Here is a 72,089-nt window from a genome sequence, read left to right as displayed (position 1 = left end):
CCAAGGAATATCTTGAAGGAGGAAATCTAAGCACATCTTATTAAATACCAAAGTTCATATACAACTTCAGGGTTTATTGAGTGGGAATATTTACAAAATCTCTACCTGGTTTACCAACATAGCACATAGTTTCCATTCCACGGGTGTAGGCTTCTTGGGGCCAGCACCATGCTTTTTGTCCACAATAGGAATACAGTTCTTAATCATGCATGCAGTAGATGCAACTAATGACTAGCAAGGTAGACTTCTTACAAAGGTAACAATCAATTTATCTTAGTCAATAAAGAATCCTCATCCCAATAAATTGCTATCCATAATCAATATATATATTGAGTCATATCCCTAGAGTTTTTTCTGTATTTTTTATTATTTTTCTTTATTCTCTGTTAAAACTGTAATTGAATATAAAACTGTATTAGGTTTCTTAAACTTTCTACCCATTACTCTAGTACAGGCCATCCAAACTTGCAATGTATAGTCAACTTATTAAGAGAAAATGGAAATATCCTATGCCCAGTGAACTAAAATCTCAAGAGTATTTCCCATTTAAATTGGTCACTGAAACTGACACCTTTAATATTAGAATCTATTCTTTTTAACTCAACTCAAACACGTTTCACTAAAAAGTAGAGTTTGATGAGATTGCACTGAAGTTCTTAATTCTGGTATGACCATTAAAATCGTAGACACATTTGAATCAATTCTTTATTTCTCTCTACTTCGATAGTAAAAAAAATGAATTGATTGTGGTATTACACTATTAATCCACACCAGTGAGTAGAGCCAGTTTTATGTTTACTGTAAAAATTCACATGCTAGAATTTTGGGTTATGTATTAAAGGAATTAAATTACACCCATTCTTTGTGCTTTCCACTGTTTTGTCTTTCAGTGTAGTTTTGCTGTTTACCAACATAGTTTCTGCTCTGTCAAGATCTTTTTGTATACTTGGGAAGCGGAAGTCTTCCCTATGAGTGGGGACTTGGAGCATTGGTGCTAACTTGAGATCATCCTGCATTCATTTCTTTGTATCCTCCACAAATCATGTTCTGCTTTGTATCATGTGGCATAACCCACTACACTCACCATTGAGAATGGGGAACATTGCCACACCATGTTGATACATCATCACAGTGATGAACAGTGCATAAATGTATTTGTATGTATGTATGTATATATATATATATATATAACTTGTGTGTATAATTTTAAATATATATATTTAAAATAATTTAAATTAAATTATAATTCAGAGGATCCTTATGAAATGTCCAAAGTATGTCAGTCAGGAAAATTGGATCTTTTTTTTTTCTTCATTCTTTTCTATTATAGCAGTTCATAAGTTTTCAACACAATTTTATTTTTACTTCAAGATAATATGAGAGTGCTTTACATTACTTCATATGTTGTTATATTCGATTAGATGTTATATCCTATTAAATATTTATAATCTATTGACTGGGATATCAGATTTAGCAATAAAAATATAGGACATCCAATTAAATTTGAATTTCAGATAATCATGGAAAAACTTATTTGGGATATATTTTCCTAGAAAATTACTCATTCGTTACCTGAAATTTGAATTTAATTTCCTGTCCTGTATTTATCTTACAATCTTATTTGTTGATTTGTTAAAATTTTCTAGTAAAAATAATTCTAAAACTAAGAAAAAGACCACAATAGGAACCCATTCTGACATGATGAATTACCACATAATTAGTCAGATATAATTAAGGCTAGAGAAAATCTGTCCAAGTAGAATATGTACAGAGTAAAACACAATTTGAGATGACTTAATCCCTATCCTGTTGTCATAAAAGTGTTCATTGATTATCTATGATTTTAGGAACTAACTACACTGATTACAAACATAACCAGTGCAGCAGAAGTTACTTGAAGTTGGGTGGGAAGCTCTGATACTCAAGAGAGAAATGCAGCAAGGAAGTGATGCAATTACTTAGGTGCAAAGAAAAGAGGGCAAGAACAGAAACATAAAAATCCCTGCATGTAAGGGATGGCAGAAGACTCACTCTAGAAAGAGGCTGAGAGAGGACATCAAAGGGACGAAGAGAGGAGGAAGTATTCTCCACTGAACACTCCCCACAGAAATTAACCACAGTCTCCCTTGAGAAGATGGTACTTCTGTGACAAGGGAGGGAAGGGAACATTCAAGATAAGCCTGATATAATTGGTGGTACCAGAAATAAGTACTGAAAAGATGATGTAGAAATGTCACAAAGATCCAGGAGCCAACATGAAGGGACTCCCATAGGCCTGAACAATAGTAATATACTAGAAATCATTAAACAAAATTTGATTCCATGAGTCCCTACAGAAAATAATGAAAGATAGATGATAGACAGATAGATAGATAAAGATGAGAGGGAAATTTTTCCCTTACAGTGACATGATGGCTAATAAATATAGAAAGAATGATGGAATCACCATTGCGTCATCATAATTGTAAAAATTGATTCAAAGAAGAATCAGGGGTGAAGGTAGAGGTTAAATGAGGTTCAGACTATTTACATAATATTAAGTATCTTTCCACAAATTACTATTATAGTTCATCTTCAAATTATCCACAAATTCCACATTTGTGAATTCAGCTGCTCCTTAAAATTTACTGGTAACCCCAAGTTCAATACTCATGGCATTTTCTGTCATTATTCATGGATATACAAGAAGGGTGAAAAAAAAATGGAGCTGTTCAATGTGTACATGCTCAGCTGAGGTTGAACAAGGAAACATTCTGCCTTCTTATTTCAGCTGTCATTCTGTAAACCAGAGTGTTTTTCAAGGTGTATTGTCAGGTTTTTGCATTTTTGTGCTTTTTATTGGCTACTCTATCATCTATTGAGAAGAAAGAGAACACAAAAGGAGCAAAATATTACAAATAGATGAATCTGGGCAAAGAGAATTATTTGTACAATTCTTGCAACTTTTTTTAGTTCAGAATGATTTCAAGATACACAGTTTTTAAAAGGAGGATAAGGAAGCTCAGGAGGGTGTGCTGCCGAGGAATCCAGAGAAAAGGAAGTTGTCCGCAGTGTCAAATGCTACAGAAGTGAGTGAGGTTGGGGAGTTAGATTAGATTTAGCAGCAGGGAGTTGCTAGTGAAGCCAATTTCCCGGGTTTTGTCAAGACAGAAGCCTGCTTGTCATGGGTGCAAATGAAATGGGGTGTGGGAATATGGACACCAAATTCTAGAAGTTTAGCTGTGAAAGGAAATATAGTAAAAGGTGGAATGAGTGAAGGGATTGTGCCTTTTTTGCTTTGATTTAAATTGGAGACATGAACATTTTTAAATGGGGATGGGGACCCCTGTTTCGCTAGTGAGAGGGAGGGGGAAGAGTCAAAGACAAGTGGAAAGGAGGTAATGATCGGGAAGGGAGGGCGCGAATGAAAAGGAGGAGCAAGGATGAAGAACAGAGAGGATAGGAGGCAATGTTGAATTCAACTTAATTAACTGGAAAATAGATCTTTTTAATAATTCTAACGGTATTATGATATCTTTTAGGTTTCCTTAAGAAAAGTCAGTTTATGAAATCCCTAAGATTATAACAAGGGAGGTAACATATTCATATAGAGAACATGTTTTAAAGTTATAGTATGTTTTCAAATCTGGAAAAATCAATAATTTATCTTTAGTATTGTGATATCTCAAAAAAACACAAGGATATGAATTGCAATAGTACGTCCTAGCATCTCTTCTTTTTTCCCTCTAAAATATCTTCCTTGTGGGCATATCCATTCTCCGGAAATTGGCTTTCAGGCCTACGTGTCTAACTGCCTTCAGAAGTGTGACATTTGGATGTTTCACCTTCAACTCTATAATCTTCTTCCCCAAATCTGCTTCTTTGCACTTAAAAAAAAAAAATTAGTATCTAATTGAGGTGAAAAATAGCGCAGCTCATTTTAAAATATTTTGATAGACACAGTTTATTTTTAATGAATGAGTAATTGCCTAATGCATTCTTCCAGGGTGCCCCGGGCAGAAATCATGCATTCCAAAGAGAAGAAGAGTATCACATATAATTTATGTTTTGGTTATAGGTCCTAATCGAGGAGGTAATGATTTAGCATCTGTGCAGTAGTCTAAGAAACAAACAACACTGATGGTGAGGTCTACTTTAAAGTCTCATTAAATGCTAAGGGAACTGTTCAAATTTCAACCTCATAACTAAAATATTCAATTTAGGTGCTTGTGTTTGAACCTGGGCTGACATTCCACAAGTAGACTACCAAGGCTGCTTGAGACACGAGATTTGCTAGCACTAGCTCCGTAAGAAGCCCAATTAACTTTTTAAAAAGTTTAGCTGGGAAGTAAATACTCACCAGTGAAACAACTCTAACTAAAAATGGTAAACTTGAGTTCAATAGCTTTGTTTGTGTGGGAGCCAGAGGAAGTGATAGAGGAAAACAAAAAAGAGAAAGGGAAGGCAGGGATAAGTTTGTCTCGAGATAAAAATAGAAAAGCAAGATCTTTTTTTTTTCTGGTACTATGTACCAGAATGTTAGTTGACTATTAACTCTCTGCTTATTCTTCTTTGAACTGTTGGAACCAAAGCCATGTGACATTTATGCCGCAGCTTCTTTGTATGTTACATTTTTTATTTTCTTTGGACAAAAGACCATGGCAACTTACTTGATTGGGGCCACAAATACACAAGCTTTTTGAATCTCAGAATCTATCAAATATAAAGGGACCAGATTATTTTAGCATTAAATTAGATTAAGGTGTGTTTTTAGGAAAAGCTGTGTTTATAATTTTTGCTATAGGGTCATAGTTTTTGCTGTGACTTGTACAAGATTGTAAGAACATATATAGCTAACATTAATCTTGTTCCTCGAGAGTTGTAGTACTTTTTCTTAACATCCTTCTGTGATCTGGGACTACTAACATTTGTGAAACCTCCCCGAGAAGACATTAACTCTAAAAGACAAAACAGCTACGGTTTAAATATGCAAGCAGATCCATCCAAAAAATCTCATTCATAAAATAACAGTGCTTTGCAACAAGTTCATTTGACTGTGGAAATTTGAAAAATGTGTTATTGCTTGGCTCATTTTAAAAACCATGATTTGAAAAAATATGGTGCGAGTTGTAATTCTTTCTAATTAAAAACCAGGCAAGCCCTTAGGTGGGAGTCACAGTGAACTGCCCTGAGTTTTTCCCAAGCCTAACAAAAGAAAGAAGGACTGGCCACTGCTTGTGCCTGCCAACTGTGCATTGTTCAAGGAATCAAAATAAAGAGGCAAAGGGGTCAAGGGTTAGGAGCTCATATTTCCACTCTACATGACCCCGTCTCGGGGCTGGGGTGCTCTTGTCATCTGTTTCTGAAGGTCTCTCAACACAAGAGTCTCCTCCACCCCTTTTGGGAAACTCCTCTGTAGACTATGCTGGTGATTAATGAAAAGGCCTCACAGGAGACCTTCTTAAAATGCTTTGGACAAAAGGGTCCTCAGTACGAAGGCTTCAGAAGAATACCTGCAGACATTACTGTCTTGAGAATACAGTGGAAATATCAGTGTTTTCCCCCAATTCCACCTTTTTTACAACATATCAAGTAACTTGATTAATGGTGTGCCACTTTCTATTCTTCTTAAAGGCTGTCACCAGAATACTTAAACTTTCACACTTCGTGTATTGCAGAAGAGTTGGTTGATTTTATGTTATGTTCATTATTTTAAGGTCCTATTAGGTGACGACTGGGTTGAATTCTGAAATTCCACTTAGTCCACAAATAGTGGAAAATGACAATCATGTTCTAGCAAATAACATTTAGATGTATAAGACAATTTGTATCAAAATCTGAAAAAGTAAAACATAAATTATTAATGTTATCCTTGTGACCTAACAGGCATCTGAATAAAAAGCACACAAAAATATACTTCATTAAAATCCAAACCTTGTAATTATCACATTTTCACTGGCTGCTTTGCTAGAAATTTCTCAAGAGATTATGAAACATATTAATGAAAATCCAAAAGTGATTTTAAAAGATCCCACCCCTCCAATACTTACAAGACAGTGAAATTAAACATGCTGTGGCTATTATTTTTTTCCAGTGGTTTAGGACAGTGAAATAAGACATAGGCTCTCGTTCTAAGAGCTATCAGGGGTCCAATTTCTGGAAACCCTAACGTCTAATGCCTAACCTACAACTGTACTGATTAGGACAGTGTTTCACCAATTCCGCACTGTTCGCGCTAATGAGCCTGCAGAAAACTAGGAATTATCAGTTAAAGCTGCTGTTAAGCTGCTCCCCTCACAGTATATCAGCTCCACGACTTTCTTACTATCCTACAATTCACTACAGCATCCCTCGAAACAGTCGGCTTCTAGTTAACATAGAAATTTGTTGTGAAAGAAGGAAGGCAAGGAAGAGAGGCCATATTTGTCTGGGACCATGAGTGTAAAATGCCTTCAACAGGAAGTTGTTACTTCAGATAGTGAATTCTATCAAAGAGCATCCCCGTACTCCGTCTGCATGGAATTTGATAGAAATCTACTTTGGAGCAAATGCATCGTTTCCTTCCATTTTCAGTGCTTACTTGCTTTTCAGAGCAAAAGGTGTTCAGATTTCCTAACCGCTGAGGTGTAACTCACAACTATGGGACTACTGAGGCGAGTTTGACCAAACTGCAGAGAAGAAAAAAAAAAAAGAGTAGAAAAAACTCTTTTTATTAAATTTCATTGCATTTAAATCTAAATAACTAGGGGCAACACAGATTCTTCCTGTTTTATCGAAGTGTTTAAGCTTCAAAATAGCCTGGCTATGGAGAAGTAATGTCTGACTTTTGACAGTATAGTCACACTTTCCAGATAAACTAAATTATGATTACAGGATAGCTTTGAGGCTGAGAGCCTACAATGCAAATTTTCAGGTTGCTGAAAAACTGATGCAAGGGGAAGGGTTGGCATAGTACATTTGTACAAGGGGAGGGAAAGAAATAAAAAACTAATTTTTTTTTTTTTCCAAAACTGATACGAGGCCTCTTTATTTCCAGGAACAGTCAGGCAAATTTAAAGTTTGAGCTCATGTCCTTGTTTTTCTCTGTAAGGATTCTTCGATCACATCCAGTCAAATGCTCTTCATGCCTTCTCTACCAGCACTCCCTCCCCCACCCCCACCTGAATGTCTCACTCTCTTGTCTTTCCACCATAGATTAAGTAAGTGGCAGGATGGTAGAAGTGGGGAGAACCTTGACCATGGTTGTGCCTTCTGGTCTGAAATCTGGCTCTCTCATTTACCAGCTTTGTGAGCCCAAATTCCTCAATCTCTCTGTGCTCCGTTTCTTCACATGTAAAATGGAGATCTGAATAGTACCTACATGATAAGCTTGAAAAACGGGTTAAATTTTTAATTTATATCAAATATGGAACCTGGTAAGCATTGAATTGTTACTAGAGCCCTTCACATGCAGGTATCTCCCACATACGCTCCTTGAAGGCAGGGGCCAAGTTTTTCTTTTTAGAGAATCCCTGAGTTGCCCCGTTTTTAATGTGCAGTAGTCATAGCTCTCAAATGAACACCGAATGAAGGAAAGAATAAAGGGGAATAGATTGGAAAGGTTAAAGTCTTGTCACCTGATGACATTGGATGCTGCCTCGATTGGACAGAATTACTGCTCTGCTCTCCCACCTCTGCTTCCGTTTCTGCGCGGCTTCCACCTGAAATTCACTCAACGACCTGTCTGCAGCCTGAACCGGAAGGGGAAGCACAACTTTCAAAGTCGGTGGGTTCTTCCGGAAAGTGGAGCAGGGTGATAGGTGGGAATTCACATCAGGAATGTATGTCCCAGTATGTTTCTATATGAATTGCAATCTGAAAACCTACAACGTTTTCAAGATCTCAGAATTAACACTCTGTGACATTTATGTCAGGAGAAAGAATTTTACTTCCAATATCAACTTTAAAATTGGAAACTACATCACTTTGTTTCTTAGGAACAAGGAAATAAAACTGCAGGGCTGAGGGGTGGGGGGATGCTTTTCACCTCCACAGATTATCTCTAATTCTGCCAGAGAAGTGAGTATATGGTTAAGATTAACTTTGAAAGTAGACAGACGACCAGGCCCAGATCTTCATGCGAGGGCTTCTGTTGACAGTCACTCACCTCATCTTTACCAGTGAACCCTATCATATTTGTGTGTTCTAATCACTGCCTTGACAGATAAGCACCTGTAGAGATTTTTAAAAGACATTTGCTCCCTTTATCTGCAAACTGTCAGCACTTTTGCTTCTGAGCACCCTGCCTCGCACAATATAGGTTATTAGTTGGAAGATTTGAATTAGCAGGATGTTACAAATGCCAGTAACTAAAGTGAAGCAATGCACCATTTTCCCTGCACAAGCTGGGGGTGACTGCCACTGGCCACAGGAGTTAATAAACGAATGTGTTCCTAGAGATGGCCTTCAATTTTAAAATGCTGGCACCAGCAAAATGACCAGCCTCATATATTCATGGCAATTGATGCCAACAATTAAGAAAGACCATGATAATTATTCGACCAGCGACTGGGCTTATTTGAGGTGTAAACAAAATACCTTTCATGAACTCCAGATTCACTTCCCACTTTGCAAACATTAGCCCCTGTTTACTTGCTAGCCTTTATAACATAAACACTGCTGTATCATACTATTAAAAGGAGCTCTCTGCTCAGGAAACTCAAGGTAATATCATCTAGCATTTTGGCATTCTTCCGAAGAATTAGTGCCTAGGGGAGGCAAAAGAGAACATTAGTGAGGATTAATAGAATTTTTGAGTGAGCCTTCTTTTTCCCTCCTCTCTCTGTCCCAGCTTTTATGTGTTAACCTTCAAATTATTTGCGCATGTTTCTTTGTGTGTTGAATTATTAAAAGTGGTGTATTTTTCAGTATCTAGCCAGTGGATTGTTTATGATGGCTTCACATTTTTTTTCCAACAGCCACACTATATTTAAATTTCTAGACTTTAATATGGCTTTGCTGTAAACTTGGTTTAAATTTCAAGCAGTTATAAGATGATATGTCTTCTCAAAAAAGTGTATTCTCTCCAGGTATATTGATTTAGTAGCTGACTCTCTCAGAGGGCACTTAAACTATCCTCGAACATCTCTGGGATTTGATAAGAGATAGATTAAAAAACTCTGATAAACACTTTTTCCTTCACCTCACAAGTGGTATGATGCTTTGCAAGTAACTTGTCCTTGTCTGCATCTAAAAAATTGTGGACTTGAGCCAGGTGATTCTGTGGGCTGCGAATCCTATTGGACACTAGTGGATGGGAAGTCTGAGGCCCTACCTCTTGCGGTTTGGCGGGAGCTCCATAATTGAAATTGGATGGAAGGATGGGCTTGAGGGCGAAGCATTTTACGTGGCATAAAGCTCTCAGCATAAAAACCATCAAATATAAAATAAAGCCTATAAACCACGCTGTTCCGATGAGGTTTCCCTCTCCAACAGTAATAGCTATTTCTTGAACCTCAAACGGTAATCTCAGGCACACTCCAATTCCAGACCTTATGCAAAGTGGCCATCAAGTGGATCGAATAAACATGTTTCTGAAACATTTTTAAGAATTATGTAAGGTGAAGTCATTGTCGTGGTCTCTGCTTTCATCGAAACAAAAATGCTTTTATTTTTTTGCTTACTAATATGGCCACATTCTGAAGGTCCTTTTTTTGGTTGCAAATTGCTCAGAAAGCCAGTGATATTCCAAAATATTTTAAAAAATTCTTGTCTAAAGATATCGACTCTTGCCCTTAGTTAACAGTTCTATCAGGTATCTCCCTACTCTTTCTCACACTAATGAGACTGGTGGAATTGTTTTTCTAATTTAATTCAGCCCTGCCACGCCAATGCAATTGTCTGATTCCCAGGTCTTTCAGTGAGCTGCGGAACGGAAGTTCCTGGTTAAGTCGAAACTATTATACACGTAAGTTGCCATAAATAATGATTCATTGAGAAGAATGTGGGTCATAAACATAAAGAATATAATATAAAAGACAGTTTCAAACATATGTTGCTTCATTTCTGTTCAAATAGTCTGGATAGCCTGTTAAGATGCTCCAACTTCCTGTAATAGAGAGTGAAATGAACATTTTTCTACAAAATGTGTCCCTCTTGGTTATTTAATGTAGCAGAACAATAGCAAAATAAAATACCAGCAGAATATCTGATAATTTTTTATTGAGGAAACGGGGAAGTTAAGATGAAATGTAGGACTCTTCAAGTTAACAGGAAAATACACTTATAGCTTTCAGGCCCACCTCAAGATCCTCTACCATTTATCAAAAAATCTCTTCAATTTTCAAAGGCCCTCTAAAGACCTCCTGGGACTATAAACAAAGGCTATATTGTATCCTTGGCTGACGCTTGTTAAGTGGCTCATGAATAATACTAAATGCATCCTCCCCATAAATCTCCTTGATGTAGGACCACTGTTATCCAGCCACAAACTTTACTGACGTCCATCATAAACTCGGAGATGGGAGATTTGCCATATGCATCCAAACAACTGCTTCCAATGTCCCATTCCTATGATTCTCTTGAACACATGAAGACAGAGAAATGAGAAATACTGACCTTTTTTTTAGGGCAATGTATTGAAAACATTTCTAATATTCTTTGCACTGATCTTTAGTAACAATAATTTAAGGTGATGAACCATCAGAACTTAATTTGCAATAGCACTTCATTCAAAGTAACTGGAAAGAATTGAATGCTGTGAAGACTATTTTAAATTCCAGACATTTATTTTTGTAACTTAAAAAAAAATACACAAACAATGTCTTTAAACATCTATGTAAGTTGACAACAACTTGGAGATGTTCTTCTAATGGGCAACCTATTTTTGACAACACATTTGTGACACAAAACAAAACAAACAAACAAAAAGAAGAAGAAATGGATGGTAAGTAGAACCAGATGTATCTCAGTGATGTTCCCTATAGAGAGGAAGAGGAAGCCTAGGAAGAAATCACTTGTTCAGAGTCCTTCTATGGTTAGAGAATTCCCTTGAAGGAATATTACTCACCTTTTTTTCTTAAAAGTATACTTAACATGTAAAACTACATCATTTCAACAAGGAGAGGATTTATATGATATCTCACAATGGACTCTTGACTCTCCGGATAAGCATGAGCAATTTTGAACATTTTCAATATGTCAAAGACATGAAAGACCATGTAAAATGTGTTTCATCCACTGTCCTGTGGTTTAGATATTGTAATTCCTACAGTAATGATTTATATATTATTAATGTAATTCCTACAGTAATGTGATGTCATTGTTCTTTCCAGGAACTATGAATAAAGTTAAATTTGCTCTTCAGTTTGTTAATGCTTGCATAGAGAATGTGACTTTCTGAATTTCTCAGTCTTAGTACCTCTTTGCAGTGACTGTAAACAAAGTGGTGATTATTTATGTAGGCAGGTGCATATCAGCCTCCAGTTATACATGCATAGAAATTTTAATCCTTCTAAAAGTCAGACAGGGTAGCTTGTGTTCTTGTCTATGTATTATAGGCTAATTATGTATAACTTTATAACATAACTGTAATAAAGAAGGCTTCAACACTTAGTAGATTCCTTTTGCAACAACTTAAAATGACAAGATGTTTGCTAGTGGAAAGAAAGAAAGAAAGAGAGAGAGAAAGAAAGAGGCCCTAAATGGAGTCAGTTGTGCTAAACTCCCTCAGCAAATCAAGACTTGGTACCTAATGCAATTGGAGTTTCAAACTCTCCCAGGAATATTCTCTTAAACCAGTCAATCTGAAATTTCCTGGTCAAATGAGGTAACCTGCCTGACACACCCTTTTGTCCCCCCCAAAAATGAAGCTTACCTGGTCCTTACTTACCAGCCTCCTTCTGCTTATTAAAGTCTTCCTCGTTGGATCTCATCTCAGTTTGGTTGATGGGATGCTACCCAATTGATGAATTGTTGAATAAAGCCAATTGATCTTGAAATTTCACTGAGTTAAATTATTATTTTTTATACTAGTGTAGACTAAGAATATTAGATTAACCAATTGAAAGTTGTTTAATTGCTGGTAAGTGTTTCTAGGCCTGGAGTTTGAGAGATTTAAGTGGAACTATATAAAAGCACATGTGAAACATGGAAATTTTATTATTATTGCTCTTTATTATTCACTAAGAGAATTTATGAATGTCAAAAGCCAAAACAGTATTTATTTGAATAGGTGGATGCTAGAAGAATATCCATAGTTCAGTGGCAAATAATACCTAGATATTTCCCCTCACATTGGCTATGGGTAGTGATTAGTACTTACTTTGAATTACAGATCTGTAGTGTTTACATAATTTTATTTAAGGAAAATATGTTGTAGAGAATTGAATACTTTTGTGTTTAATCAAATACTTTCTAGAATTATAAATTAAATAAATGAAATAAATTATAAAATCATAATATAAGGACCCATAATTATACCCTTCAGCCTACTTCCTCCAGAAAATAAAACAGAACAAGATAAATAAATAAAACTCATTCAGGGGAAGTCTTCCAAACTTCCATGCTCATGGACAATAGAGGTCATATTTTGCCTCATTGGCCAGGTATGTCAAACTTGACATGCAATGTCAACTGTATTCCAAAAGAGAAGAATATTCTGTTGATACAGCTGTAGCAGGATATGCTTTTCTGTCTACAGAACCAATTTTCTTCTTATTGAAAATAATGAAACTTTGGGAGATAACGACCCCAACAAACTTGAGGTTTATACAACATATATCTAAATACTAGCAAAATAAAAATGAGTGATTTGATTACTACATTTATCTCCTTAATATTTTGTGTGAATTCACATACATGCCTCAGAACATTACATTTGCCTTGTAGCCTTCAGTTAGTTATTTGCCTGGAAGTGGTGATGATGTCATGAAGAGCTCTACAACTGGATGGTGTTTATTTCCCATTATTAATAGCTAATACTGGCACTTGGAAAGTTTTCACTGTCCTAGAGCAGGGGATGGTACATTTTTCTGCAAAGTTCGGGATAGTAAATACTGTAGAGCTCTGTAGGCTCTAGTCTCTATGACAACTATTACGCTGCTGTTGTAGCATAAGGGCAGTCATAGTACATAGGAGTGGTAGGAGTGTGATCCTACTTCAATAAACCCTTGTTTATGGACACTGAAATTTATATTTCACACAATTTTCACATGTAACAAAATAATATTCTTCCTTCAGCTTTTTCCCTCAACAATTTGAAAATGTGAAAACGAGATACAGCTGGTGGGTTATATGAAACAGAAATAGGCAGTGGGGCTGGATTTAGCCAGTGGGTCACAGTTTGCCAATCCCTATTCTAGAGGAATGGTGGACAGATATTTACTCTACAATTTGGCTCATTATATGCTATTTTTGGTGTAATATTTAGTTCTTCTTGAAGAATCATGTTTCTATATTTCTCCATGCTGAATGTCAGAGATTAATAAATGTTTTTTGAAGATGGGAAATGGAGAAGACAAGCAGTGAAGAAGTAAGGAGCTAAGCTCTTTGCACTAAAAAACCAAGAAAACAAAGACACTAGAAATTTGTTTTTCCAAAAGAAAGCTCTTTTGTGATATTTGACAGTCTCTCAATAATGATGTTGCAACCTTGAGACTCTCTAGAGAAATATAAAAGTGACAGCTTCTCTAATACGTTCGTTACTGTGTTACTTTTGCTGAGAAAATTAACATAATCTGAGTAAAATGAAGACTAGCAGTCAGCATATAATTTCTGAAAGTGTAAAATTGAAGTAAAACTTTATTTTCTCAAAATATTATTAGAAGATGATAAATATGTTGATATGAAAGAGGTTTTAAATAATTATGTACAATTATCATGAACATTTATATTTACATTAACTTTAGAAGGATTTTTAAATTCTGTGATCTTAGGCAAATTACTAAACTTCATTAAGCCTCATTTTATTCCTACAGGAAATGGGCACAATTTTATTTACCATCTAGCGTTTTTAAAAAATATTTAATTAGGTAATACAGTTAAAATGTTTAGTATAGTTGTAACCTGGAAAGAAAAAAATGTTCAATAATGTTAGTAGCTAATTATAAATACAAATGTCTATTTTATTTTTTAATCTGCTTTTAATTTTTAGCACTGTATTTGAAAATAATGCATGGGAATAAGAAAACTGTTATATACAGTCTTAAAATATTTGCCTATCCTTCACACCAAAAGCCTTAGTTTGTAGAAGGAGCTACTTGTAACAGTTGTAATTATTTTTCAGTGATTAATTCTTTTTCTCTAAACAATATGATGGTATTATTTATTTATTTATTTATTAATTTTGTACAATATCTATAAACCTCATATTAAAATAGTTAAAGATCTAACTCATTTAAATAACTCTCACCTACTCTTTTCCTGATTTTAAAACATCAACTACGTTTCTCTTCTTCTTTTCCTCCTTCTCTTCCTCCTTCTCCTCCTACTTTTTTCATTTTTTTTTAGAAACTATTTAGGTATGTACTTCTTCTTTATAACAAGTACACTTAGAAGAATCATTGTCAACCTAAGGATACATATCAGAATCACTTCTGAAACATTTAAAACATACAGTTGTCAATCAATCAGAATCTTTAGAGATTGAGCCTAAGTACATCTATTTTTATAAAAAAATAGATTGATTAAATCATGTTTTAAACTTATTAATCTTTTTAATCTAGAGAATGAAATATTCCTTTAGCTCAGGAAAGTTTTCTTCTCTTATGTCATTAATTATTTTGTCTGTTTCTATATTTTTTCCACCCCAAAATACTCATAGTTTTAAGCTTGTCTCTCCATTCTCTTTCCTCCAAATCTTCTTTCTTAGTGTTCTGATTTCTGTACTTTTCTTTAATTTTACCAATGACAGTACACTCAACTCTACTTTTTTACTTGAAGATGATGATACTGATAGGATTGTTCTCTTTTTGTGAAAAGATAAATTATAATTTACAGTATATAACTAATATTAAATTATACTTAAGGTCTGTCTTGTCACTGTACCTGCCATATAATAATCCTATCTTTGATGAGACTCTACCAATAAAACCTGTAATATCTGAGTGGAGGTGGTATGCTGGTATCGTACCTCTCATTGTGAGTTAATATGTACAGAAGTAACTGGGGAGGCCTGAGGACAAGATTACCAGGAAGTTAAACTTTTCAGGGATTTGTGAGACCCCTTTAGAAGGAACTCGTCTTGTGGAAAGAGAGACACCAAGCATACAATGGATTTGTCATGGAAGGCTTTGGAAAATGGTGGTATTTAGTTTATACTGTCTTCCTTTAACTGACTATCCCAATTGATTTCCTCATGTGTTTCTTCCCCAATACATGCACCATTTGCCACTAAGACACTTCAGCTAAAACCGTAATAAATAGAGGCTATAACTATAAACTTTTTAAGATTTTTAAAGCACAGAAGTAAAAGTGTTCAATGCACTGAAATTCAAATGGGGGAAGAATGATTGATGTCACTTTGGTATGAAACACAGCATTGTAGGTTTCAGAATACATGGGTAGGTTACAGAGTACATAATATGACCTTGGCAAAAGAGTGGCTTATTAGAGTTTTTATGGCCTTGGGGCCCAGCATCCAAGATTCTTTCAGTAATGATACTCTGTGGTCAAACCATAGCTATTTTAGCTTTTGTAGAGGCAGTCCTCTCAGCACTAGATATGAGTAACTTCAATGTAGACCTCTGCATCACCGACTTCTGGAGCAGCTTTGTCACTTTGATCATCCCTGGCAACAGATCATGAATCGGTGTTCAAATCTAACTAAGAACAGAACATAATGTCATCTGAGGCACAGGAGACAAAAACCTTCACAAATAAGAGAACGAAGATTCGAATGGAGAATGGGAACTTCCTAAAACAGAGTAGGATGCATAGTCATAGCAATAGTATTTATTTTCTCATTAATATGAAATCCCATTTCTTGGTATTTAAGATTGGCCTACTTGATGCTTATATAAAATATCAGATTTGGAATAAGGACATTAGAGACCAAAAAAGGCATGAGCATGTGAAATTCATGAGCCTCTCTGTTTAGGGAAATAATCATCAATAATCAATAAGTCAATTTTCCAGATAGAAACGCTGTGCTTGCTGTAGCTTACAAAAACAACTGAAATTTTCCACAGTTCAGACTCGGAGCCTAATTCTGCTTATACGAGAGGCAGACAGGGGAGTCCTGCAGGAAGCCTGGGGACTGGGAGACCATAAAGGTTTGGCTGGTTTTGATGAAAATTAGTGTGATATGATACACAGATGAAAGAGCAAATGGGTTTTCTTTACTTGATGAAAGCAGTGAATTCTGAAATTATGCACAGCAGGTACAGATGGAAGATACTGCACCGATATCACACATAGTTTTTATGCTGAAACATTTGTTTTATCCTTTTACCTCACAGCCTTTTTGTGGGGAGAGGAAGAGCAAAAAGTGTGCATATTAATCTAAATAAGGAGACCTTCTTTTAGAGGGAAAAGTAAATGATAAAAAGACAATGATAAATCACACTGCTTATTCTTCCTTCATCCATGCATTAAAGGAATATCTATTGAGTACCTACTATGTGCTGGCTGACCATTGTGCTACAGCAGATTTCTAACCTTCCTCCATTGACTAAAACAAAATGGCGTGATCTGGGTCAGTTTGAGGTAATGCCGTGAAGCAACTAAATTTCCTACAGACCTTCCTTTTCCCTCTCCTGAGACTCTGCCTCTTCCATTCCCAGAATTATCATTCATCTACCTGCTAGACTTTACTCTCTCTTTTCAATTATAATTTCTTTTAAACATCAGCATATTAAGGCTTAAGGTTTATGGCCTAAGGCTTAACATAAAGCAGTAAGACAATGTGTGTGTGTGTGTGTGTGTGTGTGTGTGTGTGTGTGTGCGTGTGTGTCTATAGAAAGGTGTTTTGGAGGGAGAATTCTACTTGAAGTCCTGGATTACACTATTTTGGCGCTATTTTCTTTACCTCCAAAACCAAATTTGTGCACCCTTTTTTGAAATCCTTGGGGACAGAAACCATTTGTTATTTCCTTGGTCTCTCCATAATAGATAATAAATCTTTTCTACAATGAGTTAGATACTTTAATTTATTCATTCTTTCAATATTTGAATGCTTTATGTTATTCTATGGCTTTGGGATATTGGGATGAACAAATTAAACAACAAAAAACCTCTGTTCTCATAGAGCTTACATTCTAGTAGGGGGGGTGGGGAGATGACAGTAAGAGTAAACATCATAAAAAAGTAAATTATGGAGTTTGCAACAGTGTAATAATTTTCAAGTTAAAAAATATAGAACAGCAAAAGGAAATTTGGAAATGCTAAGGGGTAGGAAAATTGCAATTTTAAGTAGGATAAGGAGTAGAGCTCATTGAAAAGGCAACATTTGGGGTGCTTGGGTGGCTCAGTGGGTTGGGCCTCTGCCTTCGGATGGGATGGTGATCTCAGGGTCCTGGGATCAGGCCCCGCTATGGGTTCTCTGCTCGGTGGGGAATCTACATCCCCCCGCTTCTCTCTGCCTGCCTCTCTGCCTACTTGTGATTTCTCTCTCTCTGTCAAATAAATAAATAAAATCTTAAAAAAAAAAAGGGCAACATTTGAGCAAATACTTGAAGAGAGTGAGGAAATTAACCACTTGGTTATTTAGGGAGGAGTGATCTAGATGAGATAGATTATGTGCAATGGCATGAGGTAGAAAGTATGTGGCATATTCCAGGAACAACAAATAGACCAGTATATAAGGAGCAGAATAAGCAAAGGGAAGAGAAGTAAGTGTTGAGCTCAGAGGGACCAAAGTATGTGGGGCCTTGCCAAATACTGTAAAACTTACTTCTGATTAAAATTGAAAGCTGTTGCAGGGCTATGAGTGACATGTTTTAATCATCACTTTAAAGGATCCCTTTGGCTGCTGGGGCAAGAGTAAGAGTGAGGCCCATGAGAGACAAGTTCAGTAACTAAAAATTAAGTTTCATTGTTTTGTTTGCTTTAAATGGATAGCTCTGATTCTTTCCTATAGAATCTCTCCATCTCAATTAGCCTGTATAACAAGACTATTGTTACTTCTCTGTAGAAAAAAGATTTGATGAACCCTGTGCTTGAGGACAGTGAGGGAATCCATCCCAAGGGAAAGAAGGAGCACAGAAGGGCAAATTAGGTAGTAAGCATTTACTGCACTGGACTCTGTCTGCTTCAGTGCTCTTGCTTTAGTAACACCAGGGAATCCATAACAACAATAGCACAATAATAATATTCCTGGGCTCCAAACCAAAATAATTAAATCAGAATCCTGTGTTTGAGGCTCAGTCATTAGTTCATTTAGAAGCTCCCCATGTGATTCCCACATGCTGTCCAGACTCCTAGTCAAGGAGTTACACATGTGAATCTCTAGAAATCCATCTTCTATGTATGATTTCCAAGATTACTCCAGCCATTTCTATTCATTTTCAACCAGTGGGAAGGAAAGAGGAACAGCATGTCCAGGGCTTGTGCTTTTTAAGCAGAAGTTCTGCTTACTTCTTTTTCACATTTTATCAGTGAAAAATGAATTTTTTGCTCCTACCTAATCAGAGGGGAGGTTGGGAAATATAGTTGAATCAGTCATCCATGTAAGGATGGTTATATGTTGTGGAGGGGGACCAACATACGTGTTTGTCGTATTATCTCAGTATCACAAGGGGGAAGATAAGTTTGGGAACTACTTGATATGGGCCATTTTTTAAATCTAGCCAATTATGGATGAAAACTGAAGCTTGTAAAACTGAGGAACTGAAGCACTTGAATTCTAAAAGGTTTTCCTTTCTTATCCATTCTGTGTCAAAGTAGTATTTGAAGGGAATGGAGTTGACTATGAACATAAGCATAACAATATAAGAATTTCCTCAGTGGGTTGTTTCCATAGTTTCTATAATTGACACAGATTAAAAAAAAAAAAAAAAAACCTGGGTAAGGGAGGGAGAGTGGGGAGGTCACAGGACGGTGTCCTGTTGTACTGATAACTTAGGCTTGTTAAATACATAACCTGTTCAATTTCCCCTCTACTAGAGATCCACCATTGTGGGTTTTCTTAAATGTAGTGGGTTAGAAATACAGCATCATGGTCTGACTCTGCTGCTTCAATTGTCTATTAGAAACAGTAATGTTAGGCGAGAAGGCTGGAGATTTCATGCACAGTCATTGGGTGTCCTGACAGTCAGTGGTAACAAGACAATTGGATATTGGCATAGGGAATGCCATGCTAGGTGAATGACAGTCCTCCCTTTATTTGCCCAGCATACAACTAGCACAAAGCAACACCCTGGAAGCAAGTGAAAGGGAGGAAAGAAAGAGAAAGAGAAAAATAATTTTCCATGTTGGAATAGCCAATTTGAAGTATGAGGATCTGAAAAAAAGCCGGCTCATATCAGTTCAGGGTGATTATACAATTAGGAGCAAGGAACTCTCACAATCCAAAACTCACAGCTGCTTCTTTTGGACTTATGATTGTAACAATTTCTCTCTTAATGAGAGAGATTAATTAACTTTCTCAAGGTCGCACAGATTCATACCAAAGGCTGGCAACTTCATCAGACTTTGTCCTTTAATCTCACTTGATTGCTTTTATATTACTGTCTCACATTCCCTGGTTCTTCAAGCTCACTTTCCTACTAGACATTAAGTTGCATTGACTGCAAGGACTCAAGCCTTGCTGCTCATAACACTTTTTGTATATTGAACCCAAATAATGTTTTTCAAATAAATGCATGAAAATGAAATAATATATAAAGAAGGTCCTCTCATCTTCAAACAAACCAGAATATATCCTTTTAGAACACTCTATTCTTACAAAATAGCATATCGAATGGTGGGAAATTTTAAAAAATGTTTCCCCCAGGAGTAGTCAGGTTATCTCTTTCGGGTTCATTGCTTCAGCAAATATTTTCCCATTGATTCAGAACCCTTTAAAAGTAACTTCTCTTTTCTTCAGCTGGGTGAAAAATGGCTTGATTAGAACTAAATGGGTGCAATTCTCCTTAATGCAACTGGGTATAACATCTGCTGTCATTTATTTTTGTTACTAAATTGTAACAGGTGAGACAGACTGGAAGCTTAGTGATAGCATTACTACACAGAGACAGGCCAGTTCCCAGTCTAATGCCAAACTACACTGAGTGTAGAAAAGCTAAGTTAAGCTTTAGGAATTCAGATGGATATTTCAGATGGATATGACACTGGTCATCTCAAGAACTACTGAAACATAGCTTTTAGAATATTTTCTGGTGTTTAAGGTGTAGACTTTTATGGAGAGTTGTTCTAGTTCGAATGGATTGGAGTAGGGGTAAGGGAGAAGGGGTTTGTTGACTTTTTTGTTTTGTTTTGTTTTTTCAGTGATACATCCCTAATACACACAGTCTTATCAGGAATACAGTAGATGGCTCCAAAAATATTATCTGTTAATTTAATGGCTAAATTACATGTGGATCACTTCTACCTCCATGAAAGGAGTCATGGAAGATGGAGGTGAAAAGGGGCAGCAAGGTTATCTGCAGTTTAGCTTTGGACCTAAAATTTAAATATGCCCAGGCCACACCTTCCATCTGAAACCAGAGGCTTCCTTTTGATGCTCACTCTTCCCTAACCCACTGACAACTATCCATGCTTCTAGATCCAGATAAAATGCTACATTTCTACTGATGTCATTCCAATTTCTTCATCATCAGAATGTGTGTGTAGGTTTCTTTTCTTTTTCTCTTTTTCGAGTTTGTTTGGGAACTCTGTGTGGAATGTTGCATTTAACACCTTTGATTCTTGGCTTCATTTTTGTTATCTTTTAGCCTTATTGCCCTAGCTTGACACAGTACCTAGCCTCACCCCTTAATGTACCAACATACGAAGCAGGAAGTTAATAGGACTTTCCTGATAATTGATCAAACCATATTACTCACTGTCAAAAATACATTTTTAAATTGTGTTTCTTCATTTTGGGGCAGAAGAACATATGTGATAGAATAATGGAAATTTCAGTGCTTTTAAAACTTAAGACTGTTGCTCTAAGTTAAAAGGCAGAAATATCCATTATTTAAAAGAAATTACTCAGAGAAAAGAGACTACAGGTTCAAGAAGAAAATGTCGGGAAATAAAAGGTTGTTTTATAGACTATGTTTTATATCCGATGTCCTGTGTGGTGATTGAGAAAACCAGTAATAGGAAGAGGATAAGGTAGAGGGGAAGACAGAAGAGAAGGGAAGGGCAGGTTTGAGGAGGGAAGACAGAGAAAGAAAGGGAGGAAGAGAGGGAGGGAGAGAAGAGATGAAGCAGAGAGTAAAGCTATTGTGGTATTTTTGAGATGAGAAGTCTGCTCTGATGATACAGGAATTTAAAAAAATATATATATATATATCATTTTAAGTATTAGAAAACAGACATTTGTGAATTCTGTTAAAGTAGTCGATTTTTTTTTAAAAGGAAAAGCAAGCAATGCCATTCCTATAACAGGAAAGCATTTTAATAATTGTGTTTTCTACTCTCTCTGAAGATACAAAAAAACCTCACCTCTTACTAACAAACTTGTCTGGATGGGATATTAATTTAAAAATCTTCCTTAACGTTCTACCCCTATCAAAATTGATTTATGAAGTTGGAGTAGTGTTATACGAAATCTTGCAGGTTCAAAGATGAAATGTTAAATGCCACGAACAAGATCTCCATGTTTCTGGAATAAGGGAGCTCCCCTTCATTGATGATTACTCTCTACTCATCATAATATATAGACACATACCAGGAGCAGAAGGTATTCAATCAGAAATGTACTAGTCCTGTTTAGATATATTTGACTTTTAAATTATTAGCCAACAATTTTACATGTAAGACTAATTTCCTATATCAAAACTTTAATCTGATTTCATAGATCAGGCACTTTAGATCAGGAAACAAAATACTCTATCAGACAAATCTAGTGTATCTGAGAAGTGTGAGTCCTGTCCATTAGGATGGTTCCTGAGTGATGCCATGCTGAATCCCTGACAAAATTACTATCTGATACCAATCATTTTTCCGTTGCCAATATTCAGTATTAAATTAAAACTACACCTGCCACTTAGAGTATAATAAAAATATCTTTAAGTTTAGCTTAATGATATCTGGACTAGGGATCTGAAACATTTTTATTGTATTTCCTTCTCATTATAAGTGTTTAAGTGTATATTCCCAATATATCTATTTTTTAAATTAAAGTTTTAGAAAAGATTATTTATTTATTTATTTGACACAGAGAGAGAGAGATTACAAGTAGGCACAGAGGCAGGCAGAGGGGGAGGGGGAAGCAGTCTCCCTGCCAAGCAGAAAGCCCGAGATCATGGCCTGAGCTGAAGGCAGAGGCTTAACCCACTGAGCCACCCAGGTACCCCTAAAATACAAGTATTTTTAGCCAAAATATGGAAAGAGCCCACATGTCCATCAACAGATGAATGGATAAAGATGTGGAATATATATACAATGGAACATTACACAGCTGTCAAAAAGAATGAAATCTTGTCATTTGCAATGACATGGATAGAGCTAGAGGGTATTATACTAACTGGAATAAGTCAGGCAGAGAAAGACAAATAGCATATGATTTCACGCATATGGAATTTAAGAAACAAAACAGATGAGAATAAGGGAAGAGAAGGAAAAATAACCTAAGATGAAAATAGAGAGGGAGGCAAACCATAAGAGTCTCTTAACTCTAGGAAGCAAACTGAGGGTTGCTGGAGAGTAGGTGGGTGGGGGTGAGAGGTAACTGGGTGATGGGTATTAAGGAGGGCACTTGATCGAATGAACACTACTATATGCAACTGATGAATCACTGAATTCTACCTCTGAAACTATTAATACAGTATAGTTAATTAAATTGAATTTAAATAAAAAACAAAACACAAAAGCAAAAATAAATAAACAAAATACAAGTATCTTATATGTAATATTCCATTACTTTATAAAGCATAAATAAAAATGATGAAGTATATTTGTATACACTTTTACTTAAAGAATTGAGTTGCGCAGATGCTAAGTTGCACGTACCCTACTTTGGAAACCACTGATCTAAAGACTATCATATTCAAAAAGGTAAATGTACATAAGCACAAAAGATAAGAGTTCAGGAACTATGGTAGAAAGGGAGCTTTTAGCAATATCAATGAAGAAAACACGAAATGCTTCAATGAGAAGTGATGACAGGAGCAGCTCTGGAAAAACAGGGACGTACCAGCGGTGTAATCGTTCACAAGGCCTGGTCTAAGAAATACTATCAAGATTTCTTGTTCTTCTTTACCAGTGGTCACCTGATTCTACGGGTTGTGGATATGCGTTTTCAAACTGTAGAATGATGAAAAGGCCATTATGTAATAAATGTTTAAAGGTCACCTAGTGTAAAAGTTTGGTTCAGAAAGAGCCAAGTTTTTATGGTAAAAGCTGCTTCTCCTCTACCGAGACCAGGAAAAACACAGTAAGTTCCAGCTTCATTTTTCCTTTTGTGCCTTTCTGGTGCTTCATGCTGTATCAGAACACCATAATTTAAGTACAGCCTTGGCTGAAATTTTCCTCATTTATTTTTCAAAAGTAATGCTGTAAAAAACACTTCCAGGAACATTATAAATCACGTTACTATAACTGAGATACTTAACTAAATCCAGAGGCATTCTTGCTTTTCAAATAAATATGAATTCTGTCTTGTTTAAATATATACCCAGAATTAGTACTATAAATTGTTTTGCCTTTTATCACTAAGTATGCATACACATAAATACACACACACACACACACACTTTTCAATATAAATATTATCTTAGAAATTGACTGTAACTAAATATTTAGACACTTTACAAGATTTTTTTTTAAATAAATGGATCATGTGAATTTTTTTCAGGCCTTTAAGTCCACACTGTGAACATAGCACCGAGTGGAAAACAGTGTTTTGTACACTTTGGAATGACAAGATAAATGTATTTTTAAAACAAAACTGAATACTTTTAGTTTTCAAAGATTAATAACAAGTGAATTCTCCATTACTGACAAATAGTCATACAAATTCCCGTTTCGGCATAGAGGCCCAACAGCAGACGTAAGTGACTATTTGGATACCTCACGTTGAATTATCTTCAGGGGCATCACATTATTGCTCCTGAGAAGAGAGTTCTGAAACAGGTCAGCCCCCAGCAGGCACCTGGATATTATGGGGGTACCAGAGTGTCACTCCATCACTGAAAAATGTCCTAGGAATATCTGAACACCAGGGGAGAGAGGTTTTTTTTTTAATGTGACTTTAAAAAAATTCCTCTTCTTAAGCTTCCTGATCCTCCTATATCATCATCCCAATGACATGACCAGTTGTCATTTTACTTTCTGTCTACGTAACCTCATGCACAGCCAGGAAATAATGATTTAGGACTTGAAATTCAAAACATAATGGTGTTCCTTTTTTTCTCATTCCTCATTTTACTCAATACCCCTGCAGAGTTGATGCAAGTACTGAGCTCCCTTTGAAGTCAGCTTGCATCATCTTTGATGGAGTATAAAGCAATAGGAGATGCTGACTGCAGTTTTGAGCATCTCAATTCCCAACTCAGATGATGCCGATGCATTTGTCATTAAATACATGGCATGAGTAAATCCTTGGAAGAATTGCCAAGCAGTTAAAATTGGCAGGTATAGACCATACATTTCTGCTATGAAAGAATAGAAAAGGAAAATATCGACCTGGTTTTAATGCATTTTATCTCATATTCCACTTAAGTTATTCTTCTTGTGGGTGATTTTGTAATGTATTCTTGCTACTTTGTTCACTCTTTGTAATACTTCCAATGCTTTATGAGAGGTTATGTTGACCAGATATATTTAGATGCCAAAAACATTTGCGGCCTTGAAGGATGGATCTTTTTCTTTGTTTAAGTAATGGTAAAATAAATCAGCATCTGTGGTTGAATGCCAGCAGTGTTAGCTTTTTGATACACTTTCCTCTTGGCAATAATTGTAAGCCACAGAGTTGAAGATGAGAATAATTTGGAGATAAAAGAAGAGCGAGGCTTTTGATTGAGAAATTCTATCTGCATTTCTGGTAGGCACTGCTACTGATCACCAATCTCTGGTTCTCATCTTCTACGAGGCACATGGGAAAATTACACTTCTCTGCCCCCTGGATGTGTAGTTTAGCCATGGGACATGTTTTGGCCAATGAAATATGACTGGAGGGTCTGTGTGAAGCATTCAATTACTTGAAATCTCCTCATGTTCTTCTTCTGCAGAGATGATCACAAAGGTATGTGAACAGTGGCAAAACATGCCAGAGTGCCAAGGGAACATGTGGAGTACAGGTGCTGTGGAAAGTGACCAAGGAGACTGCAGTGGATTCGCCTGATCAAAAATTTAATTTCCATTGTGTTACAGCGTTGATGGTTTAGTGTTGCTCGTTACCACAGCTCAACTCAGCCTCTTCTGACTGACAGGTATATGTTGGTGTGTGCATTTGTGTCTAAATAAACATACAAAAATTTGAAGAAAAATTAATTTAATAATCAAAACAATTCGAAGTAGAAGCTGCCAAAAATCTGTTGGTGAAATATTCTACAACATTTTTGTGATTGCCCTTGGTCTCAGTGGGATCTGCTATATGTAGTTCTAGAGTAAATGTCTCTTGTTAGGATAATTACATTAATTTCTATTGCCTTATACCCTTCTAAAAGTGGAGACTTCAAAGTCATTTTATTTTTGTAAAAATTTAGAATAATTTTTGATTGTTGGTGAAAAAAGAATTTCAAAGGAGAAGGACTAGCAGGTAAGACTCTCTAAGAGTTTTAAAGAGTGTAGTTTATTTTAGAGAATGTCTGGCTGATTTGGGTGGCTAGATCATAGATTATAAGAAGGCTGGGAGTAAAGAGGAGGGTCATGGCAGAAAATATGTGTGGATAATTTTTTCCTGTGTTGCCTTAAGTCTATATATCACAAGATATTACATTCCATTAAGTTCTACAACATTTCCATTAAAAATACAATCTGAATCCTAAGAGGAAAATACCGACTACCAGAAACATAAGATTCTCAGAGGGCTTAGCAAACTGTATGCTAAATTGCAGACAGACATGTTAGTTTCCTTTGAATCAGTAATTTCAATCTTTCCCCTTATTTTTCCATCTAATTTTCAGTAGGTCACTCTCAAGTCAAAATTTAATTTTATGTGGTTGAAGTGGTAGAGCCAAAATGAAATTGCATGCTGTAGGGGGAAAAATTTAACCTACTTTTAATAGCCCCTTTGAAAGATACTTTGAAGACATGACTTACTCTCATAGTATGTTGACTATCTGAAGAATGAATTATTATATCCTTGTCAAATTTTAAATAGCATGCTGTTAAAAATATTAGTCACACAGGGGGCTGTTTGACAGTAATGTCACAGAAAAGCTCTGGTCTATATGAACAGGCAGAGTCTGCAACTTAATATCATGGTTCCATGGAGCTCTGCCCTCCACGGGCATCCATGGAGGGGTGGGGGTGGAAACCCGCTTTAGGTTTCTTTGGGACGGTGGCAGGATTTTGCCAACTGATGCATTTTACTTGCTGTTCCAGCCAGCTGAGGGGGCCTTGTGTCTTTTCCTCTTCTGTCCATTCCTGACAGAGCTTATGCCAGAGTCTAAAAGAAATAAAAAAGCTATCATTTCAAGTGAGGAAGAGTTTTTGTTGTTGTTGTTGGTGGTTTTTTTAAAAATACATCCAAGAAATGTTGAGTTGAGATCTAGACTAGAGGTTTTAAAGAAAATGATCCAAAGAATTTCTTTTAAAGGACAGTTTTCTTTTTCTTTTCTTTCGTTTTCTTTTTCTTTCTTTCTTTTTTTAGCCTAAAAAATAAGATTAGAACCTGGCTTGGATGAGCCCAACTGTGATTAAAAAAATAAACCTTTTATAGTTAAGTCAAGAATCTTTCCCCTTTTTGTTCTTTGACTTTTCCTGCAGGGAAAGGGGCAATCTTTACCTAATCAGAGCAAAGCAAGAATCCTGAGGCAGCGGAAGCATCATGCAGGTGAAGGTCAGGCCAATTTTCCCCAAGTAATGCTGTTTTATCACTTATCGAACAAAGATTGGGGCCTTTCTTGCCTTGATCCTTTGTGCTTTTCCCTATTACTTTAACAGATCTGAACGAACCAGAGATTCTTCATCCAAAAGTTCCATTTAGCTACATTTATTTCAAATCCTCCAAATTTCATGTCTCGATATTATAGCAGCTTAAGGATGATACAAAATCCACGTGTTAGGCAGGAAGGCAAAGTTACCTAGAGACAGAACTGACACAGGACACAGTGATTGTTTTCATTGGTCCTCTGCCGTTTAGTGCTGGGCTGCATGTCAGGCCCATTAATCCAGGCACCTTTTAGTTTCAGAGATTGCTGTCTTCTGTGTGTCTACAAAATCTTGTTGGTGAAACACTGAGTTACAAATTGAATGCTGTTACTTTTGGCAATCTGGAGAGGGGTCAGGTTGAGAAGCCAAGACTATAAAACAAATACGCGCCCTAGGGATGTGTGGTGTCCTAAATAAATGTATTCTGCAGTTCGTTGCCTCTGGGTAACTGCCACAGGGCTGAAACGCTCCTGGTCGCGTGCTCTGCCCGTTTACCCTGGTGAGTAGATGTGGCAGTGAGGAAAGGGGAGAAGTGCCATTAAGAAGAAATTAAAAATTAGTGTAATATTTTTGAAAAAGTCACCCTTTTTTGAAAATAGAGCATTTTGATTCATAGGCAGCACTATATATAGCACTGCTTGGTCCTGAGAGCTTTGCCTCAGTTTTCCCATCTCGGAGGAATTTGAAGTTACCCTGGTTTGCTTACTCACCCGATTCTCTTTTTTCCTCCTTTTCACTGATCTTCCTTTTTCTCATATCTTAACTTGCCAATTATTTCTCTCCTTTTTTCCCTCTCTTCCTTGACTAGAGCCCAGGTGAGGGGATTGTTGCTTTCAAAACGAGGGATCCCTCTGGACCGTTTAAAGTGTCTTTAAAGCTGGAATGTCATAGCCTCATAGACATATTGGAAATGTTATTTTGAAGATACTCTAACAAATCTTTAAATACTAGTGATCTGAGTTCTTTACAGAGGAGTAGATTCAAGGCTGAGAGGATTAAAATTCATATTCAGTCATAAATACCTTGTATCCATTAGGAAAGTCCAGAATTATTAGGTCACATTTCATCAGCAAGTCATATTGCTATCTTGAAAGAAAATTTAAAATATCACCAGTTTTTCCCTTTATTTTGAGATATACTTTCCACCACCTATTTCAAATTATGAACTTTCATAATATATTTGCTTCCCACTCTCCAGAGTTCTGTTTCTCTTCAAGTGGACTGATTTCAAAACCATGGTTTTTTTTTTATTATTATTAAAAGAATTCAGTGACTTCCAGTTCTATCACAAATATGGCTACAATAAAAATGCTTACTTGGTGGCTTTTTACTTGATTCACAAAGCAGTTTCCAGAAACCAATAATGTATGATTTCCTGTGCAGCGCAGTGAGCAACAGAACGTTTCATCTGCTCAGTTGATGTTTGTGTGCTCAGTTAACCAGCCCTTGCGTGCTCTGTCTATTCCACGGGTTACAGAAATTTAAATACAGTAAATGCTCTATGACAGTGCTGATGTTGTGGAGTCAATTCATTTCCTTGAGTACAAGATCAGTTCACAATTACTACGGGGCAGTCCATACAGGGCATCGTAGCTGGCCATTAATTAAGCAATAAGACATGACAGGCAATATATTTCTGGGCCATTTAACATATCTCTTGAGAGATTTTTAAAGCAAGAGGCTAAAGGTCAAGTGACTTTAACCACTTGAGAAGTTCACTGCCAGGATTTTTTTATGACTACAAGAAAATTTAAATATGAAATATGGAAACTAAGACAAACATGGCGATGTTTTAGGTATAGTTAGGAAATCAAGTCAAAACAAAATTTAAAAAATGAATTTATGCAGTGATGTACATTGTGCTGTGGTTTACAATCTATAGTCTAATTTAATTTTCCCAGTGACCTTGTGAAGGGTCCATTATCTCTATCATACAGTTAAGGCTTGGAAGGCTCAGAGCAATTTTATGGCTAAAATGTTCCGCATTATGACATGGAATTCTGAAATTAAATATTACTTTATTATAAGCTCTTCAAGCATTGTTCTCCCCAAACCAAACTCCACCTTCTTTGGATGAAAGCAGAGATCTTTTTAGAAAACATGGCTATCCTGTGGGCTACTGGAAAACCACTTTTCCAGAACTCATGGCTCCTTTTAGTGAGTCTTACAAAAATTAATAACAGAGTTCATTAAATAAATTATTAATCCCATAAGTCAAAGAATAAATATAATGGCAGACATGTTAGGAAAACCATCTGGAAGAAATTCTTGAGCTTCACGGACAGTATTTGAGGTTTGTCTAGAAACTGCCCCACCATGCTGAGATTCTTTCTGGATAACATTGTCCTACTTATGTACCTTATTGCATCACCCATGGCTCAGACATTTGTCCACATCTGTCTGCTCAATGTCATGCTCAACCCCTATTCAACAGAATGTATATGCACATTCTATTATTTTCTTATTGTAAAAGGAACACGATCAGCTCTCTTTTAGAGTCAGTTGTTTAATTTTACTTAAGTTATTCCCGATCCCTCTCTCAGCCTTTGGTGTTCCTTGAATTTAGCCTCTCAAGTCTAACAAACCCTCTTTGAGTTTTTCCTGTTCTTTTAATGCCACCTTCCCTCTTGTTGTCCATAGGGATACCCTGATAAGCAGATCTCTAATTTCATTTTATATCCCAAGTGCATATTATGATGCTCAGTAATTGTTTCAATTGCTAAATTGATGCATGAATTATTTTACCGATCTAAAATTTTCAAATCATACCTAAATGTTAATCAGGACAGAATGTTATTTATTTATTTATAAATTTTTTATTTTTTATAAACATATATTTTTATTCCCAGGGGTACAGGTCTGTGAATCGCCAGGTTTACACACTTCACAGCACTCACCAAAGCACATACCCTCCCCAATGTCCATAACCCCACCCTCCTTCTCCCAACCCCCCTTCCCCCAGCAACTCTCAGTTTGTTCTGTGAGATTAAGAGTCACTTATGGTTTGTCTCCCTCCCAATCCCATCTTGTTTCATTGATTCTTCTCCTACCCACTTAAGCCCCCATGTTGCATCACCACTTCCTCATATCAGGGAGATCATATAATAGTTGTCTTTCTCTGCTTGACTTATTTCGCTAAGCATGATACGCTCTAGTTCCATCCATGTTGTCGCAAATGGCAAGATTTCATTTCTTTTGATGGCTGCATAGTATTCCATTGTGTATATATACCACATCTTCTTTATCCATTCATCTGTTGATGGACATCTAGGTTCTTTCCATAGTTTGGCTGTTGTGGACATTGCTGCTATAAACATTCGGGTGCACGTGCCCCTTTGGATCACTACGTTTGTATCTTTAGGGTAAATACCCAGTAGTGCAATTGCTGGGTCATAGGATAGTTCTATTTTCAACATTTTGAGGAACCTCCATGCTGTTTTCCAGAGAAAACAAGCTGGTTGCACCAGCTTGCATTCCCACCAACAGTGTAGGAGGGTTCCCCTTTCTCCGCATCCTCGCCAGCATCTGTCATTTCCTGACTTGTTGATTTTAGCCATTCTGACTGGTGTGAGGTGATATCTCATTGTGGTTTTGATTTGTATTTCCCTGATGCCGAGTGATATGGAGCACTTTTTCATGTGTCTGTTGGCCATCTGGATGTCTTCTTTGCAGAAATGTCTGTTCATGTCCTCTGCCCATTTCTTGATTGGATTATTTGTTCTTTGGGTGTTGAGTTTGCTAAGTTCTTTATAGATTTTGGACACTAGTCCTTTATCTGATATGTTGTTTGCAAATATCTTCTCCCATTCTGTCAGTTGTCTTTTGATTTTGTTAACTGTTTTCTTTGCTGTGCAAAAGCTTTTGATCTTGATGAAATCCCAATAGTTCATTTTTGCCCTTGCTTCCCTTGCCTTTGGCGATGTTCCTAGGAAGATGTTGCTGTGGCTGAGGTCAAAGAGGTTGCTGCCTGTGTTCTTCTCAAGGATTTTGATGGATTCCTTTCTCACATTGAGGTCCTTCATCCATTTTGCGTGTATTTTCGTGTGTGGTGTAAGGAAATGGTCCATTCATTTTTCTGCATGTGGCTGTCCAATTTTCCCAACACCATTTATTGAAGAGGCTGTCTTTTTTCCATTGGACATTCTTTCCTGCTTTGTCGAAGATTAGTTGACCATAGAGTTGAGGGTCTATTTCTGGGCTCTCTATTCTGTTCTATTGATCTATGCGTCTGTTTTTGTGCCAGTACCATGCTGTCTTGATGATGACAGCTTTGTAATAGAGCTTGAAGTCCGGAATTGTGATGCCACCAACTTTGGCTTTCTTTTTCAATATCCCTTTGGCTATTCGAGGTCTTTTCTGGTTCCATATAAATTTTAGAATTATTTGTTCCATTTCTTTGAAAAAGATGGATGGTACTTTGATAGGAATTGTGTTAAATGTGTAGATTGTTTTAGGTAGCATAGACATTTTCACAATATTTATTCTTCCAATCCAGGAGCTTGGAACATTTTTCCATTTCTTTGTGTCTTCCTCAATTTCTTTCATGAGTCTTTATAGTTTTCTGAGTATAGATTCTGTGCCTCTTTGGTTAGGTTTATTCCTAGGTATCTTATGGTTTGGGGTGCAATTGTAAATGGGATTGACTCCTTAATTTCTCTTTCTTCTGTCTTGTTGTTGGTGTAGAGAAATGCAACTGATTTCTGTGCATTGATTTTATATCCTGACACTTTACTGAATTCCTGTACAAGTTCTAGCAGTTTTGGAGTGGAGTCTTTTGGGTTTTCCACATATAGTATCATATCATCTGCAAAGAGTGATAATTTGACTTCTTCTTTGCCGATTTGGATGCCTTTAATTTCCTTTTGTTGTCTGATTGCTGAGGCTAGGACTTCTAGTACTATGTTGAATAGCAGTGGTGATAATGGACATCCCTGCCGTGTTCCTGACCTTAGCGGAAAAGCTTTTAGTTTTTCTCCATTGAGAATGATATTTGCGGTGGGTTTTTCATAGATGGCTTTGATGATATTGAGGTATGTGCCCTCTCTCCCTACACTTTGAAGAGTTTTGATCAGGAAGGGATGCAGTACTTTGTCAAATGCTTTTTCAGCATCTATTGAGAGTATCATATGTTTCTTGTTCTTTCTTTTATTGATGTGTTGTATCACATTGACTGATTTGTGGATGTTGAACCAACCTTGCAGCCCTGGAATAAATCCCACTTGGTCGTGGTGAATAATCCTTTTAATGTACTGTTGAATCCTATTGGCTAGTATTTTGGTGAGAATTTTCGCGTCTGTGTTCATCAAGGATATTGGTCTATAGCTCTCTTTTTTGATGGGATCCGTGTCTGGTTTTGGGATCAAGGTGATGCTGGCCTCATAAAATGAGTTTGGAAATTTTCCTTCCATTTCTATTTTTTGGAACAATTTCAGGAGAATAGGAATTATTTCTTCTTTAAATGTTCGGTAGAATTCCCCCGGGAAGCTGTCTGGCCCCGGGCTTTTGTTTGTTTGGAGATTTTTAATGACTGTTTCAATCTCCTTACTGGTTATGGGTCTGTTCAGGCTTTCTATTTCTTCCTGGTTCCGTTGTGGTAGTTTATATGTTTCTAGGAATGCATCCATTTCTTCCAGATTGTCAAATTTGTTGGCATAGAGTTGCTCATAGTATAGAACAGAATGTTATTTAATATCCAATTTGATTCTTTCATCCAGGCTTTTTTTAGCTTCCCAAACTCACTTTTACTTTTTTAAAAAAATGAGACACAACCAATTTTATTCGAGTTCCTTAAAATTTATACTCAATATGTTGTTTCTAAAATGCATGTCACCCATTATATAAAGTTTTTTTTTTTTTATTTCATCTTTACAGTTTTTTCATCTTGTCTTCATATAGTTCTTCAGTAGAGTCCTGAGTTGACCAGTTAGGAGCCTCTAACATACTGCTCTGATTATTTCTTCTCAATACTCATGGCCAACATCTGGCTTCTAAATGAAAGGCTTTTGGCCTTTTCAATCACTTGCTGATTCAGGCGAGACTGCTTTGTTTCCCATACCACATGACCTAACTTAGAATCAGTCTTGACATCCAATCTCACATTCATAATCAAATTTATAATCCACCTCACATTCAGTTTGTCTGCCAACATGTTAATGCTGATATATTGGTGGATGAGACAAGAAGTCTCAAGTATGAAGAGAGGAGCATTTTCAATGAAATTCAAAACAACCCACCAAGAAGAAGTGATTCCCAAGTACTGACTCACAGTTCCTCAGCTTTTTCGGAGCTCCATCAAACCCAACGTTAACAGATAATCATTCAACAAATTCTGTAATTGGGTCTTTATGTGTCTAAGACTCCTACTGAATAACTTTAACTAGATATTTTAGCACCTGCTGGTGTTTTCAAACATCTTTGTTTGTTATGATGGGTGTAGTCAAGTAGCACAGAATCTGTGGACAGATCATTTATATTACATTAACATACTGTTGCTGGTTAAGGAAGAGATCAGTGATGTTATCACACCTTTTAGGGTGGTTGAAGAAAACAAAGTGAGACAGATGGGCAAGACATGTTTGCTGCTGAAGTGACCGAAATGGAGAGCTCATAGAATTATTTTCTGTGGTCTCTCTTAACCCTGTAAGTCTTCCATGGAGGCACCCCAATTCCACATTAAGATTTGGAGGCCAGTTTTTCCCAGAGTGAATTCAAAACATTTCTATCTGTTGCTGGAACTAACACTCTAAAGAAGTAAAGCTATACTGCTGCTCCAGGGTAATTCCCACATTCATATTGGACTTTTGCATGCCTGTAGAGTGTATCTAAATATTACTGCCTAAAATCATGTTTGTCCATCAGTTAGTCAAACAGCCTCTGACCATTGCTAGTTGACCCCATCTGCCTTGTAGTTTCTGGATCAAACCTATTCACCATTGGTTCCATCTCTGCCTGAAGCTGTTTCAGTTGTGCAACGGCTGTGGTTCTTTATTCTTTCAAAGCATGTAGAATATGATCAGAATAAAGGTTTTTGCATACATTCATAGCAAAGCCCACCACGTCAGTATCACTAAGAAGATCAAATTTTCCTTGTAATTTTTTTTTTCCCATTGTGTATCTCTCCTACAGCGAGAAACTTGAGCAACGGGAAACTTTGTGGATCCGACAAGGGTGCCATGCAAGTAGTCAAGTCATCCTCCACCGTCTTGCTATGGAAGAAGCTGCTTTCACTCTTAATACACCTAGAGTATTTTTGTTAAATTTCCATTGCTTTATTGAAGCAGTTACTTCTGTCAGCTTCCACAAAATACCACTCACTTGCCTTATTTTTCTTCCAATGATTTCCTTCATTCCTTTATGCATGTTTATTGAGGATCGGCTATGCTTCTACTTTTTTTTTTTTTTTTAATGTGATCAAGATTATATTTTTTTTAGCAGTACTCAGTAGCTTTTTACTCAGTTAAAATTGTTTCCAGATTCTGACCCTACATTATTGCTTAGTCTTAGTCTCCAAAATTGTATAGTATGTATGTATGTGTGTTTATATGTCTGTGTATGTGTATGCACGTGTGTATTCCTAGATATACTCTGCAATGAATTTACTGAGTCAGTTATTGTTATGCACAAGACAATTAAAAACAAAAGAATTGTCCTTTGGTCACTCTTTTGGTCAAACTCTTAAGAAATATAAATGGTTTTATTTTATCTCCACTGGCTAAAATCAAAGGAAATCCCTGTACATTTTATCATTTAAACCTGGGCCAGTTCAACTGAACAATAACTGAGGCTTGAGTTTTCAAGAGGGGGTTTGATTTGCAATGTCAAGGGGGAATAGCTGTTTCTATAGGACACATATTTGGCAGGATGTGTGCAGTCCAGCAGGTGCTGGCAAGACTTCCTTTGGGACTGAGAAGAGTGTTTGCCTGAGAGAAAAGCCAACCTAAAGGGAAGACCACCTGAGAGACAGAGAGAAATAGGCTGACTTCTGATGTCATCCTTCAGACTTTAGGATCTAGCTTTGCTCCCAAACCAGTTCTTATTATTAACGATGAGAGCCAACATTCTTTGTCTGTTCTTTATACCAGTTTGAATTTTAAAATTTTATTTCATTTTTTGTCACTTGAAACTAATATAATAAAGATAAGATGTTCATAAAATTTACAGATGAATTGTAGGTATCAAATAAATTACTTTCTCCAAAGTGTATGATCTGAGATATTGACCTAGTACTCATATTTATTCTGTAGGAAATAAATTTTACTTTTGAAAGGATTATTTATATGTTGGGTCCCTCATATTTTGGAATCTCTGCCCAAGTTTGGAATTATGTAGACTCTAGTAGGTTCCAGAGAAGTATATACAAAAACTGGTAAAGAAGAAAGTATTTTCAAAATTCAATATGATTCTGTCCTCATTGATGTTCCCAGGGAGAATGATATAAATTACCACAAGTATATGAAACCAAATCAAGCCCATCTCTTCATATATACATTTACGTGTTGAAGTAGGTTTCTAATAGTTTCCTCAGAGCTCTGTTTTAAGGTGGATTATATAGAATGTTTACCACATGTTTTTCATGGTTTCACTGTTAAGGAGGAATTTCAGCAGTCAAATTACCGTGTCATATAAAAATTACTCAACAAAGTCTTCTTGTGGAAATCTCAAGCAAAATAGTGTCTTTATTGAGGCACTGTTTGAGTGCTACTTCCTGTTTAAATGAAGTTCCATGGAAACCATGCATTTTGAGGTCCAACATTGAGACCAAACTTCAAGGTGTATTTTGTTCATCTTTTCAAGGCATCTGACGTCTGCACAAATATTAAGCTTTTATCCTTCGAATGCTTTTTCAGGTCATTTCCAGGAAGCCGTGATCTGCTATATTACTGCAGATGGCTGTCTCTAATACACCAATAGTTATTAAAGGCTCAAATCATGGGTTCTTAGATTTCCCCCACATTTTTTCCTCTTTTTTTTTTATTTGTAAAAGGCTTCTATAGGAATTACTGTACATGCACAAAAAGGCCCATTTAGAAAATAGTTTGTGAATCCCCATTCTGTACAATAATGGTCCATATAACTGTATTAAGTCAGTTCCTTTAATAGGGAGAGTGCCTTTTTAGTTTGTGAGAAATCTGCCCCTGCTGAGATTTGAACCAGGTACCCTTGGATCTAAAAGCATGTGCTTTACTCTTTAGATAAAGTGAAATCTTCTTAAAAGTGTGTGTGTGGAGGGGAGAGATGGGAGTTCTCTTTGACTTTGGAGCCATTTCTTTGACAATTTTATTTTTCTTTCTGAGTTACTTTCTCAGTCTCTTCCCTCCGTCCTTTGTTTTACCTGTTCTAAGGTCTTTTTTCATTTGATCATTTGGCTGGTGTTGACCTTTAAAAATAATGAATATGACCCTCTGCATCTAAGACCAGCATTTAATATCTAATAATGACAATGTTGTTAAACTAAAGAATCTATACTGCCGGGTTTATACTGCTGGGTATAGCTCAAGTCTGCCAGGTCCCAGCCTTGAGCTAAAGAATCTCTAATATTCTCCCAGTTCTAAGAATTCATGAGCATAAGCTATTTGTGTCAGGTTAAACATGGAAACTTTTTACCCCCATGGAAGAAAAATGATCAGGTGGTCCTTTGTATTTGCTGCTTTCTGTGTATGGCCTGATGATGGCCATTTTACCAACAGGGCTTCTGGAATACTCTTCTTAAAAGCATATTTTCATAATGAAAGAAAAATTTAACTTTCTGTATTTTCTGAGTCTTATTATATATGCACTAGCTACATTCTAACGGTCCTGTCATTTGCCACCTACCATCCTTTCCTCCCTTGCAGATCTCCTCATGTTCAATAAGGTTTAAGGAGAGAATTATAGATACTTAGGAGCTTTTATAAGATGAACTTGTTTTTTTCCTCAAAACTAGATTGTGTTCCAAGTGTTTTTTAAAGCAAAATAGAGTGTAGGGATTCCTAATAAATAGATCAGATGGGATAATAGACTATAATATTGCAGTAACCAAAGTGATGCTTCCTCCTCCTTTGTCATAGCAGAGTTCCACTGAGATTACAATAGTCATGGAAAACCAAAGTTTAGATTCTTAGTTGCCATTGTTGCATCCTTAAACACTTCTTAAATGCTCACAATATGCCAGGTGCTTTATGGAACATATAAAGACTAGCTCTTGCATAGGAGAAAAAGGTTTATTCAAGGGTGACATTGGACACATTGTAATTACTCCCACTGGAGCCATATGTATAACAAAAAGTGTTTGGGTACAAAAAAGAATATTTAGCAAGGCATGTTTTCTTTTTGTTACCATGCCAGCCCTAACTGTTCACCCATAACTAACTGGTAACAATCCAGATCTGGATTCAGTTGTAATTTTTTCAAGGTGAGAATATGGTAAAATTTTCTTATTCCATAGTATCTTTGAAAACTGGTAAAGTCATGTGGATTCTTTCTTGGATAGTCAACATCAGTCCAGACCTAAATTCCTGCAGTCACTGTGTATTTGTCCTTGAATGAAGCCACCAGCAATCACTAGGAACTTGAAGTTCAAAATTGACCTCAAATCAGGCAGAGTCCATTGGAAACTGTTTGTGTTAGAGAGTAATACTGGTTCTACACTAGACTGGGAGGCAAAATATAAACATAAATACTGTTTAATTACCAGTAGTCTCCTTAGAGTCAGACCCAGTTAATTACACAACACATATATGAATGTCCAGCAAAGTGCTTGCAATGTAACGATAATTCAATAAAGATCTGTGGAGCAAAGGAAGTTCTGAGAACTGTGATAAGAAATTATGAATCATGATCCCCTACCACAAAATATGAAATTAACATTTGCAAACCAGTTAAATTGATAATTGCAAAGTGTGGGGTCTGAATTTCTATTTCCCTGACTTCTGCTTTTACATACTATAAAATGTCAAAAATAATTTTTCTCTCAGGGTCAATATAGACACCATTAAGTTTTAGGGGCAATAAGAAGTTTCCATGGACTCTCCTCAAGATATTGCTTCAACTGTTTTCTGAAAGCAATTTTTCTTTTTTTTAAAGGGAGAACATACAATTTCAGTAACAGAGATAAAGAGTTTCAGTGCTTTATTGTAATAATTGGAAAAGTTAAAATAAAAAGGTTTGCTAATTTCTTTCTTAATCCTCTGGGGCCTGGATATTAGAAAGTAGGAAGGCACTGGATGCCTAAAAGAGGTAAAATAAATATCACTGAAATGTTGCAGAAGTGAAACAAAAGTGACATTAAATTTTAGACTTCTTGCTTCTGCTTGAAAAGGTAAATGTAAAAGTTGCGTATAGTTATTTCAAATAATCATGAGGACTCCAGTTAAGAATCTTGGTCATTTTGAGGCACCTGGGTGGCTCAGTGGGTTGAGTATCTATTGAATGTCTGACCTTTGATTTTGGCTCAGGTCTTGATCTCAGGGTCGTGAGATTGAGCCCAGCATGGAACTCCATGCTCAGAAACTGCCTGTTCCTCTCCTTCCCTTCTGCTCCTCCCCCTGCTCAAACACACTTGTGCATACTCCTGCTCTCTCTCTCTCCTAAATGAATAAAAGCTCAAAAAAAAATTTTTGGAGGGCACCCGGGTGGCTCAGTGGGTTAAAGCCTCTGACTTCAGCTCAGGTCATGATCTCAGGGTCTTGGGATGGAGCCCCACATCAGGCTCTCTGCTCAGCGGGGAACCTGCTTCCTCCTCTCTCTCTGCCTGCCTCTCTGCCTACTTGTCATCTCTGTCTGTCAAATAAATAAATAAAATCTTAAAAAAAAATTTTTTTTTGGTCATTTTATAAGATTGCACTTGCCCGTTAGGTAGCCTAAACATCAAGGAGCACAATTTTCTCCAGGCAGGGATTACGGTTTCACCATCTATAACTGATGTAATCAATACTTTTTTTCCACCTTGAACTCTTTATTAAGGAAATATAATTATCAGTAAACATCGTCTACAGAAAGAGACATTTACAACTTAAAGTTGTAAAAATGGCTGCTTCCACTGTATATTCCTTTTATTAATTGGCTTGTTGTCCTCTACAGTATAGAGGAAAAATGGAGAATCCATAGGGTGCACAGGAATACAACTCCATCTCCCTTCTACCTGTTATCTCCACTCCCCACCATCCTCACCTTATTCTCAAATCTCTTGTTTTCTGCTCCTTGGATGAGATCTCAAGCAAGTATTATAACTTTTCTGGACATCCTTAGATAATAAATCCTACAGTTTGCGTAGAAACAAGTTCTCACAGTTCCCATTCATGGTAACATTAAGAATAATGTGAATTTCACAAAAAATCAAAGTTTGGTATTGGTATTCTAGCTTGGTATTGCTTTAGGTACAGTGCAAGGGAGAGGAAGAATGTGATTCTTCCATCTTTGTTCCTTATCCTAGATGCCTCCACCCTGTATCTACTTCCCTTGCTAGCTGAGGTTTTTAATCCTTCTTACAGACAGATAAGGGAAAGAAGTCAGACATAGTAAAGATCTTATTTGATGATATCGACTTAATCCAAAGATGTTTTTCTTAGGAAGGATAACCCAGATTCCTAATTCTGATTCTCCCAAGGGTGATTTTATGAATTATTTGGAGACTACCTCATTGAGATGCTCTGTTTGCAACTATCTCATACAGTGAGGCCTCCCTTTGAGCAGCTGCTTGCAACTTCAGTCCTCAGGGTATGGGAGGTCCACACCACAGGGATTCTTGCAGATGCGGTTCTGTCATTACTCCAGAAATCCCTCTTGGGAAAGTCCTTTTCTGGCGGTCTCAAGTCTGGCTCCTTCACGTGGTCCACATTTGGTCCATGGGTGAACTCATGCCTTTGCTTTTGCCAAGTGAAGCTTTTTCTCAATGTCATCAATTTTCCTTGCTCTCCTGCTAAACAGACATTTCCAGTCATAGTCCTTAGACTTTTAATCTCCCATGTGCAGGTCAAAAGCCACCTGATATGAGAAGAGACACTGTAAGCTCTCTGCAGGTGGTCCCTTCTACCCTGACCCCTTTTTCACAGACAGGGAAAAATTCAGTAATTTTCCCCAAAGAGATTCTTTCTCCAGAAATATTCATTTTTCTTGGTCTTTTCAGTCCACAAATATCCTCAAGGATAGTGTTAGTGTAAGAATTAGAAAACTGGTTCTTAACCATCTTCTTTTAAACATCTTGCATAAATGATATAGGCCATCATTTTTGAGTCCTCCTCATCCATAATATTTATTTTCCACGTGTGGCTAAAACTAAAAAAGAAAGATTTACTTTAACATCCTGTTCTGATGGTTGCTAATTAACTTACCTTTCTTTTCTTACTGGAGACATCTCCCACAAAACTAGAGCTTCTGCCTCTCTGTGGTTAAAAACGTCTAGGGGAAAAGATGAGGTCAATTAGATGGAAATATACTTCATCTCTATTTACTCATATTTCTAGATTAAGACTCACCTCTGTTGAGATGATGTTAAACCACATTGTTTGTTCTTCACCCAATTTCACACAAATTTGGAGACAAAGACCATGACATTCTCCAGCCCTGGGTTCCTGTGTCTATTCTTTGCCCAGGCAGAAGTCATGTCATGCCTTATGCCTGGTCTAAGTGCTGGTACACAACATTCAGCAAAGATTGCCATAAACTCTTAATCTCTGACTAAACCATTTTCTGGGAGTCAGAGGCAGTACTTCTTCTCTCCTTTTGGTCAGTTCTTGCCACTTTAGACCACTTTGGAAGTTGTTTTGTTATCCTTTATGCTTATACCAGGGGATACTGGTTGTACAATACTCAATTACTACAAATTTATGCTTTAATTAATCCATCCAGAAATTCTTTAATTTTATTTCTGAAGAATGTTAGGGACTCCAAGATAAATAAGAAAAAGTAAGACAACTACAAAAAATTTAATGTAGTGTATAATCTATGGAGCGTTATAAATATATTCAAGGAAAAATGCTCTGGATATTGAAAGCAAAGAGGTTCACTTGTAGTTGACAGTGCTGAGACCCTAGGGAGGACTTCTAAGAAGGAACTTTATTTCATGTGGGCCTTGAAAATAAGGTAGCAAATTTTAATAGGAGAAATGTTATGCCAGATTGAGAAAACAGCATGGATACAGTTAAAATACTGGGGCATATTTTCAGTAAAATCTTTTCATTGAATATAATATACAAAAGGGAAAAAACTAGAAAGGAAGACTTCTGCCAGACTTGGGAGACTCATAAATGTCAGCATTAGAGAGACTTGACTTTATTCAATAAGGAAAGCATATAAAGGATGATATTAAAATTTCTGAGGAAGAGTATTAATTTTTAAATAATAATTTAGGCACGTTAAATTGGTGGCAGAAAAAGTCAAAACTAATAAATAGAATGTGTGTAAATGGAAAATGGAAAGTGAACATGAATTTATGAAGGCTCTGTTCAAGAAGCAATGAGTGAGTATGGTGACAGGAAAAGAGAGAGGAGTGAATGTGGGAGGAATGTTCATGTTAGAATGGGTAACACCTGAATATTGATTGGACATGAGATTAGAAAGGGAGAGTAGTCAGTACGACTTCAGGTACCCAGAAGGTACGATTAAGCAAAATTTAGGAGAAAACATTCTATTAAAAGAAATAACTGATGATAGGGGCACCTGGCTGGCTCAGTCAGGAAAGCATGAAACTCTTGATCTCTGAGTTGTGAGTTTGAGCCCCATGTCGAGTATAGAGACTATCTAAATGAATAAAAGTTAAAAAAAAAAAAAACCCAAAAAACAACAACAACAACAACAAAAAACACGATGACATTAAAATCAAGTGTTTACTGAGGTTCAGAGAAGAGAGCAATCAGATGGAGTAGTTGAGGAAATACTTCACTGGCAACTTTGAAAGTTGAGCAAGCATTCCTAGTAAAAATACGAGAACATGAAAAAGTAGTGTATGAATAAAGGACTCTGACTCTATCCAATTTGTGTTTAGGTTTTATAATAAAAATCCCTTACTATGGATTATTATGTCCTTTAGATAGTCTCCAAGTTGACCAAGAATAGAAGTCATAGGTTAGATTCACTTAGGATGATTTTTAAGGTAGCTCAGTCTTAGAAGGAAGAGACTTTTCATTTGCCCTTTTTTTTCCAATTTATTTTTTAAATGAACAAACAGTAAAATTCACTATTTTTGGTGAACAGTTCAAAGAGCATTGAGAAATTCAGAAGCTCAGGTAGCTACCAGCAAAACCAAGGTACAGAACATTTTCAGTCGCTCCAAAAATATTCTCCTGCCCTAGCTGTAGCAGTCCCCTCCCCCCACATTTAACCCTTTGCAACCACAGATCTGTTCTCTTTCCCCCAAATTTTGCCATTTCCAGGAAGTTGTTGCAGGAGGTACAATTTTAAGATGACATTTATCCCTGGTCATAAAAACTACCATAATTACGCTTCATATGAGTGGGCCTAACATAACCACACGGGCTTTTTTTATTCCATTTTATTTTATTTCTTTTCAGTGTTCCAGCATTCATTGTTTATGCACCACACCCAGTCCTCATGCAATGCGTGCCCTCCATAATACCCACCACCAGGATCACCCAACCCCCCAACCCCTCCCCCCTCAAAACCTTCAGTTTGTTTCTCAGAGTCCACAGCCTCTCATGGTTTGAGGCAGAGAATTTTTGACAGCCGATAACAGAAAAGAAATCAGGGATTTGAAGCAGGAAGGAGATTCAAGGTCCCCCTTTTGGCTTTCGGATAAAGAGGGCCATATGGAAAGGACCTGAGCATGGCTCCTAGAAGCTGAGAGCAATCCCTGACTGGAGGCAGCAGGGAAACAAGCACCTGATCCCATAATCATTAGGAACTGAATTCTGCTGACAACCTGAATGAGCTTAGAAGTTACTCCTTCCCTGGCACCTCTAGGTAAGAGCCCAGCCCAACCAAAACCTTGATTTTGCCTTCATGGGATCCTAAGCAGGGGAACCCACTGAGCCTGCCCTGAAATGGTTGACATACAGAAGTGTTAGCTAATAAATGGATGTTGTTTTAAGCTGCTGAGTTTGTGGTAATTTGTGGCACAGCAATAGAAAATACATAGACATGAAATCATAGAATGTGTAGCCTTTGGGAACTGGCTTTTTTCATTCAATATAATGCATTTGAGATTCATTCATATTGTTACAGGGATCACTGAGTTCCATTGAATGGATTATCCCAATTTGTTTATCTATTCACCCCTTGGAGGACATGTAGGTTGCTTCTCGGTTTTGGTGATCAGAGGAAGCCTGCTGCAATCATTAGTGTACAGGTTTTGTGTGAAAATAAGTTTTCATTTCTCTTATATAGCTGTCTAGGGGTGACATTTCTGTATCACATGGTAAGTGTATGTTAAAATTTTTGAGAAACTCTCCAAGTTCTGAAAGGGTTGTTCCATTTTGTCTTTCAACCAGAAAATTTGATTTTAAATACATCTATCACAAACTTTAGAAGTTCTGCAAAATTATCATTTTCATAAAATTGTGATACAAACATAAGAACGTTTAGCATCTTCATTGGGAAATTACATTTTGAAAATATGTTTTTGGATGATAGTTTTCCACTGAGATACTAAGAAAGTGATTTGAGCTGAGATTTGTTCATTTATTCAACATTACTTACTTTTATCAGCTACTATGTTCCAGGCATGATGCCAGGTGTTAGAGATGAAAGATGAGTAACAGATGGCCCTACCCTCAAGAAGTCCATGCTATCCGAGAAAACAGACGCATAATGTGTTATAGTCTGGTAGTTGTCATAATGTGGATATTAGGTCAGTGCTACGAGGTCACATGTGAGGGAACAGTAAATTCTGCTTGAGGGAGCAGGCTAGGGAGGTAATAATAACTGGACTATAGATACACAATGCCTGAGATTGAAGACTTATTAGCAGTCAATATTAGCCATGAAGATTTATGCAAAATAGATCACTAGTGTCCAATTGGATTCCCTTTGAAAAACCAAAGTTTAAGAGTTGAGAGATATTTTCTCTCAAATTCTTTCAGATTTTTAGAATCCTTCTCAAACAACTGTGTTGGATATATAATGAAGGATCATATATCCCATGATTTTGTGGATTTTCATAGGAGAGAGTCTCATTCTCACAGATGTGTTTTCATGGTAGAAGCACAATATTGGGCAGAACAAAATGTCGAATTGTGTGTGTGTGTTTGTGTGTGTCTGTGTGTATGTGTGTGTGGCCAAAAAACGCACTAAACAGGATTTCTTGGCAGAATCTTTCTCACTTTGATGTTGCTTTTTTTTGAAGTTAGTCAGTCATTTATGCAGTACGTGTGTGTTTGTACCAATAAAACAGAGTTAGTTGGGAATCGCTAGAAATAAGTCTTCATGAAGGCCAGTGATGTGCTTGTAAAGAGCTACCTCTGCTCCCGATATAGTCTTTGAATTTCGTTTTCAAGAAGAATTTACCTCTATTGCAACGTGACTAGAATCATGCATGTGAAAGGTAATAAAAGGGGCATCTGTACTTCTGTTTTTCTAGCACATCCGGTATTTCCCATATCCAGGGCCAAAGCTTGTGTGGCAGGAATGTAAGTGTGAAGATAAACTGAGAGGAAACCAGCCTGTGCCAAACAAACGAGGGATTGCATATAATTGAGTAAACGTAGGGTTAATGATCCAATCACTGCAAAATCATTGTTAAAAAAAAAAAAATTCTCACACACATCGCCTGAGTTCTAAAGGAACCATTTGGACATTTTGAATTTTATTTGATTTTAAATTTCAGAAGGGTTTTCACTGAGGTAAAGTTTACTTTTGAGGTGTGTAATCTAGGCTCAGCAGGCTGTAATGCTACAGCCTTTGATGTTCACCAAGTTTGTTTATGAACTGTGTGAGAGACGGCAATCCAATATCTCCCACAAAAATTTCAGAAACAAACACAGGACATCTTTTTCTATTCTACTCCTAATAGTGTCCTTACTGCCCGAATGTAACCAAAGATCTGTTAGAAATGTAAACAAGATCGTCTCTGTGCACCAAAAAGAATGTGATTGGTGTGCTGATATCAAAAGCCAGTGCATTTTAGACGATTGTAAAACGTGCTGTAACGTGTGCGATATCCCGAAGCATTTCTAAAGCTGCCTGAAGCAAACTATAGGCACGAAGTCTGAGTGATTTGTGGGCATTCGCATAATCTGAAAATCTTAAGTATGTTTCCTTTTGTATATTTTACTTTTTGCAACCGATCAGCTTGAACCAGGTTGTGTGAGAGCTACTGAGACACCATATTGCAATTTTTGAGAGTTCTACACGCTTTTGATGGCTTGTAATAAACCGCATAGGATATTCCCATTGGGGGGAAAGAAGTTGTAAACTGTCACGAATATTACAATTTACATGATTTGGAGCTGGGGGATCTCTTGTTTAGATTTCTAACTCCAGCTAAGCACAGATTTTTCTGTTTTGAAAACAAGGATTTGAATGTAAACCAACTCAGAGAGGTATAACAAAGCAATTTCAACAAGCTAATTAATTTCTTTAAAAAAGAAAAATTTCACATGTTCTGAAATTTTTTTGAGGATGTCTCAAGAACATACACTTCATTTACAGAATCCATCAAAACCAGTTTTACAATAAACATAAAGCAGAATTCAAGTGTCTGTGTCTGAGGATGACATCCACCAGGTAGCACTGTGAAAATATATTAACACTCATCCAAAAGAAGTAATTAGGAAGTGTCAGATAAAAACACCAAAAATAAAAATAAATTAAAAACACCTCTATTACAGACAGGAAAAGGATTTTCATTTTCATAAAACTATTAACTTAGAATTTTAAACGATAGACTTATCATCTCTGTTCTGTTCAAAGCACACAGAATAATAGCAGGTCTCAAGCTTGTTTTACTTGTTTTTCCCCCAAACAAAAATATTCTTCTTGAATTTTTTACAAATGCCACCCTCTTGTCGGAATTACTTTCAAAGGGAAATGTATGCCTTAAGAGTAAATAAACGAAATGAATAATCCATTTGGTATCTTGTAAAAGTAAATGTACCCTATGTATGAGTCAATATTCTGTAAGTTTATATTATAATATGGAAATGTATACTTGTGTACATTTAAAAAGAATATCTATCTCTGTAATTTCAAAATCTTCGTACATGTCTTTTGTTCAGTTTACAAACAGGCTACATTGCCTCTTTTAAATGAACTGTTACCCATCAGTGTTGAGATGGAAAACCTTTTACTACTCATTAGTTTAACAAGTATTTTTCAAAGACCAGAGCCAATCATTTCCCCCATCCCACCGCTACTCTTCCATTGGAATCCCCCCTCTTCTCTCACCTGAGTCATCCCAGTAGGCTCTCAATAGATCTCTCTGCTTCCGCCCTTGGATAAGTCATCTCATGGCTCTTTTCTGTGTAAAATCTCCTAGTTATTTTCCATTGCACTAAGAGTAAGAAGCCAAAATCTTTGGATTGGCCTCAAAGACCCTCAATGATCTCTTCTCAACTTCTTCCCACGGTTCCTCTCTGACTGCATCTCCCACCTCTTTCCCCCCTTTCTCATGCTGTTTCAGACCCTTAGCAAATTGGACCTTTGCTAGAAAGCTCTAGGGGCACTGCTGCCTCAGGATATTTGCAGTTGCTGTTTCCCCTGCTTGGAAAAATCTTCCCAGCTATCTTCAAGTTTCACTCTCTCACTTCCTTCAGGTTTTGACTCCAGTGTGACCTTCTCATTGAGGACTTCCTTGCCCATCCTGATAGCAGCACCTTCCCTCTCCCCACAAATTCACAGATCCTATCCATCTTGCTTTGCCTCATTATTTTCCTTCCTTAACCACTATCTAATAGACTATATATTGTACTTACTAATCTTACATATTGTGAATCTCTTTCACTGGAATATAAAACCCATGAGGGAAGGTTACCTTTGTCATTTTGTTTATTTCTTCATTCCTAGTATTTGGAACAGTTCTGGACACAAAATATGATATTCTAGGTTGGGTACTATTTTAAGGGCTTGGGTCCAAGAAGTGATAAGTTCTGCTTTCCTGATGTGAATTTTCTAATGAGCAAAACAGAAAATAAACAAGCATACAGGTAAATTCGATAGCATCAGTTTAGGTATTAATGCTATAAAGAGTAAATATCAAAAACACATGGTAGAGAATGGAGTCATGGGATGGTAGACACTTGTGCTTGAGTTATCAGAGAAGACATTCCTGGGAAGTAACATTTAAGCTGAGGCCTGAAGGACAAGAAGCAAAAGCTGACTGGCAGAACATACGAGAGAACAGAATTTGATATTTAGTAGCATTCATCATTAATCAGCAAGGCTTTATTTCTCAAATGTGGCTAGTTGGTGTGTGGTTTCTGAAAAAACTCAAGGTATTTATTTACTATACATCTGAGGACACAAGACTTACCAGTATGAAGCAACAAATAATAAAAGATGGGATTTCAATAAGGAGATACAAGCTGTAAATGCAAAATGTCATTATCAGTACTAGAGAACATGCAAGAATGATAACTGGAAACCTTCTGGGCAAAGGGAGAATGAGCCCTGTATGTAACAAGAAAAAGGAAGAACCGCAACTGGGGTTTTGTAGAACAGAGAGGGGAACTCAGCATGTAGAGAAAGGGGGAACTTGCTTTGAAAGCTAAACAAATTAGGTTAGGACCCATCTGCTGGAAACCACAGGAGCCATGCTTGATTCTTCCATTTCCTTTCTTTCATTACCTTTGATTTATCAACAAGATATGTAGGCTTTGCCTCCAGGGTATATCCTGAAGTATCCACTTTTCCAGCTACTTCCTTACCCAGTTTATTGTCCTTTCTTGCCTGGACTATTAGAATCTACACCATTCTCCTTGTTTCCATTCTTGGACCCCCAAGTTACCTTCTCGATGCAACATGTGTTCAAAACATTCAGTAACTTCCTTTGAGATTAGGATCAAATTCAGAATCCTTATCATGTCCTACAAGTCGTGTATGATCTACCCTGCCCACCGATCTCATGCAAGAACCCCTCCATCTCACCATCTCCAGTCATGTCTTCTTTATGTTCCTCATTTTCTAGAAACTATGTGGGGTTAATAGACTTTAGGAACCTTGAATATTTTTTGGTCATCTTCACACAGACATCTCCTTCTTGTTGGGATTCACCTTAAATGTCAAATCCACCTGGAAGACCTTCCTGCCCATCTTATGTAAAATATCACCCCCATCATTCTCTGTAACATTACTCGGTTGCATTTTCTCCCTCGTTTTTAATTATCATGTGAAATACTTTATGTATTCATTTACCTGTTTATTAGTTGTCTTCCTCTATCAAGATGTAAGCTCCGTAAGGGTGCAGATTCTGTTTGTCTTATTCCTTGCCATAAAAACCACTTTTCTTGCATTCCTGAGATGTAGTAGGTAGCAAATAAGTTTAACTGAATGACTGGAAATAGTGAACGATTGAAACCTTTTAACCTATTTATATGAAACGGAAAAAGCATATTTCAGAGTGGTCTGGCGGGGAGATCCTGAGTATCTCAACTGAAAATGAAGAGGAATTGACAGCTGTGAGACATTTCATGGAAGAAATCAATGGGGCCCCCTCACTGACAAGAGACAGAATTGCAATAAGATCAAAGGAGAATATATTAAGGATGTTTCCTTAATATATGAAGGATGTTTCATTCTGTAATCATCACTGAATAAGTCAAAATAATTTTTAGAAAGATTCCAATAACTAGATGATATTGTTAATATAGGATATTAGTAATTAGCAAAGGTTGCTCTATGCTTGGGGAGAATTCTATGTACAAATTTGTTCTTTTGTAGTTATCCTGGCATATTTTTTGCAGTATTATTGTTGCTCTCATTATTATGCCTTTATTTGCAATTGTGGGCCCATAATGAGTAGTTCACACGACTCCCCTAGAGTAAATTAGGCATCTTTGGAAAGTTTGTCTCATGTCCATGTTTTTGAAGCCATCAGGGTACTATTGAATAAGCTGCTACTCCCCCAAACTCCACCCCATTTCCCTACTCAAGCTATTCTCATGATACTCTAGCCTTAAGGAAAACTCTTAATGAATCTTTCAGCTGTGTTTCTCTTTCCTATGAGAATACATGTTAGCCATCACATTTCCCTACCTCTTTCCTTTCCTTTCCTTCCCTCCATCTTGAATAATTTGTCTGGAGAATTGACTTATCAATATACCTCACAACCATTTTTTATTCTTAAAGATTATTAAGAACTGGGGCAACTAGGTGGTTCAGTCAGTTAAACATTTGCCTTTTGCTCAGGTCATGATCCTGGAGTTCCATGATTGAGCCCTGGCCTCAGACTCCCTGCTCAGTGGAGAGTCTGCTTGTCCCTCTCCCTCTGCTTCTTCCCCTGCTAGTGCTCTCTCTCTTGCTCTTTCTCTCAAATATATAAATAAAATCTTTTTAAAAATTACTAAGACCCCCCAAAAGTTTGTTTATATGGGTTTTATCTATCAATACTCACCATATTTGAAACTGAAATTGTATGCATGCAAGAAAATGAGAATGAAAAATTAAATAATACCACTATTAAACAGTATTACTTTGAAGTTTTGACCTCAGACTGCTCGAAAGGGTGTTTGGAATCCTCAAGTCCTCAGACTGCACTGGAGAACCACTAGTATATAATAACTAGCATTTATATATATATAGTCGATCTGTCATCTTTTTTATATGCTATAAATTTGTATATGCATGTAAGAACAAATTTTAGAGTTGTCATTAATAACTCTCAATTAAAAACTTGGATTTTGAAAATCTGACATTTTTTATTGACTTCTGAAGATTTCTGCATTCTAGCTTTGTGAACTATAGGTGATAATTTTATTTTTAAAATCACATCAAGGGCCATTTTGTTTAGCATAGAACATGAAATAATTTGGCGTATCTACCAACAAAACCTATAAATGTTTGTTTAGAGCATTGTACATCATGCTTTATTTTCAGAATCAAGTCATATATTATGGTATATCAGAAATGCCAGCTTAATGACTTGTTTGTAAATACTAATAGCATAGTTAATGCAGAGTGCAATCAATTCAATGGAATATTCTTTAAAGAAGTTTGATGGCAAGAAGGACTAATACTCCTATGAGTTATAATATTTAAAAATTTTGTGTGGTTTTTAATTTACAATGTTCTCTTCACATTAATGGTATCTTTTTGTCTCTGTAATAATTCTGTGAGGTTATGTGTTATTTTCTGTACCTTTATTTTACACAAGAAAAAAAAGAGGCTTAGGGAGTGATTAGCTTTCTATGCCTGCTGTAACAAATTACCACAGATATAGTGAGTTAAAACAACACAGATGTATTATTTTACAGTTCTGCATTTCAGAAATCCATTGTTACTGGATTAAAATCAAGTTGGGAGAAATGGGGTGACTAGGGGATGGACATTGGGGAGGGTATATGCTACGGTGAGTGCTATGAATTGTGTAAGACTGATGAATCACAGACCCGTACCCCTGAAACAAATAATATAGTATAAATTATATATAATACATTATTATATTATAAACAAATAATACATATATATAATATTATTATATATTATGTTAATAAAAAATAAAATAAGTAAGGAATTTGGGGAGAAATAGGAAAGGGTTAAAAACAACAAAAATTGGAGAAAAAAAATCAAGGTATCAGCAGGGCTGCATTCTTTCCTGGAGGCTCTAGAGGAGAATCCATTTTTTTGTTTTTCCAGCTTCTTGAGACTGCACACATTTATTATTTCATGGCTTCTTTGCTCCATCTTTAAAACCAGCAACATGAGACTGAGTTCTTCTCACACTGCCATCTCTCTGGGTCTATCTTTTGACTCCTTCTACTTTTAAAGACCCTGCAATTACATTATGCCCATCTGGGTAATCCAGGATAGTCTTCCTACTTTCAAGTCATCTGATTAACAAATATTTCTACCCACAACTTAATTCTCTTTTGCTGTGTATCCTAATATATTTATAAATTCCAATAATTAGGAACATAGACACCTTTAGGGATGAGGAATGTTGTTCTGCCTACCTCACAGAGGATCAGCAAGCTAAAAAGGGGGAAGATTTAGACTCAGATCTGGCCCTTTGATTTTCTTGTTCTTTCATGGCAAACTGTTTTTGCTCTTCAAAGTCTTACCATGAAGGACAGCTAACACTGTTGAAGAAGGATCGATTGTAGAGAGAACTTGAAGATGAAATCTAAACCTATAATGAGGAATTCAAGGCCTTTAGGAAGAGATCGCATGCTGAAGGAAGAGTTGTTTGCTGAAATAAACAAGAAATAAACAAGAAATTGGATGGTTTCTCTTTTTCTCTCTATGCCTAACATTTGTGTTTTTGTATTGATCTGTACTCTTCATTTTCATTTTATTTCCTTAAATCATCCTTATAAGGAGATGACATGTAATCACAATGTTGTTATATTTTATTTTTTGATTTTTTTAATATTTTTATTTTTTAAATATATTGTTATAAGACCTGTAGTCAATTTATATTTTCCTATTTTTTTTAATTTAAAAGAGATCTAAAACAAATTCTGTTTTAATTCTGTAACCCAATGTCTGGGTTAGACAAACTTTTGTTTGAGGTATATAAAATGATTTTTACTTCTGTGAGTTGGTGAATTTTATAGGAAGAAACTCAACTCTTACTAACCTCCTTCTTTTATTTGGTACAAATATGTTTTCTTAGAAATAAGAAACACTGGGCTAACTGACTTGGCCTGAATCTCCTTAGTCAGTGAGTTCCCTGGTTAGATTCTGGGGACACAGGACACATACATTTTGATGAAGGCAAGAAGAAATGTGAAAAGAGGCCCATGGGCCGTGAAAATAGTGAGGATCCTGAGAGACAACATAAGTAGTTTTGAAGAGGACAATTTGGAAAAATTACTTAATGTTTTGGTTCCTTGGTTTCCCTCCATAAAACTGGGATTATGATACTATCTTATTTTAGTGTTGTGAAAATTAAATGAGTCAATTTAGATTAAGTGCTTAGAACATTGTTTCGAGTTTTACATATATTAAATTTGTTTATTTTAATATGTGCAACTGTTATAAATGTAGTTGCTATTTTTATTAAGGAAATAGCCCTTGAAGAGAGTAAAAGCAAGCAAAGTAAAGCATTAAAAGAAAAACCACTCTTTGTCTAATTCACAATTTTCTCTATAGTTGGACCTCTTTATATAATTTTCTCTACGGTTAAGATACTTAGACTCAAGATTTCTGTATCTCTCTTTTTAAAATTTTATTTATTTATTTGAGAGAGAGAGAGAGACTGAGAGAGAAGGGGTGAGAAAGAGAGGGAGAAGAAAGCTCCCCTCTGAGCTGATCTGGAGCTCCATTCCATGAATTTCAAATCAAGATCTGAGCCAAAGGTAGACCGTTAACAACTGAGCCATCCAGGTGCCCTTTCTGTATCTTTGTTAACAAGAGACAAATCCCTCTTAAATGCTTCCTACTTTCTGTAGCAGAACATGTTTCTAAATATACAGATCTCTATCCTTAATTTAAAAAGCTTCCTCTTGAACCTGGGGCCACCTCTAGTCATTGTTTTTGTCCTTCTAACTTCTGATGCCAAATAGTTTCATCCTACAGGATAGCTCTTACTGGCTTTGTGTCCTCACCACCCCCTCTCTTCTCAATCCCCTAAAATCTAACCTGAAGTGCTACCACATCAATGTCTGTTCTTTTTTTTTTTTTCCATGTCAGTATCAGTTTGTTTATCACCATCAAACCCTTCTCAAAAGGATGCTATATTCAGAAATAGTGAAAGAATAAAAGCAACCTCTGGAATCCACAGTTAGGTTACAACTCTCTCAAGTTACTTAACCCAGCTGGATCTCAATTTCTTTATCTCTAAAATGGGAATAATCAATGTTAAACATCACTCAATGTAGTACCTATCACATAGTCTCTGTTAGTGAGTGGCTTTTATTGTATAGTTCATTTAATTGAAACGTGAATTTAAAAAAAAAAAAAGGCACGAAGAAAGTACTAGTCTCATTTTGTACACCAAATCTGGAAAATGGTCAAGAATTGTGTGGTTTTAAAGGGACAGGTAAAATGGAAATGGAAACTGATAAAATGGAAATTGTATTTGTGCTATTGTTCCTTGGCAACATCACTTTCCGGCACACAGAAATAGAAAATAAACAATATCATTGATCATGTTGTACATGAATCAGAACTTTTCTGAGTAATTTTGGTAATAGTTGTAGTATTGATTTTTGAATTATCAATATTTAAATTTCTTTTAAATCCTAAAACTATGTTGCTGGAGTTCTCCTTAAGTTGCTGTGTTAAAACTTGCTGAAAATTTGAAAAACTTTGGAAAGATGTTTAGATGTGATAAAAAACACTTTGAAGGAGATCTAGAATTCCCATAATACCCTGTGCTCTTTTTAATTTAAGAGAGAGTACTTGGAGTAGTTTTAGAGAAAGTGTTAAGAAAAATAAGGCACATTTTGATTCATATACTTCATATAACTAGGCAAAAATAATAAAAAAAAATAAAAGGAGAAAAAGAGAATGTGTGATATGATTTGGCTGCAAGATTTAAAAAACAAAATGAACAAACAAACAAACAAACAAAAACAAGGTCAAATATCCCTAAGCTGCCTTGGCTGGAAATTCATGCATATCAAAAACACAACCTGTATATTTATTGCCATAGGAAAATCCATCTTAAATCATGTGCAAATAGAATAATGTGAGGTCTTCAGAAACACATCCCTTTCATGATATTAGACCACCCTGTTCTTTAAGTTCAAGTCTGGATTCAGCCCACGGTGCTGGTGTAGTGTTTAAACAATTTGTTTAAATAAATACTCCTTGTAAAGCTTGCATTTATAAACTGATGACTTATTTTAAAAACTACCTCTGATATGTCTTTCTAGATGAACAAAGAAATGTATCCTGCAGTGAAGAATCACATTTCCCCCTCTGCAAGCTCAGGAAGGGTCTTTGGCTCTCTCTATTCTCCTTGTTGAGCTGCAGGAAATTCCCTTACCTGTCGTTCACATGTCTGGCCTGTATTAGAGAGGCTGTTTTGGCAGAGTCCAACAGCTTGTCTGATACCTCTCAGGTATACATATGTGACAGGTCAGGGCCTTGATGACTAGCTCAGCTGTGACATTTGTGAGGCCAGGGACACTTCTTGTTTTCTAATAGAGCCTGCTGAAGGATTCTTCCTACCCCTATCAAGTATCCATGACCATGACCCCTGAGACCTCCACCAGAGGTAGCAAATTCTATTTAGTGCTTCCAAAAGCACTAAATAGATTAGAAAATGGAGATTGGAGACTGGAAATTAGAAAATGTGTCCATGACACTACTGTCTACTTGTTTGTGGTACTGAGCATTATGTGACTGCCTGGGAATCCTCTGCTTATGATCCCCAAAGTCAGCAAGGGTGGGGACTCTTGGGAGAGCGGAACAGGGAACCCACTTGAAGTCATAGAGTTCATCAGGGCTGTACACAGCTAATTCATTGTCAGTATATTTACTGATGGAGTCATTGCTCTGCCTAATAGACTCTTTGTCAACACATTTGCAAAAATGACAACAAACAAAATGACCAAAAAAACCAAAACAAAACAAAACAAAAAACAAAAAAAACCCTCTCTGGACCGCAATGCTTGAAAAATTGAAAATGATGAATATTCCATATGGAAGATATTTCTACCAAATGCTACATAGTGTGTGAAAAAGTTTTTCTCAAATTGCTCAGTATATATGCTCAGCCTATATGTCCTTTTCTCAAGGCTGCCAATCTAGCTGTCTAAATAAATACTGGCTGGAGAGCTTATATGAATAAGAACTTTATTATCTAAGCTGCTTATTTTATGAAGCCCATCCCTTTCTCAAGGTTTCCTTCAAATATATACTTTCTTCCCTGTTCTCCAACTCCTGCCACCAGGATTATGAATCACATTTACAGACAAAAAGTAACAATTTTGTTACGCTTATTTCTACATCTCAGTTTATCAGATCCATTTGAACGTACCAATCAATGAAAACTATAGAAATGTGCAAAAACATTTCTTTTCCTGATTTTATATGTACTCTTAGAATTATACATATCTACCTTAAAACAGCAAAGAAGCTATTGTCCCCACAAGAATGCACAGAATAGTTTTTTAAGGTGAATTGCAAAAAATAACTTACTTGTTCCTGTAAAACTTCTAAATAGGAACTGATTTATGATAACAATAGCTTAATGTCCTTTGAATCATGAGTGGTATTTAAATATGTAATAAAGCTTAAAGGCACGGGTGCCAATTGAACAGAAGGAGTATTGGTCAGTCAGAATTGTCCCTTATAAATAATTGTACCAGCTCTGCTATAGACATGCTGGTTGCTCCTTATTGTCATTTACATGGCATTTTTTTTTTCTAGATGAGAAACACAGAAAAGAAAGAGGATGATAGACAGTTTTTGCTTTCCCATCTACCTCCTGTTGGACAAAATACTTAGTTATAAATTGGGACCTGCAATGCAACTTAAAAGACTTTGAAAGAATATCAATTTTAAATTAAATCAACCAAGAAATGTTTGCTGAATATATGAATTTCTTCAAATTCTTCTAGTGTATGAGATATCATTTATAAGTTATTTTGCTGGTCAGAACACAGTGACATACAAGAACAAGCTTGAAAAGTACAAAATTGCACCAAGGAAGTACATTGTCGATGGACATTCAGATTGTGACAGCCTGATACACTGGCTCAGGGTCCACTCCCTGAATGACAGCCCCATTGTTTTTTTCCTGAAGGAGAAAATAACCCATGTTCATCATCTACAGTCTGCCAGGCACCGCTGGGGGCCTTTGACATACATTACGTTAACGCTGTACCTTTTGTGCATTTAGGTTCTAAAGTTACCTTATAGAGTCAAATTCATTAATATCAAAATTATTCCTGGAAATCTCTCAAAATAACATCACCATGGGGACTGAAACTCCATCTTGTAATAAATCTGAACAATTTTTTCTATCAGCTTTGGGACAGACTGTTCTTTCTTGCTTTAATTCACAGATTAAGTACTTAGCTTGTACTTATAGAGAAATGCTTATCTTAAAACACTATAAAAATAGCTCAAGATGGCAAGATGCTCACACCATGAGAGATGTATAGGACCTGAGACCAATGGGAGGAAGTATGAATTCACACCTCTCAGCTACTGGTCACTCACACCAGCATGTAAGTTTTTTGAACATGTACGTAGGTGGAATCGCCTACATTTTTTAGAAGTGTTATTTCTTTTTCCTTCTTTTCCAACCCACTAGTGAGACCCGAGAGCGTAAATCTGAATTTGCTTTACCACTAATTGAATGTGCATATCATGGTACTCTACTGTATCCATAAGACTTGCAACAATCCTGCAAGGGAAGGTAATTATTCTCATTTAAAAGATGAAACACCAAGGCTAGGGGAGGTTACACGAGTTTGAAGGAGCACTGCTCTGAGAACATTATGTTCTCACCCATGCATAGAAGCCGCTATATCGTTTACAGAAGCTCCACTGGGCTCCTTCCAATCGTGGAAAATCTCTTCCTCAGACACCTTGTCCTTAAAGTCTATTTGTGTACTAGACCCACTACTCATGAATCTGTCTGACCTATGGAGTGAGATTCTTCATCTAGATTAAAAAAAAAAAAAAAAAAAAGCTGGGTCTTAGAGAATTCAGGCTCAGAGTAATTATGAATTTGAAATAAAGTATTAATATAAAAATAATAGCTCTTAAAACTATGTTTGCTTTGACTTCTCAAGGTTATCAGCTATTAGGTTGAACCATATGCAATTGCCATTTTTATGGGGGGGGAAATGTTGATTATAAGCAATTTCATGGGGTCCAATATAAATTTATCATCATGACTTTTATAGCAGAAAAGGGCCTTGATGTAAAGTGTTTTCTGGTCACCTTATGAAACACAGCCTTCTGGTGACTCCTTATTCTATCAACCTGGCTTGCTTTTTGTTTTCTCTTTTTTTCTCTCTTTTCATAACAATTATCATATGTGGAGTTGCCTTGTCTTTTTTTTTTTCTTTATTTGTTTATCCTCTGTTTCCCTTTCCCTAGTGGAGTTTACTCTCATCACCTAGAAAAGTACCTAGAACATAGGAAGCACTCAATAAATATTTGTTGAATAAAATAAACTTGATAGGTTGGAACATCCACCTAAAATGTTGAATTATTAGATATATTTTCTATTTGGAGTGTTGCTATAAAACATACATTTCCAATTCCCCAATGTGCCTTTGAAAAAGATAAATTAATTCATTTCGTTAGTGATATTGTATTGCCTGTGGCATGACTTGTCAGGGTGGCTACGATAGACTAACGATTGGGTAACGAGAGTTTATTTATCATAGAACCAATTTTTGCTACTGAACCAAAGTATAAATAATGGTATATGAGTATTTACATTATAAATACTGTTTTAGGGTTTGTTAGTTGCTCATAAAAATTCTCCTTAGGCTGAAACAGCTAGTGGGTAAACACTGCATATACCACATATAATATATCAAAATAAGAGTGCAGTGCTCCTTTGTTAGGCAAAGAACAAACACTGCATACAAATTATTTTTGTACAATGAGAGCGAAGCTACTGAAGAGCCCCAATTTCTTGAAGACAATCAGGATCTTGGAAAAATGTTAGGATTAAAATGATCTTGAGAAGATGAAGCATATACCAAGCAGAAGAAATGTAGTTCGACTAGAAAGTTCAGTCAGGAGAGAAAATTAAATTTTTTTAGATACTCTCAAGAGGCAAGACACTTTTCATAACTGTGGAAAAAAAAATGGGAGGACCGAAAAGAGTTGCCAAGAAATACAACTCTGGCTGCTGGTGTTCCATCATGCCAGCTCTCTTGACGTTGAAGGGCAATCTGAACTCTCAGAAGCATAAGAGACTGATTTTTACGAACCTTCTGTGTAAGTCATTACCTTTTGGGAAAATGCAGTTTGGCTACAAAAAATCTCTCTTATGTCCAAAAATCTTATTTTGTAAAGCATAGTATTTTGGTCAATTGAGAATGCTAAAAAAAATCCTCCCTGTCTTGCATCCTCAGACCATGGAGGTGACAATCAAATGACTTCTCTGCTAGGACTTCCGTGGTTCAAGGTGTCACCATTACAGAATAATTTAGGGAGAAGCCCAGGGATGGAAGGCCATCCTGGGGCTGGGGATCCAACCTGGGGATGGAAGGCCTCTGGTTTTCTGGTAGATAGGTATAGGCTGATTTTGCAACAGCCAGCCACAGGAAATAATGGTAATCTGTTTTGGAACCAATAAGCATTGAGAATTACTGTTCTAATGACTTACCTAAAATATTTTATATTTCCTCTGACGTGACAAGATTTTGCGATGTCAGACGTTTTGTACCTGTAGTTTTATCTGCCTAGATTGTTCTCTTGATCATTGGCTACTTATTCCTTCAGGATTCTGTTTGTATCTTATTTTCTCAGGAAAATCTTCCTTACCACCCCCTCAACTCTTATCTTGACAGCCACAGCTACGCACACGTTTGCGTGCGCACACACACGGCGCAGGCCTTCCTATTATGCCTTCTCATCACCCCTTCTCCATTTCCTCCACAGCACCTTTAGCTCCAAAAGAGCAGGCCCCTCTTTTCAGCTTTTTGTGCATCTCCAGAATCTAGCAGAGTACCTGGCACATTGTGGTTACTTAATAAATATTGCTGAATGCTCGACTCTTTGAAGTTGTTTTTATTCTGTTCCGCTATGTTTTTCTTTGAACTAGAGTTTATAATAGATACAGACGGTACATTCCTTTGTAGGACTGCCTTGTTTTGTTTCCAGCCTTCACACTCCTGCCAAACCAACCATTTGTCATCTCCTGTTGATCTCTCCGAGGCTGCCAACTGCAGCTGCTACTCTGGGATTGGCTCTCCTAGAAGATTCATGGCTGAGGCAAGTTTCTTTGGCATCAAAGTTTTAGTCCTAGTCAATGAACATTTATTGAGCATCTGGAATTTACCAGACACTGTGTGAGGACATTGGATATAAAAATGAAAAAGATTGTTTTGACATTTGAGGATCTTTGAGTCAGAGGTGGGGGGAGAAACACATTGATAGATCAATGCAGTGAAATGTGCTAAATTTCTTATTTGGGGTGCTATAGGATTTAGCATAACCTGAAGGAAAGGAGGTCTCCTCATTCTGTGACTTGCAGACATATGAGGGTCCCTGGTGCTTGTATATTCAGCAATTCTCTCATGAGAAGCAAGTGTTCTATAGGTTGACTCATGAGAGTATCAGATTGTGGCAAAAGTTCCTAAATATGTAGACATTTTGCATAGGACAGGAACTTCAGAGATCTCATTCTTAGTGTGGATTTCTTTTCATTTATTTATTTTTAAATATATATATATTTTTTAAGATTTACTTATTCGTTTTGGAGAGAGAGAGAGAGAGAGAGAGAGGGCACATGGAGAAGGGCAGAGGGAGGAGAGAGAACCTCAAGCAGACTCTGCTTTCAGCACGGAGCCTGACTCGGGGCTCGATCTCATGACTCTGAGATCATAACCTGAGCTGAGACTTAAGAGTTGGGATGCTTAACTGACTGTGCCACCCAGCCACCCCTGGGTTTCTCTTCAATGCAGTATTCCACTCTGACCTCTCATTAGAGCTATTGCTTCCGGAGATTTGTTTCTAATGAACAATCAAGGTCTTTCTGCTGCTGCAGGTCCCCAGACCTCGCCCTTCCTTCTTAAATGTCAACATTAACCTTCCGGGTTGTAGGAATTGTATTCCACCTGGCAGCAGGCCTCTCTCTCATCCTTTCCTCATTACTTTATAGCAAATTGATCTTCCTAGAAATCATTCTCATTTTGAAGACATTCACCCTTTAGATAACAGGAAAGACAGTATTGGTGGGAAGCACAGCCTCCAAGCACACATGTCCTTCACTCTATTGTTCCAGAGAAAGGATGGACATGCAAAGCCAAATGTAGGTGCTGGTGCCTTGTATCCTGCTCCCCCACTTCCTCGCTCATGACCACCCTCTTTGAAACGCTCCCACACACTGGATTGGAGCTGCGAATGGAAATACTAGGAAGGTGTTCACTGGTTTTTAGGTATTTATACCAGAATAAAGCATCCCATTGTGGGAATCTGTGCCATTTCCATTAGTACATGTTAGCTCTAATTGAGAAGCCTTCTGCTGTTGCCCCAGTTGGATATGATCCTTTATTCCTCGGGACTTTACTTATTTATTTTTGACACTTCCTCTTATCTATTATACTTAATTCTTTCTTGCAATACCGTCTGTCGGAAGACAGCATCTGAGCTCTGAAAGGGACCTCATCTCTGAAAATACAGAACAAGATCAAGTTAGGAGAGCAAACTAGAAACTGTGGGTCCTGCCTGCCTCTTGCCAAACTATAACTTTTGCAGAGCGCCATCCTACACTCACAATGCATTTTTTCACACATTGTATCATTTAATTCTCACACCTTTCCCTCTGAGTGAGTTATTCATAAATATTTTACAGACAGAAAAATAGGGTTCAGGAGAAGTCCAATGACTGGCCAAGGATCACAGAGTGAGCAGAGGTAAAAAAGCCATCAAAAGCAGGCCTTCTGCCTTCAAATTTTGTGGTTTCCCTGCATCTTCCAAATGCAGGCTCAGTCTGTGCAGGCTGTGTCTGTTTCCTTGCAGCCAAAGATTTTATTCATTTTTACACCCACACCTCCAAAGGCTCTTCTACCTGGCATAAATGGAGTGTAATGTGTTTATTATTTGGTTGGATTGAATTTGGGTTTTTTGTGCAAGAGTTTTTTTAGTCGTTATTTATTTTCCTTAAAAAATAGATATTACAAACTTATTTTCAAAGTTCAGAAGTCAGTGAAGAACAGCAGAAAAACAAAACAAACAAAACAACAAAAACAAACCAGCATTTCCTTGAAAAAGAACGCAATGACATTTAAGCTTCAGTTACACTTCTTGCTGCCCTGGGAGCAGCCACGCCAGGGCCCAAGGCCTCTTGCTGATTGAGAGCACATTTTGAGCTCCCCCCATTGTTCCTGGCAACACGGCTCCTGTGTAGCAAGCAGGATATTCAACTTGACAAGGCTCTTTCTTTCTGGATCAGGGAGGGAGCAAGGTTCTTGTCAGTTTGAATCATGAGCCCACACTTGGCAGAGCCGACTGGACAGGCACAGTGGGGGAAGGTGCCATGTGCACGCCATCCGTGCGCCCATCATGTGGGCCTCTCTCCCCATCTCCCAAATAATTCAACTGGCTTCAAGCTATCCTGCTCCGAGAGGGCCTCTTTGCTATTTGGCCAGTTGATTTGCTTCTGACACTAAATCTCCTCGTTATCCAGTGTCTAAAATTTTACTTTCAGGCTTCATCTCTCTACCCATATTTTTTTGCAGAGCTGCAGCTGAGAGTATCCCGTTCTACAGTTCTCAAGGTTTTAATGTTTTAAAACACATTTCTAAGGGGAAAAAAATGCCTTTTTTGGAGTCCACATCAAAAGGCTTTTAGAAGTCATCAAAAAAAAAAAAAAAATCTCCAAAATGAACACCTAGAATATGTTGCTCTAAAAATATTTTGTCTTTATTTTTATTTTTAAAAACTGAGTTTTAAAACAATGACATAGAATTAATGAAAGATAAAATCTGGAAATTTTGATGATGTAATGAAGATAACAAAAGTGTTCTTATTTATTCCTAAAAGTTCACACTTCAGTTGTGTTGTAAGAGGAAAGCAGAAGAAAATTTTATTGGTTAAGAATCTTAACATATGTCTGGAAAATAAGTAATCTTTTCCCCGTGTTTCTTTCCATAGACATCGAAAACAATATTTTTGATTATTATATGAACATGGAATTTTACCCTTTGCTATTTTTGTCTCTTAATGGAAAAATATGATAAAGCTTTTTTCCTGAAAAATCCATGCAAACTTTTCTTTAGAATATTTTTATAGCAACAGAATCCATCACTAGCTATCTGTGACTTCATTATAGAATTTTGTGATACTGACTATCTAATCAACTTGCTAAATATGTCAATAAACCAGGTAATTAAGGAGGGTGAGAAAAGAAAATCACTGATAATGTTAAATTCAGTCAAAAGAACTGTCCTGTGCTTTTTGTAATCCTCTTCAATAAGATTTTCAGCTGAAATTAGAACTCAAATTATAAATGTAACATTTGCATAACAAACTTAATTTTTTGTCTAATGACTTAATACTAAATGAAATGCTACCACATTCTACAGGTGTATCTGAAGTTGAGTTTGCATTAAAATTAGGTAACAGGTAATCACTATGAAAACATTGTTCTTTGGGACTTTAGGCCATATCCTTTTTCACTTTTTAGTTCTCTTGTTTTAGTTACATTCTGCTTGTCCCCTTTACCAGAAACTTTAAGGGACAATGTATTATTATTACTCCATTACCAACTTAGAAATTCTTTGGATATAGCTTTTTCTTGCCAAAGTTACCTTTTTGGATTTCTCTGATGCATTATTGCCATCATCACTGATAATTATTTTTTAAGTATTTGCTAAGCTAGTTGGTACCTAACTAGGACCCTGTGATACCACATATTTTTCAGTTATAATTACAGTTCCATCCCAAAAAGATTTTGTAGTTTAAAACCACAAATACAGAGGTTAATGATTATTCATAAAATTTGGGATCTCTCTCTATCTCTCTTTCTATATATATATATATATATATATGCAACTTATCCCATAAAATTGGAGCTATACGGTATTTAGGATAAAGGTCAGTTGAGAGCTGAACCAATAGGTAAGATCGAGAACAGTCAAGCAGAGATTAAAGTGCAAAGCAGAACATTGTAGAGAACAGGATTTTTTTCCCTTGTGGGGGTCTTCAGGGTAGTGAGGATGTCTCTTGTTGTAAAAAGATGTGCAGAAAAGTTATTATTTACAGTGGAGGAAGGTTTGTGCCCAGTAGATGGATGAGATTTTCAAACTAATCATGAAAGCAAGTATTGGTTAAAACCTCTGTTGGTCACTAACCTTGGATTATGTAATCTGAGGATTTGAATCTCACTGTCTCAGCTTTTGAGAGGAAATGGGAAAGGGATTCTTACTGCGGTATCATTTGATAGCACTGGAAATGCATTAGGTGGCAGGAATCACCAGCATTTTTGAGAAGCCCCATGTCCCTGAATGACCACACTATAATTCAGGGATGGGTGGGGAGGCCATGATAGGGAAATGAGGGCAAGTCACAATTAGGGAAATCTCATTCCCTAATCCAGTTAATAGTTTTCCCAAGTGCAAATTGATGCAACACAAAAGTTAACTAAAATTTGATTTGACCTATCTTTGTGGTGTGGTTTTTTTTTTTTTTAGTTGTAATATATAGCTCTGTATTTCATAAAAAATGTTTAAAAAATGCTAAAAAAGTTCAGAGATGATCAGATGAACTATTTGCAGTGAAGGCAATAAAGAACATTTTAAAATGGAATATAGAATCATGTGTAAGAATCTAGATTTTGAACTAACTGGGCATATTAACATATGTTATAAGTTAGTGGTCTTGTGATTTTCGAATTATGCCACTGTACATAATAGAGCGTTGTTTGATAGACCTCACTAAGTGGCCTGGCACTAAACCAGATCTGTCATCTAGAGGAGAAGAAGGCAATTCCAATTTCATCTAAATAAGCTCATATTAAAATAAGGAAAAGCAAATGTGACACAGCTGCAGTAGCGTGGCCAAGTTAAAATGCTTACAAATATTTTATGTCTGTAATATAAGACTGCTTACTAATGGGAGAATCTTATGTGTAAAGAGTGCCAGATTGCCTTTGATATAAGGTGGTAATAAAAATGCTATAAGGTTAGTATTTATGATCCCTGTAGGTTATAATAACATGCTTCCTGTGTTATTACTTTAACAGACACTAAGATAAAAAAATCTATACAATGTGGTCACTTTCCTAAAATAGCTTTATGACATGTTCACAATCAGCTAGGACATTGAATCAAAAATTTATTGGAACTTGTTACACATCTAGTAAGTAATAGTTTATATAAACATGTGCCCTTTCTTTCCTGAAGAGAACGTTATGTGTGCTCTGGATCATGCTATGTTCCACTGACATACAAACGGGAAAATATGTAGAATTAATAAATGTTAGGTTTTAGACAATACCTAAAAAGCTTTTTAGTAGAAGGGGAAAGAGAATATAGCTGAGCTAAAACAATATATAATAAATGATGCAACACTGAGATTTAAAACAGATACCTTTTTTTTTTATACAAAATTAAGGAATTTCCCTTGGGGAAAAGAAAATGTAACATAACTCTACTGATGTATTTGAAACAAACAAACAAAAAAATAGGCTTCTAGAGGGAATGGTGCCACTCCTATCACTCCAAACTGAATTGGTAATTAGGAAATACGGAACTAGATAAAGGAAAATAACCCCATCAGTACTGAAGATTGTAAACAAAGGGGAGATTATTGTGATATTTTGGTTTTGAAGTCAACATAGGATTTTCAGTGATTCTTTTTTGAATATTATGTTAGGAGACACATGTATGGAGAATCTAGAAGGACTGAGGTGTTCCTGTAAGAGTATCATCACCATTAAATTCGAATCACTCATCAGACCCATCTGAGCCAATTCTACCTCTTGACTTTTAACTGGGTCTATTATATTTCTGGAGCATAAATGGCACAGAGTGAGTCTACTGAAGCTGGGGTCAGGTTTTCTTACAAGGCTGGGAAGAGACTTTTAGGCAGGTGTGGTTGTATGGCCCCTTTCAACCATGTATGTGCTGACTATTCTATCTCCATGTTGGGTTGGCCCATCCACAGGTTTCCTCTTGAGAAAATGTTCTCTAAGTACTTTTGATAGGAATGAATGGGATTTTCATCTACTCCATAGTTTGGGTGAGACTCAGCATTGAAGTAGAAAGTCATACAGTTTGGAGTCAGATATGGAAAGATTCAGATTGTGTTGTAGGCAAAACTCCAAGACAGTCTCAAAATGTCCTGCATTTTCATGTACATGACCTGTACAATCCTCTCCCTTTTAGTGTGGGTAGGACTGTGGATATTACGGGATCTTACTCCAAAGATTTTATTACACTAAATGACAAAAGTGAAGTAATTTTAAGATATAATTACTCCTTAATTAGTTGGTTTTAAATTAATAAAAAGAATGGATTATTCTGTGTGGGCCTGAAATAATCAGGTGAGCCATCCCAAAGAGGGTCAGAGCAGCAGGAGACTCTCCTGTTAGTCTTGAAGAAGCAAATTCCCTACAGTGAAAGGGCCATGTGCCAGAGAAGGGGGCCCCCATCCACAAGGCTGTAAGAAATTAAATTGTGCCAACAACCAGCGAGGCTGGAAGAGGACTCCGATAACTTGGGATTACACCTTCAGCCAACACCTTGGGATAAATCTCGTGAGATCATGATCAAAGGACGCAGCTAAACCATGCTCAGACTCCAGACCCACAAAAATAGTAAAATAATAAATAGTGAATGTGTGTTGCTTTAAGCTATTAAGTCTGGGTATAGACTTCTTTGTTACACAGCCAATACAGGGAGACTGGCATTCTCGTAATTAGCTGCTTTTACTCCCAGGAAGGTCTTTTACTGAACTGAAGTCCATGTCCTTCTGTTCTGTGTTCTAAGGGAACAGGGAACTGTTGGAAAACCCACTCCTTGTAATAACTCACTTTTTCCCACCCCTCTAATCTACACATCAAGAAATTTGGATTCTCTTAATTTTTATATGCAAACATTTAACTTTCACATGGGATTAACGTTCCTATAATAGATATTTACAGTTTTTAGGCTGTTTCTTTCTGAACACACTTGAATTTTCTCATATATCCCATGTTGACGTAAGGAGAGTTAAGATTTCATAAGGAACTTGCCACAGATAGTGGAATAGAAGTGTTAGTCCTTGACCTTATACATCATGCATCTTTGCATGTTATATATAAGAAAACACCTTATTTGTTTGTCTTCTTGTCCATTTGTTTATTTGTTACATTTTGTGATGCCAGCTGGAAATTGTTGATTCAATTTCAATTTGGATCTCCATTCCAACTCACATCTCTTCTCTTTGTCATTGAAGCCATAGCAGACATTTCCTAATTTTAACTCTGTAGTTTGTTTCAGAATCACTAGAACCAGGCAAATAATGATAACTTGTCATTGTTTTCTGTTTTGCTTTATTTTGTTTTAATTGTGGAAAAGACATAAAACAAAATTTTCCATCTTAACCTTTTCTAAGTGTACAAGTCACTAGTGCCAAGTATATTCACATTGTTGCACAACCAACCTCTGGGATACTTGCATTTTGTGCAACAGCTATACCCATTAAACAACTCCCCATTTCCCCCTCCCACTAGGCCCCAGCCTCCACCTTTCCTCTTTGGGTTTCTATGATTTGAGTTTTCTGAATACATATAAATGGAATCATAGAGTATTTGTCTTTTTGTGGCTGGCTTAGCATAATGTCCTCAAGTTTCATCCATTTATTACTCAGAATTCTATATTAGAGTTCTCCAGAGAAACAGTATCCATAGGGGATATATAGGGCATACACACACACACACACACACACACACAGATAGATATAGATGATATAGATATAGATACAGATATATTTTAAGGAGTTGGCTCACACGATTATGGGAGCTGCTGAGTCCAAACTCCACAGAAATGGCAGGCTAAACCACCTAGGGAAAAAGCAATGCTGTGGTTCAAATCCAAAGGTTGTCTGTCTGAAGACCCTTTGGGAAGAGTTGTCCTTGTACTTCAAGTCCAAAGGCCCTTTGATAGCAGAATTCCCCCCCCCCCTTTTTTTTTAAAGCTGAATAATATTTTCTTGTGTGTATATACTACATTTTGTTTATCCATTCATCTGTGGTTAGATATTTGATTGTTTTCATCTCTTGGCTATTGTAAACAGTGGTGCTATGAACCATAGGGATGCAAATATCTCTTCAAGATCCTGGTTTTTTTTTTTTAATATTTATTTACTTGAAAGGGGTAGGGAAGAGCAAGAGAGAGGTGTTTTTTTTTTTAAGATTTTATTTATTTATTTGACAGAGAGAGAGAGATGGTGAGAGAGGGAACACTAGCAGGGAAAATGGGAGAAGAAACAGACTCCCTATGGAGTAAGGAGCCTGATGCAGGGCCTGAGCCGAAGGCAGACACTTAATGACTGAGCCACTAGGCTCCCATAGAGAGAGAAAGTCTTAAGCAGACTCTGAGCTGAGTGGGAAGCTTGACTTGGGGCACAATATCATAACCCCAAGATCATGACTTGATCTGAAACCAAAAGTCAGATCCTTAACCAATTGCACTAGCCACATGGCCCATAGATCCTGCTTTCAATTCTTATGTATATAAACTCAAAAGTGGAACTATTAAATCATATGATAGTTCTATTTTTAATTTTTTGAGAAACCATCATACTGTTTTCTATAGGGAGTGGTTCCTTTTAATCCCCATCCTCATCAACATTTGTTATTGTCTTTTTTGTTTTTGTCATTTTAACAGTAGTCATTCTAACAGGTGTGAGGTAATACTTCTTTCTGGTTCTGACTTGGATTTTCCTAATGATTAACGATGTTGAGTATCTTTTCCTATGCTTGTTGGCCATTTGTATCTCATCTTTGGAGAAATGTCTATTCAAGTTCTTTGTACATATTTTCATTGGGTTATTTTAGGAGTTTTTGTATATTCTGGATTTTGACCCTTACTAGATATATGACTTGCAAATATTTTTCCCCATAGTGTATGTTGCCTTCACACTGACTGTGATTTTTGATGTGCAGAAATTTTTATGTTTGATGTAGTTCCATTAGCCTTTTTTTGTTGTTCTTGCCTGTGTTTGCCAAATCCTTGCCAAATCCAGTCTAATGAAGGCTTTTCTCTGTGTGCTTCTGGAGTTTTATAGTTTTAGGTCTTATGTTTCCATTTTGAGCAAATTTTTTATTACAGTGTAAAGTCAGGATCTAACCTCATTCTTTTGCATGAGGCTATCCAGTCTTCCTAATTCCATTTGTTGAAGAGACTGTTCTTTCCTTCATTGGATGGTCTTGGCACCCTTGTGAAAAATCATGTAACTGTATATGTGAGGGTTTATTTCTAGACTCTCTATTCTGTTCCATTGGTCTCTATGTCTGTCATTTGCCAGTATCACACTGTTTTGATTACTACAGATTTGTGTTAAATCTTGAAATCAGGAAATATAAGATGTACAACTTTGTTCCTCTTTTTCAAGATTGTTTGGGCTATTCAGTGTTCTTTGAGAATCCACATGAATTTTATGATGGATTCTTCTTTTTCTTCAAAACACTATTGAGATTTTGATAGGAATTATTCCATTCAATCTTAGATCACTTTAAGTAGGATTGACATCATAGCAATATTAAGTCTTCCAAACCATAAAGATGGGATGTCTTTCCATTTCTTTGTGTTTTCCTTAATTTTTTTCAGCAGCATTTCTTAATTTCCTTCAGTTTTTAGTGTACAAGTCTTTCACCTCCATGATTAAGTTTATTCCTAGATATTTCTTCTTTCTAATGATATTCTAAATAAAACCATTTTTTAAATTTCCTTTTTGAATCATTCATTGTTAATATATAGAAACACAATTGATTTTGTGTATTGATTTTGTATCCTGCAACTTTGTTAAATTCATTTATTAGTTCTAACAATATTTCTGTGGGATCTTTATAGGGTTTTCTACATAAGGTCATTTTGTCTTTAACATACAAATATTATATTTTTCCTTTCGATTTAAATGCTTTTTTTTTCATTGCCTAATTGCTCTGGATAGGACTTCTAGCACTACATTGAATTGAAGTCACAAAAGCAGACACACTCCTCTTGTTCCTGATGTAGGAGGAAAAGCTTTTAGTTATTCACCAATGAATATGGTGTCAGTTGTGGGCTTTTCATATATGGACTTTGTTATGTTTAATTATTTTTTTTTCTGTTCTTCATTTGTTGAGTGTTTTTATCATGAAAGATATTTAGTTTTGTCAGACATTTTTATGGATCAGTTGAGATAAACATGGTTTTGGTTCTTCATTCTGTTATTGTGATTGTATTAAATTGATTTATTTTTATATGTTGAACAATCTTTACACTCTAGAAATAAATCCTGGAATTCTTTGTTATTGTTTGTAAATGTGCTGTTGAATTCTATTTACTGGTGTTTTGTTGAGAATTTTCGCATCGGTATCCATCAGGGATACAACACTGGTCAATAGTTTTCTTATCTTGTGTTGTCTTGACCTAGCTTCGGTATTAGGGTAATGCTGGCCTCATAGAATGAGTCTAGAATTGTTCTCTTCACTTTATGGAAATGTTCAAGAAAGATTGGTGTGAATTCATAACTATTTGGTAGAATATTCCATATATACTTGAGAAGACTGAATATTTTGCTGTTGGTGGGTCAAGTATTCTGTATGTATCTCTTAGATCCAATTGGTAAAAAATACTATTCAAGTGCTCTACTTTTGATTTCTGTCTGGTTGTTTTGTTGTTTTTTCATTGTGAAGTTTACTTCTGTACAATTTATTTGATATCTTCTCTAATTTCCTTATTTGTTTCTGAGTAAATCTTCTCTCTTTCTTTTCCTTTTCTTTACTCTTTCTTTCTTTCTTTCTTTGTGGGGATTAGGGGAAGGTATGGAGAGAGAATAATAACATTACATAGACTGTTATAGAAACAAGGAAATAACTGAACCATGGAATGGCACGTTTAACACCTTCCTTCAGAGCTTTCTGAGTGGTTGACTCAAACATTCATCATCTGGCTAGAGTTGTACACATTACTCTATAAAGTAGGAAGGCAGACACCTGGGATTCCCGGGTGGGTGAGTCCTGGGGCCAGAGAAATGGGGCAAGGATTCTATATAGCATAGCGATTCTGTGAGGGATAAGTACTTTAGCGTTTTGTAGACAATCTGCATACCTTAAAGCAGAGCCTTCTCTGCTACAGGTGTTCATTTCTCCATCTGTGGACCCACAACTTTTGCAATCATGGTTCCTTCATTAGACATTGTATTTACTGCCAGCACATAGATACTGCTCATTTGGGTTAATGAAATGAATTTAGATTCTATACTTGTGGATCTATATCTCACTTACAAATATGAGTAAATAGGAAAAAAAGAAACATCAAATATAAAAAGGGAAAATTAATTCAAATAGAAGAGAATTAATATAAGAAATAGAAGAAAATATTAAAATAGTTATAATTAGAATGGAATTTTATTTATTTACTTTTAGGTATTCTTTATACCCAACATGGAGCTCTAACTCAGGACCCCAAGCAATAATCACATGCTCTTCAGACTGAACCAGCTCGGTGCCCCTAGTCATGGAGATTTTAAATAATAGCACATTTACGGACGAAGTCAACAATTGGTAAAATAAGCAGCACTGAAGAAATTCCAGAAAGTTAAACTTAATTTTCCATGTGTCACTTTCCATCTTTCATGTATTAAGCTGATTTTCTAAACCAGTGACTTAGATTTCAAAGTGTGGTCCCCAGACCAAAAATATTAACCACTGAGAACTTATTAGAAATGCAAAATGCTTAAGCCTGACATAGAACTACTAAATTAGAAGTCTTGGGTATGGAGTCCAGCAGTCCATTTTATTGAACCCTGTAGGTGATTCTGATGCATGCATAAGTCTGAAACCTACAGCCTGATTGCATATTGGAATCATCTATGGAATTTTACAAACTACTAGTGACTGACTGCTATGCCAAGCAATTCTGACTTAATAGACTTGGGGTAAAGCTTGGGCTTTTGGAGTCTTAAAAGCTCCCCAGGTGATTCTAATGTGCAACTAAAGATGAGAACCAACAATCTATATCTACTGGGCCCAAACAATTAGATCTCTTGCCAGATCTGGTTGAAGCAATGGTTTCCAAATACTTCTGCTCCCTGGAATCACTTGGCTAACTTCTTAGATACTGACATAGTGGAACACCCTAGAGGTGGTGAGTGAATTGGGGTGTGGCCTGAACTGTAGGAAATAAAAAACAGGTGATTCTAATGTGCAGACAAATTTGGGAAACAGTAGGTTAAAGACTAAATTCTCTGTTCCAAAAGCTAAATTCCTAGATTTAAAGTAGACACTAAATTTATGACCTTTATAAAAACTAATTATATATATATATATATATATATATATATAACTGAACTAAGATTTAACTGTGTCCTAACATCCCTAAACAAACTGGAGATAAAAAAAAGAAAGAAAGAAAGAAAGAAAGAAAGAAAGAAAGAAAGAAAGAAAGAAAGAAAGAAAAGGAAAGGAAAAACAAAAAAGGATGATTCGTAGCCTAAGGTAAGGTAAAGGACGCAGAACTTCTCAACCTTGGCAGCACATTAAAATCTCCTGGGAACTTTTAAAACTTCTAATACCTAGGCCTCACCTCACACCAATTAAATCCAATTAAATTCAAACCTCTGGGTATAACTGGGTATCAGTGTTGTTTAAATTAAATCAGAACATTGCAGAGTAATCAAAGTTTCAGTATTATTTAAATCTCCTCAGAGGGTTCCACGGGGCACCGGAGTTTGAGAAAGATGGGTTGGAGTGTGGCATCACTTCAGTAAAGAAGATTTATTCATCCCAGTTTTCTTACAGGCCAGAGAGGAGCTGTGCCTCTCATGTGTGCTCAGGGAAGGAATGATAATGTCACCATGCTGGCATCAGTACAGGATGTTTTTTGAGTATGTGTCTATCCAGTATATTTTTGGCTTTTATTGTGAGTGATTTGGCATTTAGTGGCTGGATACTACCTACACAAGCTACCCAATAGTCATTCAATATTATTACAAAAAGTAAAACATTTGAGCCCCATTCAAACATCTGCAGAAGAACTAGGTTGTAATGACTTATGTTAGTGCAGTGGTTTTCAGCCAACGGTGATTCT

The 72,089-nt window shown here is 36.4% G+C and overlaps 1 pseudogene; it reads right to left on the bottom strand.

The window, feature by feature from the left end:
* Window positions 1-33,006: 33,006 nt before the first annotated feature.
* Window positions 33,007-34,315, bottom strand: LOC116591170 (annotated as a pseudogene).
* Window positions 34,316-72,089: the final 37,774 nt, after the last annotated feature.

This window comes from Mustela erminea, chromosome 1, assembly GCF_009829155.1.
Source record: "Mustela erminea isolate mMusErm1 chromosome 1, mMusErm1.Pri, whole genome shotgun sequence".
NCBI classification, from domain to species: Eukaryota; Metazoa; Chordata; class Mammalia; order Carnivora; family Mustelidae; genus Mustela; species Mustela erminea.
This window is presented reverse-complemented; position numbering and strand designations above follow the sequence as displayed.